The 72,089-nt window shown below is 40.4% G+C and overlaps 1 pseudogene; it reads left to right on the forward strand.

Moving 5' to 3' along the window:
- The first annotated feature begins 538 nt into the window (after positions 1-538).
- Positions 539-23,029, forward strand: LOC112916902 (large ribosomal subunit protein uL30-like; annotated as a pseudogene).
- The last annotated feature ends 49,060 nt before the right edge of the window (positions 23,030-72,089 follow it).

The following is a 72,089-nucleotide window of genomic DNA, read 5'->3' on the forward strand; positions in this document are numbered from 1 at the left end:
TTCCAAGAATAGACACATCAAAGAAGGTAAAAACAGTTTTCTTTTATCTGCATCACCTCTCCCCCAAATTGGCACAGCTCAGTGCCAGTAGAGATCCCCTCAGCCTGTAATTTCTCTCACAGGGAAAGTGAGAGCACAGTGAGTAAGCACCTAGATCCATCAACCATGTGGAACCCTGCCTAAGAGGCCCACTTCTTTGTCACCTTACCCAGATTACTAAGGAGGTCAGAATAGCTAAGTGATGTGAAGTGACTGGGAGTACAGAGGAAAGGCCACAAATGCTACAAACCACTCCACAGACCATAAGGATGCCTACCCACAATAATTTTCCAGTAACTGATCCCAAAGAAATGGAGAGCAACAAAATTCCCTGACAAAGAATTCAAAATAATTATTTTAAGGGATCTCTGCAAACTATAAGAGAACACAGAGAGACAACTCAAAAAAAATCAGAAAAAAATAACAGGAGCAAAATGAAAAGTTCAATAGAAAAGAAATAATTTTTTTAAAAGATCAAGTTCTAGAGCTAAAGAACATAATGGATGAAATGAAAAATGCAATATATAGCATCATCAACAGACATAATCAAGCAGAAGAAAATATCTTTGAACTGAAGACAGGTGATTTTAAATTATCTAGTCAGAGGAGAAAAATGAAAAAAGGATGAAAAAGAATGGAGAAATCCTAAAGGATTTATGCGACACCAGCAAGAGGGCTAACATTCTCATTATGAGAGTTCCAGGAGAAGAGAGAGAAATAGTTAGAAGTGCATTTAAAGAAATAATGGCCAGGTGCCTTGGTATCTCAGTCAGTTAAGCACCTGCCTTCAGCTCAGGTCATGATCCCAGGGTCCTGGGATTGAGTTCTGTGTTGGGCTCCTTGCTGAGTAGGGAGCATGCTTCTCCCTCTCCCTCTGCCTGCCACTCCTCCTGCTCTCTCTCCCTCAAATAAATAAATAAAATCTTTTATTTATTTTTCTTAAACGAGAAAGAATTGCTAAAAATTTCCAAACATGGATAGAAATATGGATATCCAGGTTCATATCCTAGAAGCAACAAAGGTCCCCAACAGATTCAAACTAAAGAAGACTTAGCCTAGATATATTATAGTAAAGAATCGCTGGGAGGGGTCCCCTGGGTGACCTCAGTCAGTTAAGCATCTGACTCTTGCTTTAGGCTCAGGTAATGATTTCATGTATCTTGAGATCCAGCCCCATGTTGGACCCAACACTCAGTGGGAGGTCTGCTTGAAGATTCTCTCCTGCCCTTCCCTCAACTCATGCTCCCTCTCTCTCTTTCTCAAATAAATACATATTAAGAAAAAAAGAATTACTGGGAAACAAAAGTAAAAATGAACTATTGGGACTTCATCCAGATAAAAAGCTTCTGCACGTCAGAAATAATCAACAAAACTAAAAGATAAACCATGAAATGGGAGAACATATTTGCAAATGACATATCAGATAAAGGGCTAGTATCCAAAATCTATAAAAAAAACTCTTCAAACTCAACACCCTAAAAAAATAAAAAATCCATTTAAGAAATGGGCCAAAGTCATGAACAGACTTTTCTCCAAAAAAGACATACAAATGGCTAACAGATACATGAAAAAAATGTTCAACATCATTCATTATCAGGGAAACACAAATCAAAACCACAATGAGATATCACCTTACACCTTCAGAATGGCTAAAATTAACAACTCAGGAAGGTGAAGATACAGAGAAAGGGGAACAGTCTTACACTGTGATGGGAATGCAGACTAGTGCAGCCACTCTGGAATATAGTATAGAGGCTCCTCAAAAAGTTAAAAATAGAACTATCCTGTGACTCAGCAATTGCACTGCTAGTATTTATCCAAAAGATACAAAAATAGTGATTTGAAGGGACACATGCACCCCAATGTTTATAGCAGGACTATCTACAATAGCCAAAACATGTAAAGAACCTAAATGTCCATCAGATGATGAATGGATAAAGATGTGGTACATACATACAATGGAATATTACTCAGCCATCAGAAGGAATGGAATCTTGTCATTTGCAATGATGTGGAAAGAACTAAAGTATATTATGCTTAGTGAAATAAGCCAGTCACAGAAAGGCAAATACCATTATTATTTCACTTATAGATGGAATTTAAGAAGCAAAACAGATTAATATAGGGGAAGGGAAGGAAAAATAAAATAGAGAAGGAGGCAAACCATAAGAGACTTTTAAATATACGGCACAAACTGAGGGTTGTTGGAGGGGAGGTGGGTGGGAGGATGGGGTAATTGGGTGGTGGGCATTAAGGAGAGCACTTGATGTAATGAGCAGTGAGTGTTATATGCATCTGATGAATCACTAAATTCTACCCCTGAAACTAACACTATAACTATATATGAACTAACTTGAATTTAAATAAAATCTTGAAATTAAAAAAAAAGAATTGCTAAAGGGAGTTCTTCAAGCAGAAACAAAAGGATAATGATTAATTATATGAAAATACATGAAAGTATAAAATTTACTGGTAAAGGTAAGTAAAGTAAAATTCAGAGTAATATTGTATTGGTGGTGTGTAAATCATTATAACTAGGTTAAAACACAAAAGTATTAAAAGTAACTATAACTATGATAATTTGTTAATGAATACACAATATAAGAAGATATGAATTGTAGTATCAAAAACAAAATGTGGAGAGAAGTAACACTGTAGAATTTTTATATGTAATTCGAATTGAGTTATAATCAGCTTAAAAAGAATGTTATAAGAATTTTTTTAAAAAAAGAGTTTTTATGTAAGCCTCCTCTTAACCACAAAGCAAAAAAAATCTATAAATACACAAAAGATAAAGAACAAGGAATTAAAGCATACCACTACAGAAAATGATCAAATCACAAAATAAGACAGCATGAGAGTAAGAGAGAAACACAGAAACTGCAAAACGCCCAGAAAATAATTAATAGAATAACAACAAGAAATCCTTATGTATCACTTATTACTTTTAACTATTCTTTAAGCATAGATGGATTAAATGCCCCAGTCAAAAGACACAGAGCAGCTTAATGGATTAAAAAAAAAAACCCATAAGATTAAAATGTGTGCTACCTACAAGAGAGTCACTTCGCTTTTTTTTTTAACTTTTTAAAAATTTCCAATATAGTTAATATACAGTGTTATAATAATTTCAGGTGTACAATATAGTGATTCCATGATTCTATGTATTCCTCGGTGTTCATCATGATAAATTTACTCTTAATCTGCTTCACCTATTTCACCCATCCTCCAGATTTCAAGATATGCTACAAGGTGTAGTAACCAAAATGGCATTGTATTGGCACAAAAATGACACATAGATCAATAAAACAGAATAGAGAACCAGAAATAAGGCCAGGATTCTATAGTCAATTAATCTTCAACAGAGGAGGCAAGGATATGCAATGAGGAAAAGACAGTCTCTTCAACAAATGTTGTTGGGAAAACTGGACAGATACATACAAAAGAATGAAACTGGAGGACAATTGGATGGCTCAGTCAGTTAAGCAATCAACTCTTGGTTTCAGCTCAGGCCATGATTTCAGGGTTGTGAGAGCAAGCCCTGCATAAAGCTCTGCTCTGGACACTGAGTCTACTTGAAATTCTCTCTCTTTCTCTCTCCCTGCTGGATCGTGTGCACTCTCTCTCACTCTTACTGTAAAATAAATGAATAAAATCTTGAAAAATAAAAAAAGAATAAAACTGGACCACATTCTTACACCATACACAAAAAAATAAACTCAAAACAGATTAAGGACTTAAATGTGAGACCATAAAATCCTAGAAGAGAGCACAGACAGTGATTTCTCTGACATTGGCCATAACAACATTTTTGTAAATGTGTCTCATGAGGCAAGGGAAACAAAATCAAAAACAAATTATTGGAAACAATCAACAAAACCAAAAGACAACCTAGCAAGTGGGAAAAGGTATTTGCAAATGACATATCTGATAAAGAGTTAGTATACAAAATATATAAAGAACATACAAAAAATAAAGAACTTATACAATTCAACACCAAAAAACAAATAATCCAATTAAAAATAGGCAGAAAATATGAACATTTATCCTAAGAAGACATACAAATACCAACAGACACATGAAAAGATGCTCAATATCACTTACAATCAGGGAACTGCAAATCCAAACTACAATGAAATATCACCTCACACTTGTCAGAATTGCTAAAATCAAAGTTGTGAGAGTTATGTTAGCTTTAAAGACACACATAGACTGAAAGTGAAGTGATAGAAAAAGATATTCATGCAAATGGAAACCAAAACAGAGCAAAGTTAGGTATACTCATATCAGACTAACTAGGTTTTAACTCAAAAGCTATAATAAGAGACAGAGGTTATTATATAGTAATAGAGGAGTAAATTCATTAAGAGGATATAATAATTATAAATATATAGGTACACAACATTGGGGCACCTAAATATGTAAAGCAAATATTTAACAGCTCTGAAGGGACAACTGAACAGCAGTACAATAATTCAAGGGGATTTCGATACTTAATTTTCAGCAATTGATGGCTCATTCAGACATAAAATCAATAAAGTAACATTTGACTAAAACTATACATTAGTTCTACCTAACAGACATATACAAAACATTCCATCCACCAGCAGCAGAATACACATTTTTCCCAAGCACACCTATAACATTCTCCAGGATAGATCATTTATTGAGCCAAAAATAAATCTTAACAAATTTAAGAAGCTTGAGACTATATCAAGCATCTTTTCTGACCACAATGGTATGAAACTAGAAACCAATAACAGAAGGAAATAAGATAAATTCACAAATATGTGAAAAGTAAACAACACATTCCTTAGTAATTAATAGGTTAAAGAAGAAATCAAAAAGGAAATTTAAAAAATTATGAGACAAACAAAAGTGGAAATACAATATAACAAAACAAAAGGCATTCAGCAAGAACAGTTCTAAGAAGAAAAGTTATAAATGCTTACCTTAAGAAAAAAGAAAAATCTCAAATAAGCAATCTAATATTACATTGCATGTAACTAGAAAAAGAACTAAGCCCAAAATTATCTAAGAAAACAAAACCAAGCAAAGAGCAGAGCAGAAATACATGAAATCGAGACTAGAAAACTTTGGAAGAGATCAATGAAACTAAGAGTTGTTTTTTTGAAAAGATAAACAGAATTGGCAAATATTTAGCCAGAGTAAGACAAAAAGGAAGACTCAAGTAAATAATTCAAAATTGAAAGTGGAACTGTTACAACTCATACAACAGAAATACAAAAAAAATTATAAAATATTACTATGTACAATTATATACCAACAAATTGGATAACTTAGAAGAAACAGATAAATTTACAGAAACAAGAATCTATGAATACTGAATCATAAAGGAAAACACCTGAATAGACTTAAAGAGCAGGGATATTGAATCAACAATTGAAAACCTCCTAACAAAGATAAACCCAAAACCTAATGGCTTCACTGGTGAATTCTGCCATATAAAGAATTAGTATAAATTCTTTTCAAATTCTTTCCAAAAACTGAAGATGAAGGAATACTTCCAAAATCATTTTACAAGGCCAGCATTACCCTAATACCAAAGCTACAAGAAAAGGTATAAGCTAATATCCCTGATGAACATAGATGCAAAAATCCTCAACAAAATACTAGAAAATCGAATTCAACAGAACATTAAAAGCTTTAAACACCTGATCAACTGAGATTTATCCCTAGGATGCAAAGATAATTCAACATATACATATCAATCATTGTGATTTACCACATTAACAGAATGAAGGATAAAAATCAAATAATTACCTCAATAGATATAGAAAGCATTTGACAAAATTAAAAATTCTTTCATGATAAAACCCTCAACAATTTGCATATAGAAGGAACGGACTTCAGCTTAATAAAGGCCATATGTGAGAAATCCACAGCTATCATCGTACTCAATGGTGAAAAGCTGAAATCTCTAAGAATAGGAATAAGACAAGGGTGGCTACTCTTGCAACTTCTATTCAATGTAGTACTAAAAGTCCTTGCCAGACCAATTAGGCAAGAAAAAGAAATAAAAGGCTTCCAAAAGGGATATGAGGAAGGAAAATTGTCTTCACAGATGGCATGATCATATGCCTTTAAGTACTTCACAAAAAAACTGTTACAATTAATGAATTCAGTAAAGCTGCTAGACACAAAATTAACATACAAAAATCATTTGTGCTTCTATACTGACTGTCCAGGAAAAAAAATAAAGAAAATAAACCTACTAATAATAGCATCAAAAAGAATAAAATATTTAGGAATAAATTTAGCCAAAGAAGTGTAAGATATGAACTTTGAAAACTATAAAATATTAATAACAGGGATTGAAGAAGATAAAAATAGTGAAAAGATACCCATATTCCTGAATTGGAAGGTTTAGTATTGCCAAAATATCCATACTAAAAAAAAATCCATACTACCCAAAGTGATCTATAAATTCAATGCAATCCCAATGAAAATTCCAATAACATTTTTCATAGGAATAGAAAAAATCCTAAAATTCATATAGAATACAAAAGACTTTCAATAGCCAAAGTAATTTTAGCAAGAAGAACCAAGCTGGCAGCATCATACTTCCTGATTTCAAATTACAGTAGTTCCCCTTTTTCCACAGGAGATATGTTCCTAAACCTCCGGTGGATGCCTGAAACTACAGATAATACTGAATCCTACATATACTGTATTTTTTCCTATACATACATACCTATGTATGGAATACATACATACCTATGACAAAGTTTAATTTATAGATTAGGTACAGTAAGAAATTAACAAAAATAAGTAATAATAAATAGAACAATTTTAGCAATATACTGTAATAAAAGTTATGTGTCATCTCTCTCTCAAAATATCTTATTTTACTGTATCCACTTTTCTTTTTGTGATGATGTGAGGAGATAGAATGCTTATCTGATGAGATGAAGAGAAGTGAATGACATAGGCATTGTGATGCAGAATTAAGCCACTATTATGATGATATGTCAGGAGGAAGATCTTCTGGACCACAATAACTGAAACCATGGAAAGTGAAACTACAGATAAGGAGGGACTACTGTATGTTACAAAATTATTGTAATAAAAAAGTATGGTACTGGCATAAAAACAGATTCATAGGCCAGCAGAACAGTATAGAAATCCCAGTAAAAATCTGCATGTATATAGTCAATCTTTAACAAAGGTGCCAGGAATCTACAATGGGAAAAGGATAGTCTCTTCAATAAATGGTGCTGGGAAAATGGATACTCACATGAAATAAGAAAGAAAGAAAAGAAAGAAGAAAGAAAGAAAGAAAGAAAGAAAGAAAGAAAGAAAGAAAGAAAGAAAGAAAGAAGAAAGAAAGAAAGAAAGAAAGAAGAAAGAAAGAGAAAGAAAGAAGAAAGAAAGAAAGAAAGAAGAAAGAAAGAAAGAAAGAAAGAAAGAAAGAAAGAGGAAGGGAGAGAAGGGAAGTAAAAGAAGAAAAGAAAAGAGGAAGAAAAGAGGAAGAAAGAAAAGAAGGAAAGAAGAAATTGGATCCTTATCTTATACAATACACAAAAACTAACTCAAACTGTAAACTATAAACCTGAAACTGAAAACATAGGAGAAAAGCTCCATTGTGTGGCCTTGACAATGATTTTTTGGATTTGACACCAAAAACACAGGCAATAAAAGCAAAAATGAACAAGTGGGACAACATCAAAGTAAAACATTTGTATACAGCAAAGGAAACAGTTAACAAAATTAAAAGGTAACCTATGGAATGGGAGAAAATATTTGCAAACCATATGTCCCATAAGTGGTTAATATCCAAATTATATAAGGAACTCAAGTCAATAGCAAAAACAAAAACAAATAATCTGATTGAAAAGTAGCAAAGGATCAAAACAGACATTTTTCCAAAGAAATCATGCAATTGACCAAATAGCATATGAAAAGCTGTTCAACATCACTAATCATCATGGAAATGCAAATCTAAACCACAATAAGTTATCAACTCATACTTGTTAGGATGGCTATTATCAAAAAGTAAAACAATAACAAGTGTTGGTGAGGATGTGGAAAAGCAGGAACCTTTATATACTGTTGGTGGGAATACAAACTGGTACAGCCATTATGAAAAACACTATGGAGATTCCTCCAAAAATAAAAAGTGGATTCAGCGTTCCCACTTTTGGGTATATATGCAAAGAAAATAAAATCACTATCCTGAAGAGATATCTATGTTCTCCTATTAATTGCAGCATTGCCATCAATGTATGAATGGATAAAGAACATGTGGTATACATACCATAAAATATTGTTCAGTCTTAAAAAAGAAGACAACACATGGATGGACCTAGAGAACATTATACTATGTGAAATAAGCCAGAAACAGAAATACAAATATTGCACGATCTCACTTAGATGTATATACTCTAGGAAAGTCAGGTTTATAGAAACGGAGTATAAAGGGTGGTTACTAGGGGATGGAGGGTAAGGAAAATAGAGAGATGCTGGTCAAAGGGCACAAACTTTCAGTTATAATAAAGATAAGTTTTAGAAACTTAATAAACACCATGGTGACTATAGTTAATAATAATGTATTATATTATTGTATACCTGAAATTTGCTGAGAGTGTATATTTTAAATATTCTTCACACACAGAGACATACATACAAAGGTAACTATGTGAGGTGATGGATATGTTAATTGCTTTGTTTGTGGTAATTATTTTACAATGTATGTGTGTATCAAAATGTTACATTCTACACCTTAAATGTGTACAATTTTTATTTGTAAATTATACCTCAATAAAGTTAAGAAAATAAATATATAAAAACAAGAGATAAGCTTAAATGAACTAAAGTGTTAACCTAACCCAACCCAGACTGATTCCTGATTAGATAGAAGAACTAGGTCCTACTCTGAAAGAGAAAAGAGCAAGTCCCTTTTAGGGCAAATATTTTACTCTAGTCTTTACCGTTCTCATAAATATAACTTCTGGCATGCAATCAAATGGCAAATAAACAGAAACATGTGAAACATAATCAAGATAATAAAGTTAAATGAAGCAGATTTACAAATAACCTAGATGTTGGAATTATCAAGCAAGGACGTTAAAATTGCTTTCATAAGTATTTTAAAAATATAAAGGAAGAGATATACAAAGTGAATTTTAAAATGATAGATTTCATCAGATAAATAGAAACTCAAAAAGAACCAAATGGAAATTGTAGAACTGAAAAATACAGTATATGGAATGAGGAATTAATTTCCTGTGCTTAATAGTGAACTAGACAAAGCAGAAAGTGGATGTAGTGAACTCAAAAACAGGTCCATGTAAATTATCTAAATTAAAGGAGACAGACAAGAAGTCTGAAGAACAGAGTCTCACATGCCAGTTAAATAACACTAAATTATATAAAAATATGTAGTTGAACCATAACAAGAGAAGGGGAAGAGAGAGACAGAGATAGAGGGACAGAGACAGAGATAAGGGGGCTGAAGAAATATTTGAAGATAGCTGAGAATTTTCCAAAATTGATGAAACTGCTCACACCCAGGTATGAAAAATTTCAGTGAAACCCCAAGCAGGATAAATAAAAATAAATACAAATGAATATCATGCCAAGAACTACACGGTCAAACTTCTGCAAACCAAAGTTAAAAAGAAAATAATAATAGCAGCCAGAAAATACACAGACACTACTGGCCCAGATGGCTTTACTAGTGAATTCTATCAAATGATCAAGGCAGAAATAATACCAATTCTATGCAAACTTTTCTAGAAAATAAAAGAGGAGAGAATACTTCCCAACTCATGTTACAGGGACAGTTTTACTCTGACACAAAACCAGTAAAATATGTTATAAGAAAACTAAATTTCAATATCCTTCATGAACATAGATGAAAACTTAACAAAATTTTAGCAACAATGTACAAAAATGATGAAATGACTATGTGGCATTTATCCCATGATTGCAGAGTTGATTTAACAGTTGAAAATCAATCAATGTAATTTACCATATTAACAGACTAAAACAAATCTATGTTTTTATCTCAATAGATGCAGAGGATGCATGTAAAAAAAATAGCATTGATTTAGGATTAAAACTCTCAGCAAGCTAGAAATAGAAGGGAGCATCCTTGTCCTGATAAGGGTCATCTACAGAAATTTACAGCAATATATTATACTTACTGGGGACAGATTGAATGCTTCTCTCTTGAAAATGCTTCTCTGGGAAAAAAGTAAGAATGTCTACTCTCACCTCTTCTCCACAACATTGTAGTGGCAAACCTAGCCAATGCAATAAGAGAAGAAAAAGAGATTTAAAGATATATAAAATTGTCTTTATTTACATGATCATCCATGTGCAAAATCCTAAGGAATCTACAAAATAGCTACTACAGCAAATAATTGAGTTTAGCAAGTTGACGGGATACAAAGTTAATTTATAAAAGTCAGTTGTATTTCCATACACTATAAATGAAAATCAAAATTAAAATGCCATTTATAATGGTATCAAAAATATAAAATGCTTAGGAATAAATCTGACAGAAGATGTGCATATCTGTGTACTGAAAACTATAAATCATTGTTCAGCAAAGTTAAAGATTTAAATACATGAAGAAATATACCATTTTCATGGATTAGAAGACTCAGTATTATGAAAATGTCAGTTCTTCCCAAATTGATCTGTAAGTGTCAAAACCATCTGAAACAAAATCCTGGCCAAATTTTCTGTACAAATTAACAAAGTGATTTAAAAATTGATCTAAATGTATCAAACCAACACATTGTACACCTTAAACTTAGACAATATTACATACTAATTACACTGCAATTTAAAAAAACAATTAAAATTTGATAAGCAACATTTTTCTCTTCTACATTCCCATCCCTAACTTGGACCACAAATTTTATTGCTTTTATTTTTTTCCTTTCATTTTTGTTCTCACTTCTAGTAGGGAGTCCTATTGCATCTTATTATCCTTCTTCTCAAGGTAGCCTTGTTCCCCTTCTTTTCCCTAGAACCATAATGGTGGCTTCAAAGAAACATGATTATATATTATTAGAAATGAAAAATGTATCAATTTATCAGTTTAAAAATATTTTCCCCATGAAAAACAGTGCTCAAAAACATAGGGCTGCCTTACAACACATTGAACTCTGTTCCTGGAAGCATTCAAGACAAACGGAACTATCTTAATTCAACATTCATTTATAGAACATCTACCATGAATCAGACACTGGAATATAGTAGTAAATAAGGTAGATTTGGTCTTTGTTTTCATGAATCTTAAAACCTAGTCGCATGTCAAGGATACTGGGGATTTCCACGTAAAGTAGAAATTTGAACTAGGTGACCTGAGAGTTCTCTTCTGGAGATCTATGAATCTATGTTTCTGAGATTAAAAACAACAATGACAACAAAACAGACCTTTGTCTTCTAACAAGGCAAATGCTTCTCTTGTGCCTTCTCTGGGTTTGACAATGCTGAGTGCAAAGGAATAAAGAACCCCGACACCTATGAAAGCACCCTTCCAAGCCTAAAACAGAAGAATTTGCCTGGCTCCATCATTAATCAAATTAATCTTGTACATGAAAGCTCTTGTGGGCTTCTGCCAGAGGGAAATGCCAAACACATGGTCTCAGTCCATTCTTACCCCTGGGAAACCTTGGAAGGAACTATGTCAGAAAATACAAATCTATTTCCAGGAAAGCTCACCTTCTGGCATTGCCCCCTTCTCCTGGCTCTGGATGCTGCTTCAGGGATTCCCTGCTTCAGGAAAATGAGGCAAACATTAGCCAATTCAAGCCAGAGTGAGCAGATGGGCTGCCGTTCTGGGAACATTCTAGACATTTTCCTTAAAGAACTACCACAGAAACAAGGGACAATTCCATGAAAACATTGAGTTGTAACTAGACTCATGGCTTAGGCACACTAGGCAAAGAGGCCCCAAGAGTAGACTTGCTGGAGTCAGGGTGGAGGAGACAGTTGGCTTCACCTGTATACACAAATCAATTTAATTATCCTTGCCTTACTGGACATGATCACTGCTCCCTCCCAAGACACCCCATAGGTCTGCAAGCTGATGTTTTGTTGCAGCTCTAGTATTTAGGAAAATATACATAAATATAATATATATTATAAAAAATATAAAAATATTATATATAAATATACATAAATATAATATATATTATAAAAAATATAAAAATATTATAAAATTATAAAAATATAAAATATAAAAGCCTTTTTAGGAAAAGGCTTGAAATGTTTCAGAAAAGGAAGTGAATGGACATCAAATCATCATCCCATTAACAGTTTTGTCCAAAGTGCTTTTTTGCAGCCTTTATGTCTTTGCTCATGCTTTTTCTTCCTGGGATGTTCTCTGCCTTCTGTTCTGTTGAAGTCCTGTTGTCGTGTGTGTGTGTGTGTGTGTGTGTGTGTGTGTGTGTGTGTGTGTGTTTTCCCTTGGATTATCTCTAGTGCTACTTCTTTCGTGAAACTTTTCTGGATTCTTTCAGCTTCAAGTGCTCTCTCTTCTCTCTGCATTCTAAATTATCTTATAGCAAATATTACACTTTCTATTGCATTTTGTGTATTCTGTGGATGCCTTACCTTTTTAAAAATTAAATTCCAAGTATCTTATGGACAGAGATCATATCTTATTCTTTACATCTAATCCTAAAATAGGTTAGATAGGTTGCATTTCCCCCCAACCATTGTTCATTTGTACATGATGGGGTTAAGAAATGCTGGGGGGAATAGAGCTAAGTAAACAGTCTTTATAGCAATCAGTGGTAAAGGTCAGAACCCTCCCATTCCTGCAAAGGGTACATCAGGGTCTCTCCTACAGTTTCTCTAAGGTCAACAATGGCTCTTTGTATCCCAATAATCTAGAAAACTAAATTCCCACTCAGCAATGCCTAATTCACCCTGAATTCAGAAATAAGCAGTTCTACCTAAGTGAATTTCCCAGATCACTGGAGCTTACTTATTTGAATCCAATATTTTAGAAGTGATTTACAAAGCATATTTTTCAACATGCATTTTGAATACCTCTGGAAAAGTCCAAAAGAGATAGGTTATAGTGGTTGTATCGATAGGGGATAACTTGGAGATTAGGAATAGAGGTGGAAGGAAATCTACTTTTCAGTATGTACCATTTTGTCCTTTTTGTATTTTGAATGATGTACATCTATTACCTACCTGTTAATTTAACACTGATGGCATGCTTCCTTACTTCCTTAAATATAGTTACCGAAGCTAATTTAATTTTTCTTTCTGAATCAAGGTCCAGGATCATCATTATCAATATTATTTATTGTCTTGTTCCTAAATAGAATTATTCCAACAAAGGATATTAAAGTTACCCAGAGCCATCTTCCCTTATACTAAATGGCTCCAAAATTTCTAAGCCTCCAGAAGTTTTGGGTTTGGTTTACTTGTTAGATTCTCTATCTCTTCCCTGGCAGGTATCTCTTTTTGTTGTTATTCTAGTGATTGCTTATGGCAACCACTGTGCCCCTCCCCCTTTCTTATTTGCTCATTTGTTCTGATGTGACTTGGAAGTCAAATGATTTCAGATGATAAATAGGATTCAAGCGGAGATGGAAAGAAGAGAATTCCAGGAGGTTGTGGGTTTTTTGTGTGGGTTTTTTTTTAATGCTATTGGCTATGTGGGTTATGGTTTTACTAAAGTAGATTGGGCTAGATGGCATTCTAATCTAACACCGGGTTTACTCCTCTCTCACTCAAAATCATACAGTGGTGAGCCTTCAGATAGCATATCTTTGTGCTAGGCAGGGCTGATGGTTATCTGGTACCAGAAAAATGATATTGGAAATGCCTCTGAAGGCTAGCGATCACCCATATTTTACTGTCCATGAAGGACAAAGGGAAATAATACCTGGGAACACAGAGGTGATGAAGATTGTTGTCATTCAATACATGGACTTCATGACATCAATTTTGGCCTGTCTGTAGTATTTCTGATTATTTCTGGGTTTTTAGCTTTTATGTGTTTTTTGCTTTTTAAAAATATGTTCTAGACACCTAAGACACTAGATAAGTAGAGTTATGTTAATATCATTGTTAAATTTTTTCTTTCTTTTTTTAACCCCACTCAGATAAAAAAAGAAAAAAAACTTTAGACAATTAATTGGCAACATAGATGTAAGTAAAAATAGCTCTAAATTCAGGTTAAGCCACACCTTCACTGAAACTTAGATATGTCACCAAGTTGGAGCCCTGAGAGTCACCATTGTGGGTTGATGTAAAAACAATTTGAAAAATCACTGGAAAACTACAAAGAAAGTTGAAAATCAAAGACAGAGAAGGAGAATAGGCCATAAATATGGTGTAAACGTTCAAAAAGAAAGCTAATTGTGGAAATTACTAGCCAGTAAATTGGATAGTCATAATAATAAAACAGATGTTAACCGTGAAAATCCATCAACATCTGGAAAGGATAAAGTCACAAAGGATTTATGGAAAGAAGTGAGCACAAGAGGCTCTGCAAAGGAGAAAAACAGAGTGAGGCCAGCTCTTTAGTAAAGGATTTGGAACTTGGGTAAAGGGTTTTGCTCAGCCTGCTGCACCATTTCTACTCTAAGGCCAGTTCAGATTGTTTTGGATGACAATGTGGTCACATGGACTCAGTAACTGGCTGAGAGATAATAAATGAAGGATAATGATATAAATACCAGAAACAGCTCCAGTGAGAGGAGCAGGGGGCTGAGGGCACTTCCCCAGAGAGCAGGGCCAGATCTGGTTTTATTTAACATCTTTGCTAATGATTTGAAAGCAAGAACAAACAAATGTCAAGAATGTGCAAAGCACATCAACTAGAGACTAGGTACACACACCAACCAGCAAGGAATTTACCTAACAAGACTGAGAGCAATTACCAAAGGGAGCTGGAAATAACCTAGGTCAGAGCAGCCTAGAAAAATGATCTGAAAAAAATCCAGACACTTTTTGAGGTTGAGTAAAAAAGGATGGTGGTAGGGAGAAGGGGAGTCAGAGAAATAGAGTAGGAAATAAGGGTGGCCAAAAGCAGTCTGAGGGGACAAATAATGTGTGACTACATTATGTGGGAATGAAGCCCAATAGAACAGAGATCCAGTTTTGAGGTTTATAAATATATGGCTGCAGTTCAACAAATGTGAAATGATAAGTGGCCCATTTATTCAGGGTTAGAGGGGAGAGAAGCAGGGGTAGGAGTGTACAGACTGGACTTCAGACATTTGCCCAGAACATGCAACCCATAAGAATGCACATCTCTGCAATCCTGGGTCATACTCCTAGAATGTTTGAAGTCCCATAACCTAACACAGTACATCTAGTAGATGTACCATGGTACATAGTAGATGCTCAGTGACTGTGGGACAATTGCAGGAAGCCCTGTGGAATTCTTAGTGTATCTGTTATCATTGAGTGAAAATGGGGTGAGTGTTGCTGCTAAAGACCCTTCCAGCTTTGAGGTTTGGGAACTCTATGATTGGAAGGAAAACACAGAGCCAGGAGCCATCAGATGTTTAAGTAAACAGTGATGACTGTCTCAGATTCTGCTCTGGGTCCTGGCCTGCCCCATCTCTGTCCATAAAAATGGAATTGTGGCATAGCTACTCCTCTTCCTGGTTCTGTCACTCCTTCTCATGACCCAGGTGAAATGACTGGTCACCTATGACCAAACCTTACTTTCTTGTATTTTGCACCTGCCCCCACAGGGTTCTAGCTCTATTCAAGACTCATATTGGATTCATGAGAGCTCTTTTTGTTTTCCCTATTTAATTCCAAGTTGGCAGCTCAGAGGAAAAGACCCAAGCCTCTTGTCCTAATATGCAACATTAAATCCCTCTGTACTACAAAATCCATTGTGTAGGTGTCTTTAAGTCTAAAGACCAGGGCTTTTCAAACTTTAGTGTGCATAAAATCTTATGGGAGGGGAAATTATGCATTTCTAACAAACTCTCAAATAATGCCAATGTTGATGCATAGACCACACATTTGAAAAACAAGGCTTCAGAGTAGCAGTGTCCAATAGAGCTTTCTGCAATGATAAAAATGTTCTTTATCTGCACTGTGCAATGCAGAATGCAGTAGTCACTATCCACATGTGACTATTGAATATAGCATGACTCATGAACTCTTAAATTCTATTTCATTTAAAGTAGTTTAAATTTTAAAAGTCACATGTGGCTAGTGGTTATGGTATTGGACAGCATGCTTCTAAAGCATTCAGATGTCTGTAAAATTTTGAGATGCACTGATCTGTAGAATGCCAGGTCATGCATTTCCTTCTCACTATAAACCATCAGTCATGCAAGGCATCTGGGCTGCATGATACTGCACATTCAGCTATACCTACAACCAGTTTGACTGGAAATAACATATGAACATATCTATCATCCCAAAAGTCTTGCACCCTTTGTAATCTTTCCATCTTGCACTATCCTCCTCTCACTCATCAATGGGCAACCACAAACTGCTCTCTGTTACTATATATTAGTTTGTATTTCCTAGAATTTTATATAAATTAAAGCATACACTACACAATTTTATTTGCTTGACTTCTATTGCTCAGCATAATTATTTTCAGATTTATCCATATTGTTGTGTGTATCAATAGTTAGTACCCCCCCTTTTTTTGCTAAGTGATATACCATAATTTGTTTATTTATCCACCTATTAATGACATTCCAATTGTTTTCATTTTTGGCTATGACAAATGGTGCTGCCTTGAACATTTGAATACAAGTCTTTGTGCAGACCTGTGCTTTCATTTCTCTTGAGTAAATACCTAAGAGTCAAATGGCTGGATCATATGTGGACATGCATTTAAATCTTTAAGAAACCTACCAAAGTTGTACGATTTTACATTCCAACCAGTAGTATATGAGAATTCCACTTCCTCCACATTCTCATCAATGCATGGTATGGTCAGACTTTTAAATTTTAGCATTTTAATATGGGAGCAATGATATCTCATTGTGGCTTTAATTTGTATTCTGTAATGATTAGTATATTAGTATAATAAGATTAATATATATATTAGTCTTAAGTATATTTTCATGTACTTATTTACCATCTGTATGTCTTCTTTGATGAAGTATCTCCTCAATTTTTTCATCCATTTTTCTTATTTTCCTTCCTTCCTTCCTTCCTTCCTTCCTTCCTTCCTTCCTTCCTTCCTTCCTTCCTTCTTTCCTTCCTTCTATCCTTTCTCCTTCTCCTTCTTTTCTGGTTGTTCTCTTATTATTGAGTTTTGAGAATGTTTCATATCTTCTAGCTCAAGCACTTTCTCAGATGTGAGATTTGCAGATATTCTCTGCCAGTCTGTGGCTTGTCTTTTCATTCTCTTAAAAGTGCCTTTAGAAGAGAAAATTAAATTTGATGACAATCAATTAATCAATGATTTCTTTTTAAAAAATATTATAGCTAAGGAATATTTGCCCAACACAAGATTATAAAGATTTTTTTTTTACTGTTTCCTTCTATACAACTTCTAAAAACCTTATTGATTTAAATTGATATCTATTTGAGGGTTGCCTGGGTGTCTCAGTCACTTGAGCATCTAACTCTCGAATTCAACTCAGATCATGATCTCAGCATCATGAAATCAAGTCCTGCATTGGGTTCTGTGCTCAGCCTGGAATCTGCATGTCCATATCCCTCTGCTCCTGCCCCTGATTGCATGCTCTTTCTCTCTAAAATAAATAAATATAATCTTAAAAAACAAACAAATAAATCAATATCTACTTGAGTCATATAAGGTATGAATCAATGTTCTTTTTTGTTGCTGTTATATAGATGCCAATTATTCCAACATCAACTATTGAAAAGACTATCCTCTCTCTGCTAAGTTATTTTCTTTGTTAGTCAATCGACCATATACATGTTGGGCAGTTTCTGGACTCTGTTCTTTCCATTGATTTGTCTATCTTCATACCAATATCACGCTGTCTTGATTACCACAAATTTTATAATAAATCTGAAATTCAGGGAATACTAGTTCTTTAACTTTGCTCTTCTTCCTCAAATTTGTTTTTGCTATTCCAGATCCTTTGCATTTTCAGATGAATTTTAGAACCATCTTGTCAATTTCTACAAAAAAGCCTACCAAGATTTTGATTAGGCTTACTTTGAATCTGTAGATTAATTGCGGAAAATTGATATCTTAGCAATATTAAATCTTCTGATCTGTGAGCACAGTATCTGTCTGTATTTGAGATATCCTTTAATTTCTCTCAGCAATGATTTTTAGTTTTCAGTGTACAGATCTTGTCAGATTTATCCCTAAATATTTCATATTTCTTTTGTTATATCACAAGTGGTATTTTTAAATTTCTGTTTTGGTTGTTCATTGCTGGTATACAGAAATACAATTGATTTTTTATATTGATATTGCATGTTGCATCCTTGATAAACTCATTGATTAGTTTTAATAGCTTTTTGTGGATTTCATCAGATATTTTTCATAGACAGTTATGCCATCTGCAAATAAAGACAGTTTTGTACTTCCTCCTTTCCAATTTAAATGTCTTTTATTTCTTTTCATTGCCTTATTGCACTGATTAGAACCTCAAATACAATGTTGAATAGCAGTGATAAAAAGTGTACAATCCTGGTCTTTTTTCTGATCTTAAGAGAAAGCTGTCATTGTTAAGTGTGATATTAGCTACTGGTTTATCATCTATGTCCTTTATCTTGTTGGGTAAGTTTCCTTCTATTACTAGTTGCTAAGACTTTTTATCACAAACAGTTGTTAGATTTCATCAGGCGTTTTTTTTCCTGCATCTACTCAGATAATCATATGGATTTTCTCTTTTAAATCTGTTACTATGATGAGTTATATTGACTGATTGTCAAACATTAAGCCAATCTTGCATTCCTGGGATAAACTCTACTTGGTCATGCTGTATTACTCATTTTATATATTGTTGGATTCATCTTGCCAGAAAAATTATTAAGAATTTTTGTATTTATGTTCCTCTAAGATGTTGGTCTTAGTTTTTTCATAATGTCTTCAGTTTAGGTATCAAGGTAATGCTGGCTTGATAGAATAAATTCAGAAGTATTCCCTTCACTTCAACTTTCTGGAAGAGTTTGAATAGAATTGATATTATTTCTTCCTTAAATGTTTAATAGAATTCCCTCAGTGAAATCTTAGCCTTGAATTTTTTTGAGGGGAAGATTTTCAACTATGAATTCAATTTCTTCAACAGATATAGGAATATTTGAGTTATCAATTTCTTCTTGAGTAAGCTTTGGAAGTTTGTATCTTTCAAGGAATTTGTTCATCTAAGTTGTCAAATTTCTTAGCCTAAAGTTGTTTAAAAGGTTCTCCTATTGTTTTTAAAATATCTGTAGAATCAATAATGATACATCCTTTCTTATCCTGATATTGGTGATTTGTGTCTTCTCAATTTTCTGATCAGTCTGGCTAGAGTTTTTATCACTTTTATTGAGTTGTTTTCTTTTCTTTTCTTTTCTTTTTTGTATATTTTTTTATTGGAGTTCAATTTGCCAACATACAGCATAACACCCAGTGCTCATCCTGTCAAGTGCCCCCCTCAGTGCCCGTCACCCAGTCACCCCATCCCCCTGCCCACCTCCTTGAGTTGTTTTCTTCTTTAGACTTGGGTTCTAGGGGCAATGTCAACAGTTTTATTAAACAAACAAATGGAACACTTTGAATCTGTTTGAGTATCAACCACAAAAATTGGCTTGCCTTTATACTCATGATTTACCCCTCTCCTTGTCAGCCCTGACCCAGTCTCCCACTCTTTTACCAAAGGCAGATTCAGGAATTCACACAGGGTTTACACACAGGGTTTGCCAGCAGGACTATCATAGAATTTTTTCAGTGATAATCCTCTGTCAAGCCAATTAAATAGCATTGCTCTCTGATGAAGAGGTGGTCAAAAGGAACATATCATCGTTCTGCTCTCATAGGTCAACATCAGCTCTCATTCCTACTTGATATAAGCCATTGGGAGGAATTGGGGTGTAAGGTACAACAGAAACACTCCCCAGAGCTATAGCCACAGAAAAGAAGGAGTGCCAGGCTCAGGAGTGGATAAATTGAAGAGAAGTCAACATTTCCCATTTTTTATTCCTTTTGTTATCTATTATTTTGTAAGACCATAGGTTATGTAGAAAATATTGAGTAATTCTTACTTCGGAAGGTCAAGAAGAGATGGAAAAAGAATAGAAATAGGTTATGGAACATGATGAACTCTACCCAGTGGGCAAAGGAAAGTTCTAATCAAGGTTTTTAATCTGAGGGGTGATGGTATCCAATCTTTGTTTTGTTTTGTTTCAGAAAGTCTTTTCTGGGGGCAGTGTGGAGGATGAGTTGGAAGGGGCCAAGGCTAGAAAAGGAAGACTAGTTAGTTGGCTATTGGGTCAGGCCTAGACCACAGAGGTAGCAGTGGGAAACTCATTAAGCATAGTGTGGTGGTGAAGAGGGAAAAAAGAGAAGGTTTGCAGGCTGTCCTATTGCGTAGGCCTTTGCTGTCAGACCTTCACAGAACCACACAAATATATGTCACCAAACCCACGCTAAGTGTTTCCCCAACTCAACCTCCACTTAGCTGGATCCCCTGAATCCTCACATTCACACTAAGGTCATCTGTCCCAGAGGCAAGTGTGAGGGAGAGTGAGTTAGGGAGGAAGAGATGGAAGTTCATCTGATTATGTTAATTAACCTACTCTCACAAATTCTATGAAAACATTTGAGCATGAGAGTGCACCACAGGACCTCTCAAAAGCACCCTTTAAGAGATTTGTGCTAGTGAGGAGTGTTGAAGCATAAGCTTCATGAGCATCATGATAAATCTGTTTTGCCTAGATCATTACAATTGCTTCCTAACTGGCTTCCCTATTTCCATTCTTTTCTCATTCCAGGCAACCACCCAGCCCATTTCCACATAGCAGCTGATGTTATATTAAAAGATAAACCTGATTATGTCCTTCCTTTACTTAAAATTCCTCAATGGTTTCCCACTGTATTCAGAAGGAAAAAAAAATCATAATTACTTACCATGGCTTAGAATGCCCTGGCTTAAGGTAATTCTCCAACCTCTTCTCATGCACAGATCCAGAGCACAGCTCTTATTTAATGTCTCTAACGTGCTAAGAATTTCTTCTCTTGGGGGTTTTGTCCATGGCATTTTTCTTCCTGTAACGCTTTAACCACATACTGTGGACAATGTAGTTATCTCTTCAATATCCTTTGTCCTTTTTCCCAGGGAATGGCTGCCTCCTATGTAAGAGTGGCCTCTGCTCAGGGTCAACGCATCCCTCTTGCTACAAAAAGTCTAAACCAAACATATCCTGGCATTCTTTTGGCCACAAAAGTTAGTTCAAGGATAGTCCAATTAATGCAAAACTCAGGACTTTCATTCTGTATTTGTCAAGAGGAACTTTCTCTTTCCCCCAGATGTGAATATAGAAGCATATGGCCCAGTTGCTGCTCATGGACAACTTGCAACCAGCCTATGGACAAAACATGGGAGGGAGCAGAGCCAAGACTGTTACCAAGAAATGGACTTGGAGCCTTGATCAAATTGATCCTAAAGGGATAATGCCTTGAGAATTGTCAGTTATGTGAACCAAAAATTTCCCTTTATTGTTTAAGTCAGCTTGGGTTAATTTAATGTGACTAATGATGTTGTTTTGCAAAAATTAAATTATCACTGGCAACATAAATATGTTAATTACTGCTATGGGGTCAGCTTTTCTGCATTCAGCATGCCTCTGTTACCATGCCTGTATTATTTTTTACTTCTCTTTTTTAATTACTATTCAGAGTAGGCTCTATGATACCTCTGATTTGTGTCTAAACACAGACAAAGATGTGGACACCAAAATCCTATGTGTGCCTGACCATGAGGAGCCATGACAGTGACCCGGAATATGCCTATATTAATTTGTTGAATAATCAACAACAACAACAACAGAAAACACACATGAATATCCTCATTGAGAACTCATGTACCCTCAAAAGGACTCCAGCAGGGGGGTCTGGGTGGCTCAGTAAATCAAGTGTCTGCCTTTAGCACAGGTCATGATCCCAGGGCTCCTGCTCATCCCTCTCCCTCCGCTGCTTCCCCTGCTTGTGCTCTCCTGTGCACTCTCTTTCTCTCTCTCTCTTTCTCTCAAATAAATAAATATTTTTTTTAAGGATTCCAGTCCTTTTTATCCATCTGGAACCATAGAGGGTGCAGAAGAGGAAAAAAAAGAAGGTTCCTGCAGAAAAAGTGAAGGAATTTTGCAGAGGTGAAGATCAAAAGTCTAAGAAAGAAGTTTGCTCAAAAGATGTTTCGAAAGGCAAGGAGGAAGCTTTATCTATGAAAAATCTAAACATTACCACAAGGAATATAGGCAGATGTACAGAACTGAGATTCAAATGGCGAGGATGGCAAGAAAAGTTGGCAACTTCTACGTACCTGCGGAACCCAAATTGGGATTTGTCATCAGGATCAGAGGTATGGGCCCACAGGAGTGGGCCCAAAGATTCAAAAGGTGTTGCAGCCTCTTCACCTTCACCAGATCTTCAATGGCACCTTTGTTAAGCTCAACAAAGCTTCAGTTAACATGCTAAGGATTGTGGAACCATGCATACCTGGTGGGTACCCAGACCTGAAGCTGGTGAATGAATTGATCTACAAGTGTCATTATGGCAAGATCCACAAGAAGGGGATTGCCTTGATCAATAACACATTGATTGCTCAATCTCTTGGTAAATACAGCATTATCTACATGGAGGATCTGATTCACAAGATCTATACTGTTGAAAAACGTTTCAAAGAAGCAAACAACTTTTAATGGTCCTTCAAATCATCTTCTCCACTCAAGGGAATGAAGAAATAGACCACCAATTTTGTAGAAGGTGGAGATGTTGGCAACTGGGAAGGCCAGATCAATAGGCTTATTAGAAGGATGAACTAAGATATCTATCATGATTATTTTTGTAATCTGGTCAGTTAATAAATGACTACTTTCAAATGGGGGTGGGGGGGGCAGAGGAGAAAGACTCGAGCAATCTCTTGACCTCATATTGAAAACCACTGAAGCACTCAGGATTCAGAGTCAGAGACCGGGATTTGAGTCCTGGCTCCCTGCTTCATGCTCTGTGACCTTGGACAAAGATTTACCTTCTCTGGACCCTCAGTTTCCGGTCTCCAACGGGGAGGTTAATTCACATGAAAAACTTTTATGAGATATCTGCTGTGAGCCAGGACTATATGCTTTCCTTCCCAACCTAAAAGAGTTGTTTTAGGGATCTAATGAGATTATTTAGGAGGAAGCATTGTACAAAATAAAAGCTTAGTACAGTTGTCAGTTATTTTATTTTCTTGCATTTTCCTCCCTTTGAAACAGACAAGCTCCTCTGCACCCTTCAAAATTTGTCTCCAGGGTGTGTCTCACACCTCCACTCTGAATTTTCATGATACCTTCTATAAATCTAATAGGTCTCTAACTGCCTGTTTACTTGGCTGTCTCTCTTCCCTAGCCAAAAAATGAGTCAGGTCAGGGCTACGGCCTTGCGCAGTGCCTGGTACACAGGAGGTAAATAATGTGAATGTTTGTTAGCAGATGGATCTGAAGGCTGTAGATAGGAAAGATAAGGCCTGAGAAGCCAAGACAAACAATTCAGACATCCCTTCCCCACTTCATGATTTTGTCTGTTGGCACCTCCCATTGCTGGCCTCTACCACAACTTACATGTCAGTCCACCTAAAAACAAATCAACAATAACAGCAACAGCAAGCCATGAGTTTGTTCTGAAAACTGTGGCTGAGTCAGGGCTTTGCTTTTCCAAGAACCTTGCTGGGAGTGTTTGGGGGAATTTGATGCTGCTTCCATCTTTGGGACTACCAGTCCTGGTCCCAAGGTCCAGTACAGTGACAGGGGTGGCTGCTCTTTCCAGAGCCACTGATAGGGTGTGCTATGGACTGGCTTTATCAACTGAGAGAGAAGGGCTGGAAGACTGTTAGCAGCAGCTATGCCAGGGAAGAAGGAAGGGTAGGAAATGGAGAAAAGGCTAGATTTTCTGAATCTCATTGTCCTGCTCCCCAAACCAGGGTGGAGTAGGTTGGAGAGAGAGAGCAGCCATTCCACACTTTGCTGAGCCCAGATGGTAGGTCCGTGAGAACCATTTAATTGTCCACAGGGAGAGGACATCTCACTTTGGCAGAAGACATAAGCTAATCAGAAGCAGCCTCCATCTTCTCCTCCCTTTTTCCCTCCCTCTGAGAATTCAGTTTGATGGATACAAGATGAGATGCCAGGGCTTTGATCCCTGAACATGCTGCCCAGCCTCAAGTACAGGACATTCAGAAACAACTCAAGGAATTTTTTGTTTGGGAGTGGGGAGGCGAGTTCCTCTGTGAGCCCACCTTAGCCAGGGCTCTCCCTTGAACTATAGGCAAGACCAGCTCTTCCTACTCTTAGCCAGAAAGCTTTCTTTGTGCTGGAAGACTTCATGCTGGGGATGCTTGGGGAAAAGTAAGAGGGTATAGAGACAGCTCAGGGTTTTGGAGGTAGGGTGCCAATGAAATGACTCTACCATTTCATAGAGTGACACTATCACATGATAGGTGCACGCCCCCAGGAAGGTCAGATAATCCCGGTGAGCCTTACTGTCCTCCTCTACAAAATAAAGACAGATACCTACCTGGTAGTAGTGCAGTAATGTACGAAATGCTTCATTCAGGGCTCAACTGAAGCAATTCTTTTCTCTTAGTCTAAAAAGATATGGAGACTAAAGCTTAAGCTCAACCAGGGAGTTCTCTGCCCAAAGTTGTTGTTTAATATACAGGTTTTCTTCTTCCACCCCCTTTACTATCTAGTTCCTGTTATTTTTTGACCATGTCAATCATGTAAGTCTTATTATTATGATGATTTTTGTTGTAAAAATCCATTCTGCTTTAGCTACTGGTATAAAACAAATCAGTCAAATCTGTTCTTGTGAAACCTAGATATACTTCTGTCTTACTAAAAATACTCCTTATGATTTTTATCACAAAAAGGTTTTGATTCTAAACAGTTTTAAGAATTATGTTTTCAATTTGGAAGTTATTTAAATTTCAAACATTAAATGTAGATATATATATATAGTTGCAAGTATATATATGTAATATATGCAAGCACCACAGGGTATGACCACCCTTACACATGGTGACATATGAATTTTAATCAGCATAGTTGAGTACATGGCTTTGTCCTGGGATAGATTGAAACCATGGTGAATTCTGTAATCCTAGAAGGGCTTCTGAAACATTTTGCATGTAAATGGTTGACTTGAACAGAGAATCCTATTTGAATGCATCTTTTTTGGACATTGAGCAGCTGACAGGTGTTTTTAGAGACCTCTAGCTGGGTGTCTGGCTATAACTCTCCTTTGCCTGTGGTCATGGAACCATCCATTCCTCAAAAAGGAAGAAAAGCCTTCCCTCCTTCTCTCTCTAACATGGTGACTCCCAATGCCTGAAGTATATAGTCTTTGTCCATCTCCAGAACATCACTAACCACTTTTGCTAAATTGCTGAGAAATAGGTTTGAAGGCTAGATTAGTGGAGGGGGGTGCAGTGGGGAGGCTATACCCTCTTCCATTCCCTCCAGCTCCACGATTTACTCCCATATTCCTTCTCTCTTAAACTGTCCCCACCACACCAAAGCCTGGAAGAGGATTTTAAGCACACTCCAGAGGCAGCCACCAAGTTGAGTCTCACTCAACTTTCAGGATAAGCCTGCCAGAGCCAGAGGGCGGCGGGGGGTGAACCAGATCACACCTAACCTGGTCCTGGAGTCCCAGAGCTAGGTTCCATTCCAGTGCTAGCTCTCACAAACCTTGTTTTCCCAGAGAAGTCACTTGTCGCTGTTATATGTCCACTATTTCCTCAACTCTAAAATCCATGGGAAGACAGAGATGACTCCTAGTCTGCTCAATGCTCTCCAGGGAAACGCGGGCTTTGAGCATGGCCACTAGGTGGCAGTACTTGGAAGGACACGGAGCTGGAGCCCCTGACTGACAAGGAGTGCTCTGAAACACTTAGGGCCTCTGAGAGGCCCAGGTGCAGCCTGAGGGAAAAGCTGCAAGATCACTGCAAGATCTGGTCCCCCCTGTATTTATATTGACCAGAATTTGTTCATCTTCTCCTGCTTTTCTCCTGCCTGCACTTGGGGCTCACCACAAGGATAACTGTACACCTCTTCTTTTCCTGGCAAACTCATATATTTGATTCAGCTTAAACAGGTCTCTTGTGAAGCTTTCCCTGGAAAATCCTCTCTCCCTTACTTCTCAGACAACATTCATTGTTGTCACCTTTGTCTCCTCACCATCCTCAATCTGCACTTTGATCATGCCACATACCACCCTAGAATGATCATTCTCCTGTCTATCTCCATTACTGGATCATGAAGTCCTTGAAGGCAGAGACCAGGTTTTCTTCATCTCTGTCTCCCCAATGCCCAGGATGGGACAGGTATAATGCCTGCTACTATAGATTTGTTTGTTTTCTGATGAATTAATTCATGAAAAGTTTTGGGAAGACCAAATTAATCCCTTAATTGATGCTTTTGATTTGTTTTTTTTTTGATAATTAAGAAAGCATTATGCCTTTCTTAATTTTGATGATCAAGCATTACTTCAGTGGGGCTTAAGCTTGGAACTCTTGGTTCAAACAAAACCTATGACAACCCAAATATATAAAACAAATGAAAGTAGAGCTACTTAAATTGAAGCCGGGATGGGAAGGCCTGGAGCCTCTCTTGCCTTCACCCACTTCTGTGGTCAGGGAGCACCTTCTTAGAATCTGAGGGTTCATGAAACATGGTTTGAAAACCCTACTCTGGGGATCCCTGGGTGGCTCAGTGGTTTGACACCTGCCTTCGACCCAGGGCGTGATCCTGTAGTCCCGGAATCAAGTCTCACATCGGGGTCCCTGCATGGAGCCTACTTCTCCCTCTGCCTGTGTCTCTGCCTCTCTCTCTATCTGTGTATGTCTCTCATGAATAAATGAAATCATTAAAAACAAAAAAAGAAAGAAAAGAAAACCCTACCCTGATTGTCATGTTCATTTCTTTTCTGTTTATTTCCAGTTCACAGAAAAGATGAATGACTGGTAAAAGACTATTTCTTGCAGGCAGAATGAATGTTCCTATCATCATACAATCTTTGCACACACTCAATGGATGTGTAATTAACAGAATTGTGTTGGATTGAATTAAAATTATAAGTCGACTTTGAAACCAAATATTCCCAAAGGTGGACATGGGGAGGTGGCTAAGGAGATAGTTAGCCTGATGGTCACCTCTATCCTGAATTAATTCATTGTGATCTCTGAATCAGAGAAAGCTGAGGTAGTCAAGTGGCCAACAACCCCTACTGCAGACCTGGATAGTTCAATCTGTGATGTAGCTTCAATCTGTATGAATATTCTACCTCAGTCAATATATAGTAATATGAGTACAAAAAGATGAATAAAGCACTAAGGTAGCACTGGATTCAGCTAGGCTGCTCAAAGGAAAAGCCCTTCCTCTAGCATTCCTGACAGTGGGTGTGCTCTACTAGTGACCGAAAACTCACTCCTTTGAGGGGCAGGATGGTGCCGTTGCCAGAGAGGACTCCTTTCCATCCAGTCTCTATCTTCAATCTTTCCCTGTCTGAGGGCTCCTCCCCTCCCCATATAAATGTGCTCAGGTCTCTCAATGTCTTTTTAAAAACTCCCTCCTCAAACTGGCATCTCCTTAAATCTAATGTTTCTTTCACAGCCAAGCCTCCTGAGAGAGCAACCTATGTTCTGTCTCTACTTTCTCACCTCAGCCCACTGCAATCTGACTTATGTCTCTACCACTCCATTGACACTACTCTTGACTGTCTCAAAAACTGCCTTTTTATTGCTAAGTCAAATACTTAGGTACTGTTGGCTTCCTACCTGGAACCTTTGCTTTCTTGATTTTTCATGACAACTCTCTCTCCTGGAATGCTTCTTACTTCTTTGGCTACTTCTTCACTCCCTTCTTGGTTTGTGACTCAGTCCTCTATCTTCTTTTCATCTCACCCCATCTACTCACCCTGGACCACCTCATTTACTCTTTTGTCTTCAATTACCAACATTATACTTTATGTTATCATAAACATTAGCATCACATCCTTTTCCGATCTCCTTAGCAAAATCATACCATTTCTACCGCCTAAGATTGCTCAAATTCATTCCTTCTTTTCCATTCTTTCGCCACTCCCTAGTTTCTTTCTCATCACTTTCAGATTTCTGCTACTGATCTCTGTTTTCAGCTTTGAGTCTATCATTTAGACCATGTCATTTCCTCAATTCAAACTTTTCTGTAATGTCTACTACCTGCATGATAACACCCAAAATCATTGAAAAAGCCTTTATGCAAGGATCTTCTTACACAAGGCCCCTTATGACTTGGTTCTCTCTCCACCTCTCCAGCTCCCATCTCCCTTTATGCCATAACTCAAATTTCATTTTATGGAAAAGCTAAATTGTTCCAAGGTTTCACTATGATCTCTTTCAGACATCTATTTCTTCAGAATAGAACCTGCTTCTTACCTGTTCTTCTTACATATGCTTCCATATATTCTTTGAAAGTAAGGTCGGCTATCACCTTCACTGGGGATTTTCTCTGACCTTTCCCAGTCTGGCGAAATGCCTCTCACAGGTTTTCTAGGTAGCCTGTGCATACTTCTATCTTAACATTACTTAAATTATATTGGAATTGTGTACTTGACGCCACCTCAGTAAAATGTACTTTATGGGCTTGTGTGTGCCTATGGAACAAAAGGCTTTAAAAGAAATTTCTGCCTTCTCAGTATGTAATATAGAACCTGGAAGGTACTAGGTATTCCATAATGCCTAGAATAACTTACTACCTCCAACAACACTCCTACTAGTTTCTTCTTTTTGGGTATAATTTATGGCTGTACAATTCCATTTGAAAGTCATCACTATTTGGAATACTGTCTGGTACTCACAGCCTTCCTGTTCTTTATGATTACAACTTGAGAGACAACATGGCTATTTTCACCCAAATTCCTCCCATTTTTACAATACCAATCCATTCCTCTTTGATGGTGAAAATGAAGTCCAGTTTCCTACTGCCTTTGCTAATACATTCACACTCCACACAACACAAATGCCAGTAAAGTAGGTTAAAAACTTACTAGATGCTCTCCTTTAGAAGAGTAAGATATCCAGCTAAAAGTTTAGAGCACATATCCCCTAATAATGTCTAATGTCTTAGATTTTGGTTTTTAAATGTATACTATGAATATATTATTGATGTCATCTTCTGGCTAGGCAGTATGTAGTATAGCCCAATAATGTCTCTCTTGTTTCTCTACTTATTATCAAGTAAAGTCTTCATCCTTATGTATATATCCTCCTAACACATTGCTACTTTTCAGAGGGCTGTCCTGGAGAGGGACATTTTTGTAACCACATAATCCTGACATCCCTTTTTCCCCTTCTCTTCCTCCCCCCCCCTTCCTCCTCCTCTTCCTTCTTCTCCTCCTCCTCCTTCTTCTTCTTCATCCATCTATCCAACTATGGATTTATTTTATTGAGGTATAATTGATATTCAATATTACAGTGATTTGACATCTGTATATACTACAAATGATCACCACAATAAGTCTAGTTACCATCTGTCATCTTAGAGTTAACACAATATTATTGACTATATTCCCCATGCTGTATATTACATCCTCATGACTTATTTATTTTATAACTGTAAGTTTGTACTTCTTGATCTTCTTAACATATTTTGTCCCCACTCCCACCACCCCCACTCCCTTTCCCAGCAACTACCAGTCTGTCCTTTGTATTCATAAGTCTGGGATTTGTTTTATTTGTTTGTTTTGTCTTTCAGATTACACATACAAGTGAAATCATATGGTATGTGTCTTCCCTTGCTTGGCTTATTTTACCTAGCATAATACCCTCAAGTTCCATCCATGTTGTCACAAATGGAAGATTTCATCCTTTTTTATGAATGAATAATATTTCATTACAGTATATTCAGAATAATATATATATCTCACATCTTTTTCATCCATTCACTCACTGATGGATACTTAGGTTGTTTCCATATCTTGGCTATCGTAAATAATGCTGCAATGAACATAGGGGTGCATATATTTTTTGAATTAGTATTTTTGTTTTCTTCAAATAGATACCCAGTAGTGGAATTCCTAGATCATATGGTAGCTCTAGTTGCAATTTTTTTTTTTTTTTTGGGTGGTGGGAATCTCCTACTGTTTTCTGTTATCGTAACATCAGTTTACATTTCCACCACTAGTGTATGAAGGTTCTCTGTTCTCCACATCTTCACTACCAGTTATTTCTTGCATTTTTTTTTTAATTTTAGCCTTTCTGAAAGGCTTTGTGGTTTTGATTTGCATTTCCCTGATTATTCGTGGTGTTGAGTGTTGATTGTTTCATGTGTCTGTTGGTCATCTGTATGTATTCTTTAGAAACATGTCTATTCAGAATCTCTGCCTATTTTTTAATCAGATTGGGGTTTTTTGTTATTGAATTGTATGAGTTCTCTATACATTTTGGATATTAACTCCTTATTGGTTATGATTTGCAAACATCTCCCATTCAGTAGGTTGCCTTTTCAATTTGTTGATGCTGCTCTTTGCTGTACTTTTTAGATTGATGTAGTCTCAATAGTTTATTTTTGCTTTTGTTGCCCTTGCCTTTGGAGTCATATCCATAAAACATGACTAAAACCAATTGTTTTCTTCTAAAAGTGTTACCATTTTAGGTCTTACATTCAAATCTTTAATCCATTTTGTGTTAATTTTTAAAATATTTATTCATTTATTTTAGAGAGAGAGAGAAATAAAGGGAGAGAGAGAAAGAGAGAGAGAGAGAGAGAGAGAGAGAGAGAGAATGCACACGTGGGAGGGGCAGGGGGAGAGAATCTTCAAGCAGACTCCTCACTGAGCACAAAGTCTGACACGGGGCTCTATTCCACAACCCATGAGATCTGACCTGAGCTTAAACCAAGATTTGGACACTCAGCCAGCTAAGCCACCCAGGCAACCCAAGTTAATTTTTGTGTGATGATATAAGATAGTGATCTAGTTTTATTCCTTTGCATGTGGCTGTCTGGTTTTCCCAACACCATTTACTGATGAGATAAATATTCTTTCCCTCTTATATATTCTTGCCTCCTTTGTCATAAATTAATTGACCCTATACGTGTCTGTTTAATTCTGGGCATTTCTCCATTACTTTGTTTGTCTTTATGCCAATACCATACTACTCTGATTAGTATAGTTTGAAACCAGGGAGCCTATTACCTCCAATTTTATTTTTCTTTCTCAAGATTGTTTTGACTATTTAGAGTCTTTTGTGAAGAATTTAGAATTATTTGTTCTAGTTCTGTGAAAATGCCATTGGAATTTTGATAGGGATTGCATTGAATCTGCATATTGCTTTGAGTAATATGAACATTCTAACAGTATTAATTCCTCCAATCCATGAGCAGGGAATATCTTTCCATTTATTTGTGTCTTCTTAAATTTCTTTCACCGGTATCTTATGATTTTCAGTGTATGGGTCTTTCAACTCCTTGGTAAATTTATTCCTAGGTATTTTATTCTTTTATCTGTAATTTTAAATATGATGTTTTTCTTAATTTTTCCTTCTAAAAATTTATTATTAGTGGATAGACAAATGACAGATTTTTGTATATTAACTTTATATCCTGCAACTTTACTGAATTCATTTATTACTTCTAGTCCTTTTTGGTGGAGTCTGTGGGGTTTTCTATATATATAGTCATGCCCAAATAGTGACAGCATTATTTCTTCCTTTCAAATTTTCATGCCTTTATTTCCCTTTTTTGCCCCCTAATTGCTTTGGCTAGGACTTCTAATACTATGTTGAATAAAATTGTGGATAGTAGGCATCCTTTTCTTGCTCTTGATCTTAGAGAATAAGCTTTCAGCCTTTAATCATTGAGTATGATAGCACCTGTAGGTTTGTCTTATACGGCCCTATTCTTTCTATATTCACTTTGTTGAGAGTTTTTTTAAATCATAAATTGATGTTACATTTTATCAAATGCTTTTTCTGCATTTATTGAAATGATTTTATTATTTTAATCCTGTATTTCATTAATGTGGTATATTACATTGATTGATTTGCAAACGTTGAACCATACTTGCATCCTTGAAATAAACCCTACTTGGCTATGGTGTATGATTCTTTTAATGTACTGTCAAATTAAGTTTGCTAATATTTTGTTGAGGAGTTTTGCATCTATGTTCATCAGAGTATCAGAGTATTGGCCTGTAATTTTCTTTTTTTGTGGTGTCCTTGTCTGATTTTGGTATTAGGGTGATGCTTGCCTCATAAAATAAGTTTGGAAGCTTTCCCCCCTCTTCAATTTTTTTGAAAGAGTTTAAAAAGAATAGGTATTAAATCTTTGACTATTTAGACTTTGACTGACTATCAAGACTATCAATTTGACTATTGATAGTCAAAGACTATCAATCTTTGACTGATAGAATTCATCAGTGAAGCCATTGGGTCCTGGACTTTTATTTGTTGGGAGGTTTTTGATTACTGATTCAATTTTGCTAGGTCTATTTGGATTTTCTAATTCTTCATGGTTCAATATTAGAAAATATTAGAAAATGTAAATTTCTAGAATTTATCCTTTTCTTCTAGGTTGGCCAATTTATTGGCATGCAATTATTCATAGTAATCTCTTATGATCCTTGGATTTCACACAGGGATACCTGTGTTATCAGAAATATAGGGATGTTTAAATTCTTCTCTTTAATTTCTGATTTTATTTATTTGAGCCCTCCTTTCTTTCTTTCTTTGGTTTGTTAATTTTGTTCATGTTTTCAGAGAACCAGTTCTTAGTTGCACTGATATTTTCTACTGTCATTTTAGTCTCTATTTCATTTATTTCCACTCTGATATTATTATTTTCTTCCTTCTAAAATTGGGCTTTGTTCTTTTTTTCTAGTTCCTTTAGGTATAAATTGTTTATTTGATATTTCTCTTGTTTTCAAGATAGCCCTGTATCTCTATGAACTTCCCTCTTAGAACTGCTTGTGCTGCATCCCATAGATTTTGCTATGTTGTTTTCCTGTTTTCATTGGTTTGTAGGTGACTTCCATTCGGTACTTTCTTGTATTTTCTATCTTTTTGTTGAAATTCTTACTCTGTTTACCTGTTCTTTTCCTAAGTTTGGTGAGCATATTTATGACCATTACTTTGAATTCTTTATCAAGTAGATAACTTATATTCATAATTATTTATGTCTTTTTCTAGGATTTTATCTTGTTCTTTTGTTTGAAACATATTTCTGTTTCCTCATTTTGCTTGACCATCTGTGTTTGTTTTTATGTATTAGGTGAAAAACTCTCAGTCTTGAAGGAGTGACCTTGTTTAGGTGATGGTCCTTCTCATTCAAACTTGCCTTAGCACTTTATTGTTTGTCAGCACTGTGTGATTGTCTAACTGGATGATTTATTCTTGATACGCCCTCATTGTTGAGGGTGTGTCAAGACTTGACAGTGATTCAAGGAGAGAAGTCTCATTTGGAACATAGGGTTAGGCTGATTGGAAGCCAGACCCTTGAGCAGGAGGTCTTAAAGTATGCAAATATATATAGTCCCATGGAGTCGCAGTTATGATCTTTGCTGGCCTCCAGACCAAAAGATCTGGTGTCCCCTGGCAATAGTTGCAAAATTAGGGGTCTGGATGAGTACACAAGTTCCTTTCTGGGAAGTTTTGTCAAGCTGTAGCAAGCACAAGTTGGTGCACAAGGGTGGTATCTTTCTGCTTACATTCTCTGAGTGCCCTTCTTAGCCTCCATATGTGTGGGAAACCTGAAGGCTGTTTCTCAGGTTGAAGGTACAGGATAAGTAAATAGACCTTTTTCACAGGAAGACTGGGTTGTGTTTCAGTCTGCTGTCTTTGCAGTGCCCTGTGGGTGGTGGACTGCCAAGAACTGTCTTTCCAATTGTTACAGTTCTGTGGAGCTCTGGAACACCAGTCCTCTTGTCCGGGAGGGCCAGGCAGCCAAGGGTGTCTCCTGTGTGAATTGCTCATGCCTCTTGGCTTTGTAAGACAACTAGAAAGTGTTGGGAGAGGGCATGCTCACTAGCTTCAGAAAGGCAGCAGGAAAATGTTTTGACTGTGTATGCCTGTGGGCTTCAGCAGTGCAGCTGGAGAGTGCCTTGTCTGTGTGGGTACTTCAGCTTTAGCCTGGAAGTGGGAGAATGCCATGACCACTAGTACTTGCCAGCTCTATCTAGGGGGCAGAGGAGTGCTGCAACTGGTCATGTTTCCTGGCCTCAGTGAGTGCCATGACCATTCACCCCCACCCATCCCAGCAATGCAGTGGGAAGGTGTCATCTCCAAGCTTGCTTGTCTGTGCTAGTAGGCTATGTGGAGAGTGCACAATAGCATCTGCTGGTGTCTCCATATCCAGGGAGCATCTCAACTGTCCCCTGTCCTTACAGATGATGTTCCCAGGTCAGCAAATGAAGCTTCCTCACATATAGTCTAGGTGTTTCAAAGTGCTGTTTTTTTATTTAGTCTCAGGGAGCAAGACCACATATGAGGCCTCTAAGAAGGGAATCTTACTTTCCTATAGCATCTTGCAATCCCTGGATATCACATCCATTAGTTTTCCAAGCCACACATCCTGAGGGCTTGTCTCTTTGATGCATTTCCCAGGGGCCAGGGTGCCTAACAGGGTGCCTTTGCTCCTCTGGAAGAAATGTCTGTTTGGTGAAGTTTGTTTTGCAAGAATGTGTCTCTGCCTTTCCTATACATCTTGATGTGGCTTTTTTACCCTTTGTTGTGAGACCAGTTCATCTAGTTTTCAGATCTTTTTTAGAGGGAAATTATCCATATGTAGTTATAGATTTGGTGTGTTCCTGGGAGGAAGTGAGTTCAGGGTCTTCATAGGCCTCCACCTCTCTTTCCTGCCTTTTCTCTCTCTCTCTCTTTTAATTTTCTACATGAGGTAGAGAATTGGTAACTAACAGAAAGACTTTAGAAGTCAACTCCTTCATTTCATTAATGAGAAAATGTAGGCTCTTAGGGATAAAATGACTTGCCTAATAGAAGTAATATTACAACTAATATTTATTATGTATTTACTATGCTAAGTACTGTATATATACATATATGTATATATATGTATATATGTATACACTGTATATATATATGTTTACATATATACACCATATATACACATATATATGCATAATAGAAGTAATATTACAACTAATATTTATTATGTATTTACTATGCTAAGTACTGTATATATACATATATGTATATATATGTATATATGTATACACTGTATATATATATGTTTACATATATACACCATATATACACATATATATGCATAATAGAAGTAATATTACAACTAATATTTATTATGTATTTACTATGCTAAGTACTGTATATATACATATATGTATATATATGTATATATGTATACACTGTATATATATATGTTTACATATATACACCATATGTACACATATATATGCATAATAGAAGTAATATTACAACTAATATTTATTATGTATTTACTATGCTAAGTACTGTATATATACATATATATGTATATATGTATACACTGTATATATATATGTTTACATATATACACCATATATACACATATATATACATATATATGTATATATATGTATATATATAACCTTATTACTTTATTTTACCCTCACAACAATCCTATGGGGGAACTTTTTTTTTTTAGTTTTTTTTTTTAAGATTTTATTTATTTATTCATAGAGACACACGCACACACACACACACAAAGAGACAGAGGGAGAAGCAGGCTCCATGCAGGGAGCCTAACGTGGGACTTGATCCAGGGTCTCCAGGATCACACCCCAAGCTGCAGGCAGCGCTAAACCACTGGGCCACCGGGGCTGCCCTGGGGGAACTATTATAAGTATTCCTAATGTTCACAGATAAGGAAACTGAGGCCTGGGATGAATTACCATGCCCAAAGTCACACAGCTTAGTAAGAAGTAAAGCAGGGTTTCCAACTGAGCCACTTCTTTTAACTACCAAGCCCTGCTACCTAATACTACAAGGCTACTTATTTCTGCATTGGTTTAAAATATATTTTATTTTCATTTCTGACCGCACCTAATTTGCCAAGAGCTAAAGAATACTGGCTAAAGAGTTAATGGGCTTAAAGGTTTGTAAACAAACACCCGTTTTAGATGTTAAGAATTTTTATGTAGTTCAAATCATCCGTACTGTGAGCATGTATTTTCATATATTGATGTTCTTAGAACAAGACCCGTCTGTTTTGGAAATAAGTGGTCCAGAAGATAGGAAGCATTATTTATAACTAAGTGGAAAATTTCCCCATGGCTATGAAGTTAAATTAAAAAAGGACTGATTAAGGAAAGTAAAGACAGTACTATTAGTCCTTTAGCACAAACTTTCTGTTTGCCCAAGCCAAACAGCTGCCATTTCTGAACAGAAGTCAAACACCTGTTGCTTCAGAAAGGAAAATTTCAGACCTGGCTTTTTCAGAGCTGTTGCTGATAAGGGCTGACCATGAAAAGCTTCCAAAAATTGACATCTGGGTCCAAACATTTATCTTCCTTTCTGCTTATTTTCTTTATCTGTGTGTGTGCTTTAGCTGGAAACATAGATTTTGACTCCAGCCCAGGACTCATTCCCTTCTTCATTTCTGGAAGAAGCATTGGTTTGGGTGTGGCTACTGTAGACAGTAAGCCCTCCTTGGCCTAGTGAGCCTTGGTCTCTAGTGGGAGAAGAGACAAGGGCTGCTCCTCTAGTTCCTCTGCTCGGGGCTCCCAGTCACTTGGATTCTGTGAACCCTCTTCTAATCCCTATTAGGCGGTGATTACTTAGAGAAAAGCCATTTGCATAAACCAGTGAATGTCTAGCTTCAGGCCAAGGTGCGGCTGCTGGGCTGGATCTGTCCTCTCAAAGGGCCATGTTGACCATGTTTTCATGCCTTCTAGGGTAGGGTACTTACCTCTGTCTTGAGAGCAAACCATCTGACTTACAAATCTAAACACTCTCTTGCCTATAGATGGCACCCCATCACCTGTAACCCCACCAACCCCAGTAGATTTTGATTTGAGTCACAAATGGCATCAAGATTCTGTATATTTAAACAAACTTCCTAAGTAGAGTTTAGCCTATCATCACTGCTTACCTGGAACTATGGGGCTTCCCAGGATGTGAGACTTTTGGTGCTAAAACTGGGGAAGCCCTGGGCAAATCAGAATGAGTTGGTCAACCTATTTCTGGAAATTATAACTTATAGCAGGGGTTGGCAAAAATTGACCCAGAGGCCAACTTGGCCTACTGCCTGTTTTGTAAATAAATTTTTATTGGACTATAGCCATTCTCATTCATTTACATATTATCTATGGCTGCTTTTATGCTATAATAGCAGAATTGAATAGTTATGACAGCGACTATAAAACCTACAAAAGGAAAATGTGTATTTTTTGTCCTTTCTAGAGAAAGCATTTGCTTACTCCTGATTTATAGGATTAAATCCAATAGTCCAATCCCCTCATCATGACCTGATTGCCATCTGCTACATCTCATCTTGACCCTTTCCTTCCCCACTGTGATGTCTCAAGTTATACTAACTATAGCTCCAGAAAAGTGCCACATGCTTTTCTTTTTACTTATTTCGCTTTTTTCACATACTGCTTCCTCTACTTTGAATGCCCTTCTCCCACTCTGCTTGGCTAATTCCTTTTGGTCTCTTAGGACACAGCTGAGGCAGACCCTTCTCCTGGAAGTCTTCCCTGACTCCCACCAGCCCCAGATTCATATATAGGTGGAACCTTCCGTGCACACTTCAGCTATTGCTGATTTGGTTGTTGGATTCGCCCACTGGGCTCTGAGATTCTTCAGGAGGAACACTGTAGCAAATTTACATTTGTACCTTCATCCCTTGGTTTGACTCCTCACATGGAATAAACCCAGTAAATGTTTGTTGAATTATGAATCTACAAAATGGGAATAAGAATTTCCTAGGAAACTTACCTGTACTGATATCTTAGCTAGAAACTTAGATTGTGACTCCTGCCAAGGATTCAACTGTCTTCATTTCTAGAAGACACATTGGTTTGGATGTGGTTGCTCTAGACAGTGAGCTCCCTCTTGACCTGATGAGCCCTGGTTTTGGGAAGGTGAGGAAGAAGACACATAGAGAAGAAAATATTCCCTCCATTGGGGGAATACATGATGGATATTGACCAGCAGAGATGGCTTTTTTGACTATAGTTTTCTGGATCGTACTCAGAGTTGGGTCACAATAAAATCTGAGGGAATTTTTTTGTTCTGAGAATAACTTTTGTTTTCTTAGAAAACTCAAGGAGAAATATGAGTATCCCATTTTCTCTCCTGTATTTTTTCCATTTTCCTCAGGCCTGCTTGTCACTAAATATACCAGATGTGATAATTTTTGGAATAAACTGAGTTATAATACATTTTATGGCTCTAAATTAATAAAATGGCTTCAGAGCAACAACGACATCCAAAAAGTACTTGAAGACATGGTCATTTATCCAAAAAATTTGATTTGTTTTTTCTTTTAAAAGGATGTGATGAGGGTTTTTTCTTTCTTTCTTTCCTTCCTTACTTTTCTTTCTTTCTTTCTTTCTTTCTTTCTTTCTTTCTTTCTTTCTTTCCTTCCTTCCTTCCTTCCTTCCTTCCTTCCTTCCTTCCTTCCTTCCTTTTTTGTCTGTTCCTTTTATATTTCCTGAAACTTTACTTTTCCAGATGAATGATTCTACTTCCAGAATTAAGAATCCCAAATGCAACTCAACTCAGAGTTCTGGGTCTCCATTTGCCATGACCTTCCAGGAGAAACCAAGGAGACTCCTTGAGGTGCTGCTCTGTCAGTGAACAGAGAGAAGCCTGGAAGGCTATAGGACCAGCCTTGAAGCATGGGCCACTAGGAGCTATCACATAGATCAATTGGTAGCATTAAAGGGAGAGAGTCTAGCATGAGATGGGTTTATAGACCTTGACCTCACTCTCCTCTGAGGAGTGGATTTGGCAAGAGTAGGCAATTGGTTAATGTTCAGGCTGCTGACTTTACCCTTTGGACCTTTTGTTCCCACAGTTTTTGTGTGACAGACCTTCTCTCCCTTTCCATATGGCACAAACCTGTGATGAAAAGGAAGCCAGAATGTGGGAAGATCATGGCTTTAGAGTTCTGGCCTGATCATATCCCAAATGTCAGATCCAGGGCGGATTATTTTTACCTTCTCAACCCCTGATCTTTCTTCTATGATATAGATGTAATAATTTGTACCTTAGAAAGTTAAAATGTAAATGAGAGCACATTTAAAAGTTTTAAAAGTTCCTGATACACATCAGATGTCTTAACACAGTCCTGGGCGGAGGATGTATAATTGTAAGCAGATAGAAGCCATGTGTAGGTCCATCAAAGAGGTCAAGGATGCTGTACTCAGTCTGACACCTCCTTTTTCTCAGAGACTCTCCAAAATCTAGAACTCAATTTCTGGTCTTGTGGCTCTTGTGGCTCAACTGGAAGCCAGGAGTTAAGCAGACTCTGAGGACCACTGGGCAGCTTTGGCTCTAGGCTAGGTTGAAGGGTTGTTCTTTAGGGCCTTCTCCTCAGTCATTTTAGCCGGGGTATCTCATCTGCTCCCAAAACTTCCAATGTGTTCTATTATCTAACTAAGCCTTTCCAAATCAGATCTCCAATTTGTCCTCTCTTCTAAGTCAGAGACAGATAGATTCTATTTTCTGGAAAGCTCCACTATATCATAGGTACATGGATACCACAAACTCATGTCCAAAGCTTAAATCATGTTCTTCCTCCCTTACATTGACTCCTCCTCATATGCTCCCAATACAACTCAATGATATCATCCTCTGCCCTCTTAATGAAGCCAGAAATTGTGGAGTCATCCCTAAACCTTCTCCCTGTCTGGTCCCTTTACATATCTAAGCAGCCACAGAATCGTTTATTTAATCATTAATTCAACAAATATTTATTGAATGCTTGCTATGTATAAAGTACTACACTGTGTTCAGGATAAAAAATAGTGAACAAAATAAGCATGACTGTCATCGTCTATGTAGAAACAAGCATTACACAAACATACAAATGAATTCATACTTACAAATTCTGATAAGCGTTATGCAAGAAAAGCATAGTGTGTTTAGGGAGTATAATGAGAGGACCAAATTTAGATTGGGAGATCAAGGAATGTGTACTAGTTAGAAATTTTTCAATTACAAATTATAGAAACCCAATTTGAACTAGTTTAAGCAAAAAGGAGGAATTGCTTGAAAAGATATTAGGGTAGCCCATAGAAGCAAGGAAGAATTGACAATCAAGGAAGAATCTCCAAATCAAGAATTTGGAGAATGTGTCAAGGGTGGATAATGGATCCAGATCTGAACTCTGTCTTCATTCTTCTTCATTCTCTGAGTTTGGCCTCATTCTCTTCTACTCCAGAAAAGCTTTCTCCACACATCAGAGAACAAGATTCACAACCAAGTAACTCTTTTACCCAAAGGCAAGAGAGCCTTCCTTACCACTTCTAGATAAGAGAATCTGAGGAGAGGACCTATGTAGACCCAAAGGAATGGGATAATATGAAGTTGGTCCAGCCAGGGTTATGCCTACCCCTGTCGCCATTGCCTAAAGAAGGAAGGGTAAGGTGAGGGGTGGTCATCAGAAGACTTCTCTGAGAAAGTGGTGATTAAAGTGATGTGAAACCTACAAGATTAATAATATTTATCCAGGTAATAAGGGAGGAAAGAACATTCTAAACAAAGGAAACATTCATCTATGTAGCAAATATTTATGAACTATTTACATATACCTGGACCTGGGTATAAAATTGAGAACAAGAAAGACACAGTCCTTGCTTTCCTGGAGTTTATAAGTACAAAGATCTTAGGCATGAAAAACTGGGCCTCTCAGAGGACTACAAGAGTCCAAGTGGCTAGAGGACAGTGAGTAAGGAGAGGTCAATGAAAGGTCAAAAAGGAGTAACATGATCTGGTTTATATTTCTAAAATATCAGTTTAACAGCTTTGTCAAAGGGATTGTAAGGGAACAAAAGTTTAAGGACACCAGTTGGAAGACTACTGCTGTAAGTCAGGCAAGAAAGTGTGTTAACTGAGACTGAAACGACATGGGGAACAAAATGAATGTGAGATATATCTATGAGTTAGAATAAATAATACCTGCTAACAGATTTGATGTGGGTAGAGGGCTGATAATAAAAGAGAAAGAGGAGATAAGATGATTTCCCCATTTCTCTTTTTCTGTTTTGAGTGGCTGAGTAGCTAAAGGTGCCATATACTGAGATGGGGAGCCTGTTACATTAAAGTAGGGAAAATGATAAGTTTAGTTTTAAACAAGTTAAGTTTGAGATGCCTATGTGACATCTCAGCATAATATCAAGTTGTCGTGTGTGTGTGTGTATCAAACAGATGGCAAATGAAATGGATGACCTCAATTAAGAAGAGTGTAGAATGAAAGAAGACCACTCAAGATGAGCCATGGAGAACTCTAACATTTAGAGGAAATATAGATGTGAAGAAAAGAATATCTGAGAAGAAGTGGTTGGAGGCTCTAGAAGGAGAGTGTGGTACTGCGGAGCCCAAAAAAGAGAATGTTTCAAGAATTGGGGTGATGAAGGGCACCTGGGTGGCTCAGTTGGTTAAGCATCTGCCTTTAGCTTAGGTCATGATCCCAAGGTCCTTGGGGATGGAGCCCAAGTCAGATTCCCCTCTCAGTGGGGAGGTTGCTTCTCCTCTCCCCACCCCTCTCTGCTTCTCCCCTGCTTGGGCACATGTGCATTCTCTCTCTCTCTCTCTCTCTCAAATAAGTAAATAAAATATTTTAAACAAAAGGATAGAGGTGACCAATGATGTCAATGCAACTGAGGACAAGCAAACTAATATTTAAAAATATCTTTTAGGGGCCCCTGGGTGGCTCAGTGGTTGACCTTCTGCCTGAGGGTCCTGATTCCAGGGTCCTGGAATTAAGACCCACACTGGGCTCCCTGTGGGGAGCTTGCTTCTCCCTCTGCCCATGTCTCTGCCTCTCTCTGTGTGTCTCTCATAAATAAATAAATAAAATCTTTTAAAAAATAAACAAATGAATAAAAATATTTTTTAAATGCATCAACGTAGGGGTCATTGGTGGCCTTAGCAGAGCAGTTTCAGGGAAGTGAGGTGTGGAGCTCAGAGAGAATGAATGGGACACTTTAAAATCAGGAATAAGACAAAGATGTCTGTTCATATTATTTCAGTTCACTACTGTATTGAAGTTCATAATCAGTGAAACAATACAAGAAAAATAAATAGAAGGTGTAAGGATTTTATTTTATTTTTTAAAAGATTTTATTTTATTTTTTAAGATTTTATTTATTATGAGAGACACAGAGAGAGAGAGAGAGAGGCAGAGACACAGGCAAAGGGAGAAGCAGCCTCCATGCAGGGAGCCTGATGTGGGACTTGATCCTGGGTCTCCAGGATCACCCTCCAGGCTGAAGGCGGTGCTAAACCGCTGGGCCACTGGGGCTGCCCAAGAAGGTGAAGAATTTTAAAGAAAGAAACAAATTAGTCATTTTTTGTGGGTGATGTGATTGTCTATACAGACAATTGAAAATTATTAATTACTTGAAGGAAGAAAATTTAGCAAGGTAGCTGGATATAAAATCATTATACAAAAGTGTATTATATTTTTTCTACCCAACCCAAATAGAAATAATAATTTCTTGAAGTTAATATCTATAATGGCAACAACAGCCCCAAACAGAAGATATCCAAACATATGTAAGATCTTTGTGGGAAAAAAATCTAAAAGACAATAAAGAAGAACTAAATAAGTGAATAGATATATCATGTTAATGATGAAAAACTCAATGTCAGAAAGAAATCAGTTTCCCTAAGGGATATTTGTTCTACCTTAAAAGGAAATTAAAAATAAAATAAAATGGACACAGATGCAAGTATATATGTAGATCTGGTGATAGACAATAGAGATTCCATGTGATCACGATCATCTTCATTTTTACAGGCTGTTCCCACTGTTTAGATTCCCCTTCTACCTTATATATTTAACAAATGTCTACTCATCCTTCAGACTCTAGGCAGACCTGATCACCTCTACTTTCTTCAAACAGAATCATTCATTATCTCTTATAGGCTGCTTCTGAATCTTCCGGTTGCTTCAATTCTTGCTTGGGGCATAGCACATTCTAATTATGTGTTTAAACGTCTACCTGAAGCTAGACTTGCAGCAGCAGAGCTCGTGTCTTAGGGAATGATCAGTGGTAAGGTCAGCTATGAACCTTCTGAAAGGCCTGAGTAAGTTCTCAATAAATACTTTTGGATAATAGAGTGCTCAAAGTTAGCCGAAGACCACAGGGAAGATCCTGAGTAGATCATTTACTCCCTCCATCCTGATCTGTTCTTCCCCTTCCATCCTGATCTGGTCTCTGGGAGACTTGAAATAGCCTGAGAATCTAAGGGTCTGGATGTCAGGAACCCAGGCATAAAAGCATTCCCAGGGTTAGAAGTTACAGAATATCCTACTACAAAGTGCTTCACTGCCTTCTTTGTACCAAAGAGACTGTGCAGAGAATGACCATCTTCTTCCCCAAAGTCCCTCTGGCCCTCACAGTGGAGTCCTTGAAAGGACTGACCAAAGCACTGTTCACAAACTGTTAACTCTGTAAAGGAGAGGTTGGGGCTGGTGGAGAACTTAGAACCAGAATTCCAGGAATGGCTGTCAGGTTAGCACAAATCAGAAATGCAGGAGAGACATCTCCAAGGTAGCAGCATTAAGCAATGATGGAATATGATGCACTTGACAAAAAATTTAATTTCCAGCTAAGTTTTCAGCAAATCCATGTATTTTATCAAGGCAGAGGCACCTGTCTACCTTCTAGTGTTTTTGCAGTATAAATTCTGAATTTATATAATGGCCTTGACTTCCACATTTGAGGGTAACTTATAAACTTCGTGAGGACAGGATGTGATTTATAAAAATATGCATTTATACAGAGATTTGCACATAATAGGATCCACTAAGGACAAATTGATGGATGAATGAATGAAGCAGAAGATACATATAAGGTTTTAAAAGCTTATGCTTAAGTAAACAGGGAGAGGGTTCTCCTAGGCATTTTTAATAGCATTTTCTGCTATCTCTTTCTTAAATGTATACTGAAAATCTAAATGCATTGTGGGCATTTTGCTTAAAAATGACCCTAATGAGGATCTCTCTGCACTGGTTTCCAAGGGTTGGGACTCAACTGATGATGAGATACTGAGCAGAACTGCTCTCCAGAGGGATAACAAGATCTGTGTTTATACAGCAAATATTCCCGGAGCATCTCCGTGTGCCAGATTATTGTTCAAGGCATTGGAAGTGAGCCACAGATAAGTCTTTAAGGGAACTACAATCTGGTTATGGAAATAAACACACACAAAGATAAAACCAGAATAAAATTGAAGAGAAACTGGAAATGCTGAGTGGGAGCTGAGTGTGTAACTGCCAGCCTTGGGTTTCCAAGATGGCCCCTGTATTTGGAAATATTGAAGAAGGGTCTCACTGCAGGGAAAGGAAAAAAGCAAATGGAGACCATGGTTTTGTTTTACTTTGTTGGTGGTTTTTGCTACGTTTTTATCAGATATATGGACGTGGCTACAGATACTAAGGGGAGGTTCACACTGAAAGGGACAGCAGTGTACCTCCCGCTTCTGTTGACTCTTAGTAGGAATAGCCACTTTTAACTTTTTCAGCTATTCATTCTGGCTCTGTAATCTGCTTCTACCACTATTTCTTAATTTATAAATTCAGAATGGTGTCCATTGATTTTCTGCTTTCCTAGGTGAAGATTTATTTTTTTTTTTTTTAGAATTATAGCCATTTTTTTTTTTAAATTTTTATCCATTTTTGATAGTCACAGAGAGAGAGAGAGAGAGGCAGAGACACAGGCAGAGGGAGAAGCAGGCTCCATGCACCCGGAGCCCGACGTGGGATTCGATCCTGGGTCTCCAGGATCGCGCCCTGGGCCAAAGGCAGGCGCCAAACCGCTGCGCCACCCAGGGATCCCCCTAGGTGAAGATTTAAATCTCTAGTTCTACTTCTGCCTATCTAGATGCTCCAATATGGTTATCGGTATTTTAAATTCCTCAAATCTTAAATTCCTTCAAATATGCATGTCTTCATTTCTTTACCATTGACTGTAGACAGCATTTTTCAATTCACTATGGTTATGGACCACTTAGTGTTGCCCCCAAATTCATATACTGATGCCCTAACCCCCATTGTGGCTGTTTTTCGGAGACAGGGCCTTTAAGGAGATAATCAAGTTTAAATGAGGTTATACCAGTGGCCCCAATCCAGGATTGCTCCTGTCCTTATAAGAAGAGGAAGATATGCCAGGAGTGCACATGCCCAGCAAAAGATGGCCATTGGTTGGGCCTGAAGAGGACTCACCAGAAACCAAAACCTTCCAACACCTTGATTTTGGAATTCCAGCCTCTAGAACTGTGAGAAATAAGTTTGTGTTGCTTAATCCACATTGTGGTATTTTTTTATGGCAGCCCATGCAGACAAATATACTTACTTTACTAGATTGGGAACATTTATTTGCCTTACAATAGTCATATTTTTGTTTTCCATAACTTCTTTTTTGTGTCTTGATGGTTCTTTTTTCATTTCATCTTGATCTTGCCTGTAATATGTTCTTAAATGAGGATAATTATTATTCTAATACCAATTAGAACTTAAAAATGTTTGTTCTTCTCTCCAGCTATTTTCTCTGAAAAGCCTGTTTTGTATTTTTTCACATCTCTCTACCCTACTACAAGACTTCCACAAATGCCTGGAGACCTTAACCCTATGCAGGAAAAATTGCTACATTATGTCTAAAAAACAATGCACAACAAGTACTTAATTGCTTTAAAAAAAATACTAACCATCATCTGCACTTTCAGCAAGTCACAATCACTGATCACAGATCAGGATAACAAATAGAGTAATAATGAAAAAGCTTGAAATATTGCAAGAGTTACCAAAATGTGACACAGACACAACGTGCGCAGATACTACTTGGAGAAAGGGCTCCAGTAGACTCGCTCAACACAGAGTTGCCACAGACCTTCACTCCAAGTGCAAAAAAGCAAAGCACAGTAACATGAGGGATGCTTGTATATAAGGAACCCTAAAACTCTAATGAGAAACCATCAATTGAATTGTATTTTAGAGGGCAAAGATTTGAACAGATACTTCATCAAAGAAAGACATATGAATGGCAACTGAGCACATGATAAAATACTCAACATCCGTAGTCATGAGAGAAAAGCAAATTAAAGCCAAAGTGAGATACTGAGAATGTCTACAGTGAAAAGTCTGACCAAAGTATGTACTGGCAGGGACACGGGGAGTTGGAACCCTCATACACTGCTAGTAGGAATGGGAAATGGTAGTTTCCTGTATGGAAGTTTATTAAGGAGGTAAATATAACCTACCATATGATTCAGCCATTCCGTTCCTAGGTATTTGCCCTGGAGAAAGTCCATACAAACACTTATACCTGAATGTTCACAGCAGCTTTCTTTGTAATAACCTGAAATAACCCCAAAGGGGAAACAAATTTGATATATTCCTAAAATATAATACTCTTCAACAATAAAAAGGAATAAACTATTGATATATTCAACAACATGGATAAATCTTTAAATAATTATGGTGAGTGAAAGAAGCCAGACAGAAAAAGATATTTACTATGTGATTCCACTCAGAGAAAATTCTAGAAATGTAGAATAATCTCTGCTGACATAAAGCAGATCAGTGTTTTGGGGGCATGGGAGTGGTTGGGTCAGAGCAAGGGAGGGAAGGATTGCCAAGAGGCACAAGGACATTTGTTCTTCAGATCTGTTCATTATGTTGATTCTGGTGATAGTTTCATGGGTGTGTATGTTTTAGAACTCATCAAATACGTGTATCTTATTGTTTATTATACCATAACAAACTATTAAAATAGTGTATATAAAATATATCTAAAATATATACCATACATATAATGGTGCATATTATAAATATTGTAATATATTAATTATATAGCATTTATGTTTTTAAATGCAGGAAACAAAGAAGAGAACAAAAAACCTCCTGACAAACCCCTAGCTTCTGTTGACCGACTTTTTTTTTGAAAAGATTCTTTTATTCATGAGAGAGGCAGAGACACAGGCAGAGGGGAAAACATGCTCCCTGAAGGGAGCCCAAGGCGGGACTAGATTTCAGGACCCTGGGATCCCGTCCTGAGCCAAAGGTATGTGCTCAACCCCTGAACCACCCAGGTGTCCCAGCACTGACTTTTATAAAGAAGAATGCCATAAATGTGAAGTTGGATCACTTCAACAGCACAAAATGAAAAGTGAAAATGGAATGCTGGTGCTCACACTTTCCCCTCCCTCTTGCAATCTCTCCACAAAGGAACTCAGTGTGAACCAACTCTAGTGTTGGGCTATGGGATGATTTTTAATGCCTCTACTATGGCTAAAAATTTTATCAAATGAAAACAAGTCGAACACCCTTGGAGAGATCCCAGCTACCCAAACCTTGTCCAGACTCAAATGTTCTAAATGATTCAATAAAACTATTGCCTATTAGACTTAGAAGGAAAGATTATTATAGCTGCTACATTAATTTTAAGTCAAATTTACACAGAATAGGTATGCCTGGGTGGTTCAGTGGTCTAGTGCCTGCCTTCGGCCCAGGGTGTGATCCTGGGGTCCCGGGATTGAGTCCCACATCGGGCCCCTGCATGGAGCCTGCTTCTCCCTCTGCCTGTGTCTCTGCCTCTCTCTCTCTCTCTCTCTCTCTGTGTCTCTCATGAATAAATAAAATCTAAAAAAAATTACGTAGAATATACTGCTTCTTTAAATATCATCTGTAAATAATTGTTATAGGATGGCAAGTATTCCAGCCCCTCTGCCCTGAATGAATACAGAACATTTGCACCCATTTTATAGATCTCAAAGCAGAATTTTATTATCTTATATAAAGAAATATGGAATTTTGTTTTTTTGTCTTTATTTATTTTTTTAATAATAAATTTATTTTTTATTGGTGTTCAATTTGCCAACATACAGAATAACACCCAGTGCTCATCCCGTCAAGTGCCCCCTCAGTGCCCGTCACCCATTCACCCCCACCCCCCGCCCTCCTCCCCTTCCACCACCCCTAGTTCGTTTCCCAGAGTTAGGAGTCTTTATGTTCTGTCTCCCTTTCTGATATTTCCCACACATTTCTTCTCCCTTCCCTTATATTCCCTTTCACTATTATTTATATTCCCCAAATGAATGAGAACATATAATGTTTGTCCTTCTCTGATTGGCTTATTTCACTCAGCGTAATACCCTCCAGTTCCATCCACATTGAAGCAGAAATATGGAATTTTGGAGGTCAGGTACTGTAATCGGAGAGGTTTAGGTTGAAAGCAGGATGGGACATTGGGAGAAGCAGCTTGGAGCCAAGGTGAAGTAAGGAAGGCCAGTGTACCCTAGACATGGTGGTCATCCTCAGAGAGAGAGGCAGGGAAGTCCAGAGAAAGCCCAGTGAGAGCCCATGCCTCTGCTTGCTCCAGCAGTGACTCACTGGGGGGCAAAGGCCTGGGACTAGGGTGGGGGCACCTGGGTGGCTCAGTCAGTTAAGCATCTGCCTTCAGCTCAGGTCATGATGCCGGGGTCCTGGGATCGAGTCCCTCATTGGGCTCCCTGCTCAGTGTGGAGTCTGCTTCTCCTTTTGCCTCTGCCTGCTGCTTCCCCTGCTTGTGCTCTCTCTCTTTGTGTCAAATAAATGATTAAAATCTTTTAAAAAACCACATACGCACACACACACAAAAGAACCCCAGGGTGGAGGAAAGAAGGCCTGCTCCATTTTACTTATTGTCTTCTATGTGCTGGACATGAGGGGATAGAGGCTCAGAGGGAATTGATCACCTCAGGTTCACATGATTTCAATGCATGGGACTTGCTCGGAGGTGCCAGCTGGGCTGTGGCTGGCTGCAGCTGGGGAGAAGCAGCGAGATAAGGGGTCCAGTGCTCATAGCAGGTGCCACTGGGTCTTCTGGCCCACCGGATGTAGGCATGGGACATGGAATGGTGACAGAGACCAGACAGTGAACCTGGGTGCTGTCGGGCCTGGCCCAGGGGGTTTATCTGGGGGAAGCTGGATGAGGAACTAGGGCATGTAGGGTCTGGCAAGCAGAGATGAATGGGACTTGTCCATCCCATGATGGAGCTGGGACCCTGGGACCCCTATGTGGCACACACCCCCTAAAGCACACACCAAATGAACAGAGGAGAGCCACATATAGAGAAACTTGTCGATGGAGACCTGCTTGCACAACCAATGGCTGGTCTCCGCAATAATGTTTTTATTGCCCTTCTCAATGATTTTTTTATTGTGCTGTTTTTGGCAAGCTTGTAGGGTTTTGTTGTTGTTTGGTTTATGTTTTCTTGTGGAAAACCTGAGCAGCTTTGCCATAGGTCAGTGGCTTTCAAGAATACTTTGGGCCCCAGGACAAGGCCTGCCTTTCCCTGCCCCTGGACCTGCTGTCGGGCAGGCCCACAGAGGCTTGCTTTCTGCAACACTCTGAGACCTCAGCATTAAGCTGAGCTTTTCCTGCTCCCAGACAATAGGACATCTTCCCAGTTCAAGGCCATGGAGAAGCAGCAGAATCTTTTTCTCAGTCCAGACCATGCCAGGTTTGATGGACGGTCCCTCACTCACCTTTACAGTTCTTCTCCAATTCTGCAGCCTCTCTCCCTGCCTCCACTTACCTCACCCTTGTTCAGCACCTGGGTGACCTCTCTGTCCCTAGCCCTTGAATTCAAGGCCTGTCAGGAATGGATGGCACCCTCCAAAGAGACTGATGAGAGAGAAACCAGGGCCACAGGCAATGATACCCAGGGACTAGCAGTGGAAAGTGCTGTTACCACCCATAGGCCTGTAGGGGCAGAAAGAGGGCAGGGTGTTATCTGGGCCTGAGAGCACCGGAGCTGTGGCCACAGGGCCAGCTCACAGGACCTGTGGCTGTAGAGAGAAACGTGGTATTGCCAGAATCGCGGCAAAGCCAGTAGGGAATGGCAGCATTGAAACCTCTATGCTCTCCTTCTCTCCCATCTACTGCTGCTGCCTCCAACTGGCTGACCCCAAAAGGAAGTGAGAAGGCTGAGGGGACCAGGAACTGCAGCCTATTGAGGTCAGCCTCCTGGGACCCAGAGCTGGGCCCCAGGATGGATCCAGAGGGGGTGATGAGTAAAAAGTAACCTACATCAGCAATCTTAACATCAGCTTTGTAAGGTGGAGGCAGCAGGCACCATTATACCCATTTCCTAGATGAGAAAAGCCCAAGCCCAGAAACAAGTTCACAGGACCATGCAGAGGGGCTGTGGTGGGGCCAGGTCTACATGCCAGGTGTCTGACGCTCTTTGATTCTCTGTCATCCAGACTCGAGATGCCTACCTAAATGCTCTGCTCAGCCCTTGCGTCCACACAGCAGCCCGCTTGGCTCCCCCACTCTGCCAGTCATTTCTCACACCCTAACTGAGCACATGCCAGGACCGTCTCTGGGCTTCAAGACAGTATCATGTGGCTTAGGACTGTATGATGCCTTACCTTGTGGCCTCAGGACTCTTGTCACCTTCTTCCCAGTTCCTTGTCTCTACTTTCAGCTACTGACCTGGCTTCAGTTTTGAACAAATGGAAGTCTCTAGGGGGCTCAGTCCATTAAACATCTGCCTTCAGCTGTGGTCATCATTCTGGAGTCCTGAGATCAAGCACCAGGTCAGGGGTGGGATGGGAGGGTTGGGCGGGGGGGGGGGGGGGGGGGGGAGGGGTTCCCTGCTCAGCGAGGAGTCTGCTTCTCCCTCTCCCGCTCCTGTGTGCTCTCTCTCAAATGAATAAATGAAATCTTTTTAAAAAATGGAAACCTCTAAAACAAACTCTGTCCTTCCTTCACCACCAAGTTTCCAAAATTCTTGTGTCAGCCCTCCTCCTACTCCTCTCCAAACTGAAGATATGTCTCTTCTGCTATCTGCCTGTCTCACCATTTAGGCCAAGGTATGATGTTTGATAGGTTAGATGTATTGTTATTATTATTATTATTAAAGATTTTATTTATTTATTTATTTATTTATTTATTTATTTATTTGAGAGAGAGAGAGAGAGAGAGAAAGAGATTGTGAATGAGGGTGGGGGCTGAAATGGAGGAAGAAGCTGACTCCCCACTGAGCAGGGAGCTCAACACAAGGCTGGATCCCAGGACTCCAAGATCACAACCTGAGCTAAAGGCAAACACTTAACTGACTGAGCCACCCAGGCGCCCCAGGTTAGGTGTATTAAATGCATTTTCTACTTAAGATATTTTCAACTTATGGTGGGTTTTAATTTCATCTAGATTTTCAAATTTATTAGCATAGAGTTTTCATAACATACCTATGTTAACGAGCTTGGGCTGCTATAATAAAATAGCATGTTTAAGCTTGGGTGGCTTAGACAACAGGCATTTATTTTCTTAGAGTTGTGGAGTCTAGAAAATCCAGGATCAAGGTTCTAGCTATATTGTGATTTTTCTTTGTTTTAGATTTTAACCCAAGTGATGCTATTTAGTTTCAGACACATAGGTGTTTAAAGCTGAAATCCTTTTGTCATTAATTCCTAATTTTCTTTAATTTGTGAGGGAATGCTGAATGGTTCCAATTCTTTTGGCTTATTGAGGTTTCTTTAATGATTTAGCGAAGGGACAATTCGGTAAATACTCCATGTGTTCTCAAAACTAACGTACATACCAAAAAAAGAATATATGAATGTATTTATTATATTTTAGATCTTCTGTATCTTTGTGCCTTTTACAGTTCTTCTCTGTTCTACTAGTTTCGGGGAAAGATGGGTTAAAAATCTCCAGCTATAATTTTTGGTTAATATATTTCTCCCTGAAGTTCTGATAGTTGTTGCTTTTTGTATTCTCAGGGTATATTTTTAGGTGAGTCATACACACCGCATACCCGATACCCCTCCGCCTGAACCACACTTGCCCAGTGTGTCCACATGGTATACCTACATAACCCTCCCTTCCGGAGGCTGCGGAAACTCCTCACCAAGGCCTTCCAGGGCTGTGCCATCTGGTTTCTCCTTTTGTCTCCAGCCTCCTCCCCTGACACTCACATCCTCATCTCCTCCACTGCAGCCGCACAGGCACTCCAACAGCTCCTGGAAATTCCAAGGTCCCCCCAACCCCAGCCCCAGCACTTGAATTGTTTATGTCCTGCAAGCTCCTGTCCAGGCTCACAGCTGAGCTGACTCCACTTGTCCTTCAGAATTCAGCTTAAATATCATCTCTTTGGTGAGGCTTTCCAGGATCGTCCATTCTCTATTACAGGACCTAAGTGTTCTTTTTTTTATCTTTTTAAATTTATTAATTAATTTCAGTTTTCTTCATTGTATTGAGCACATACAGCAATTCTTGATTTTATCTGTTTCACTTTGGATTATCTATTTCTACCACAGAATATGAGCTCCTTAGGAGCACACATTTTCTTTTCTTTTTTTTATAAATTTATTTTTTATTGGTGTTCAATTTGCCAACATATAGAATAACACCCAGTGCTCATCCCGTCAAGTGAGGGGCACACATTTTCATCTATTTTGTCTGCTGCTGTGTCCCCAGTGCCGAGAACAATGCTGGGCACATAGCAGGCATACAACAAAAATTGTCTAGTAATGGGATGAATGGTCAAATAAATGAATGAAGGTTAAAGATCAATAAACCGGCCATGCTGCGAACATTGCTGGGTGCCACCTGTAAGTTTACCCTTTTGGACCTTCACAGTAACCCCAGGAGAATTAAGGAAACTTCTACAGCACAGTTAGCAAGAAGTCAAACGTGTTGGAGCACAGAGTTGCCCTTGGCAGAAGCCTCTGTGTCCTTGACCCTACATCTGCAAGATGGGGTGGAGCCTCCTGCTGCATCACTGCAGCAAAAGGGTGCTCGGCTGGGGTGCCTAGAGGGCTCAGATGGTTAAGCATCTGCCTTTGGCTTTGGCTCAGGTCATGATCCCGGAGTCCTGGGATCAAGCCCTGCATCAGGCTCCCTTCTTGGAGGGGGGCCTGCTTTATCTTCTGCCTCTGTCCCTGCCCCAGCCTCTGCTTGTGCTCTTTCTCTCTCGATCACTCTCTTTCTCTCAAATAAATAAATAAATAAATAAATAAATAAATAAATAAATAAAATCTAAAAAGAAGGGGAGGGGGATGTTTGGCCTTGACAAGAAGAGGAGGGAAGAGCTAATAAACATAGCGCTGTGTGGGGCTCCACATGGTAGGTTGCAAAGGCCTCCAGCAGGCAAAGTGGGTTTAGTGGAAGAGCAGAGCTAGGCTTTGTGGACACTGGGCACCCCTTTTGCCTTCATAGTCCTCCAACCTTCCAGCAGGTGGGGGTGGGGGCTCACAACTTCAGTGCAGGTTAGAGGTCAGAGAGCAGAGTTCAAGAGCACAGAAGATACAGGTTTGAATTCTGGGTTCCTTGTTCTCAGGTGGGTCCCTACTCACTTATAGCCTCTGGCAAGTTCTTTCTCTCTCTAAGCCTATGTTTTTAAAAAATATTTTATTTATTTATTCATGAGAGACACACAGAGAGAGGCAGAGACATAGGCAGAGGGAGAAGCAGGCTCCGCACCAGAAGCCCGATGTGGAACTTGATCCCAGGACCCCAGGATCATGCCCTGAGCCAAAGGCAGATGCTCAACCACTGAGCCACCCAGGTGCCCCTAAGCCTATGTTCTTAACTATAAAACAGGGATAATTGTATCTGCCCAACCTAAATCCCAGGGTTTTGTGGGTCCCAAAGAGGGGAGCGTGTGTGAACAAAACCAAAATGGTGCCAGGCTGTAGTAGATTCTCAAAATGTATTAGTTTCAGGCATTCGGTTTAAGAGGTGCTACAAAGATTTTAGATACTTTGGAGAAAATATTAGCTTGATTATGGAGCTTTGGGGATTTTTATGGATTCAGGGCCATCTGCTTCCTTCTCACTGGCCATGGATTTGGTTCTGCTCCACTCTGCTGAGTAAGGACCTATTTGAGTGATTATCATGTTTGAAGGATTTTTTATTTAATGAAGTGTACGCTGAACTGGGATTTAGCTGTTAATGGTTTCAATTTTTTTCCCAATTGCTGTAAGAATTTTATAAGCTGTTTTATACTCATAATAATATCCCCTCTCTACTTCGATAAGAGCAGCCCAGTATCTGATTCAAGCCTTCTGTTCATCTAGGTCCTGGTAAAGAGGAAGGGAGGGAGAGAGAATATGATTGAGTGTCTGTGAAACTCCTAAGTCAAATTCCATTCAATTCAGGTTGATTCCAAGCAAATTCTTAGGTTCTGCTGAAGACAAGGGAGACACAAAACTGTTTGTGCTGTTTCTCTGAGTGAATGCAGTTAGAGGGTAGTTTGCTTTTGTGTTTGGGAGCGCGTTAAGGTTATTACTAATATAGGCAGGTCCCTGAAGCCTTAGCACTTGTTGTATAGACAGCTCTTATGTAAGAACGGAGGCTGCAACATCCAGTGGCACTCCCATTGCCCTAGGCACTCCTGAACCACTTGTTATAGTTCTCCTCGTGTGGTCACTTGGCCAGTCAACAAACATTCATTAAGATCGCCAAGTCCCACTCCAGAGGCAGTGTGGGGCCGCGTGTGAGAATGTGGGCTGCAGAGCCAGGTGGTTGTGGGCTTAAGTCTGGCTGGGCAGCTGTGAGACCTTGGTAAGTGGCTCTTCAGCAGCCAACTGGAGATAATTCCCGTTTTATCTCAGTTCCACAGATAGTTGTGCTTCTCCCTTGACACTTGAACTCTCTACCTTATGGAGACTCAGAATCTTGAAAATGATTATGATTTCTTTCTTCCTATGGGTCACAGAAAAGCTCAGAGCTAGCCCTGCATGTGGCTTCTTCTCTCTGGTACGCAGAAGTTTGAGGCAAGCATTTGTTACCAGTTTTGGTCTCTCATGTGCTTTCTCCCGGCCTTGCCTGACTTTTCTCACAGATGTTTAATTTGTGGCCTCCCTCTGATCTGTGTGCCCTGCCTTGTCGGAGGGAACCTTGCCATGTCTAGCAGGATAGCTCCTCCACGACTGTGTCGCCTTGGCAAGTTGTTCTGTTTCCTCATCTGACAGAGCTGCCACAAGGACCAAAAGGTTCCAAGCGAATATGTAAGGGGTTTAGATTCGTACCCAAGATATAGTAAGTGTTCACGAATTCTGTTAGTGCAACAACATCACCACAGCGTAATGGGGCTTGTGTTCTAGAACATTTTTTTTTTTAATGTAAAGTTGTGCGGGGGCTATGCATCTGAGGAGAGAACAGGGGACTGAGATCCAGTCTGCACTCCACTCTCTAAAAGTAGGCTAGAGCTGCACCCACTGGGAGAAAGGGCTGCCTTTTAAAAATAGCTCCCCTCTCCTTCCTTATGAATTGAACATTCATGAAACATGAGGACTCACAAAATTGAGCAACATCTTCTATTTGGAAGAAGTTTAATCTGGTAGAAAAAGAAGTTTCATCAAAAAAAGTTCAGCCTGGTATCAACTGGTATTCAAATGGGCAGTGTCTTCCCACCGTGCATCACCCAGAGGTCCCAACCTCACTAGCCCTTGATGACACAGTGAGGTTCCATTTCCTTTCGTAATCAAGTTAGAAGAACTCGGAGCCTCCACCTGCCAAACTGGAGAAGTTTGGTTACACATATACACACACACCTGTGCCCCTTAGTCCAAGCTCAGTCCTCCTCTTTGCTCACCCGCTGCCATCTACTGGAAGATGCTTAACCATGGGGGAGACGTCTGACCTCAGGCCCACTGAGCTCGGAACCGTCCAGGCCTCAGCTGCCTCTGACCTGCAGGTGTGTCTGAGGGTGCCCCAAAGTCTTGGCCAGCCTCCAGAGCTCGGGACAGGTTAGGTTCCCACTCCGGCTGTCCTCAGAGCTCATCTTGTTGTTCCCACAGCCACCTACGTAGGTTATGCCATTTTGTCCAGTTGTGGGGTTCCTTAAGGAGTGGCAGTCCCTAGCTACAATGATGATGCATAGCAGAAACACTGCTCTGGCCCTAACGGGACAGCCCTTAATGGTGCAGCTCCTTTAATTCACCTATTTCTTTCCTACCCTCCAAGATCCCCGAGGGGGGCCAGGGTCAAAACGTGAGCCTGTTTCCACTCCCCGCTATGTCTAGAATTAGACTCTCCTTCCTCAGCCCTGTTTCTTCCCATCTCCTTCCTTTGTAGTCTTTCCTTGTGGGGTGCTCCCTGCCCCCGGCCCTGCTCATTGCTTTTCCTATGATCTGCTCAGCTACTAGCTACCTAAATCATGACACACACCGTAGTTATTTCTGAAAGTCCAGGTAAACAGGCTGTAGCACCAAGACCTTTTCTCCCAGGGCCCTTGCAAATTCCTGGATAAATACATGAGTCTCCAATTGTGACAGCAGCCAAAACCCAATGCCAAAAGGTAGGTGGGCCTCCCACCTCCTGCATCTATCCCATCTGTAGGCTGCCCACCACCCAGTGGGGGGCCCTTGCCCACATATTCCCAGGAATTCACCCACTCACTCAATGCTCAACACAACCACAATCATCCTTTCTGTGACGACACTCTCTGTAGGATCTTGCAAGACCCCCAGTATGATCACCTTCCAGTTCTACGCTGAGCAATCCTATCCACTTCTTAGGGACAGAACTGCAAGCAGGTTACTTCTGGAGCCCCACTCCCCACCGGGATGGATACTGCCTGGGAATCTGATGCTCCTTGCAGCAGGGGACATGAACAGAAGACTGGACCCAGAAACCCTAGCAGGAAATCAAGACCAGGGACCAATTCTCACTCAGGAAGTAAAAAATCGATGCAGAAATGGGCTCCCAAGGTGGGGTTGTCAGATTTTAGTGATTAAAAATGCAGGATGCCCAGGTCCATTTGAATTTCAGATAAACAAATACTTTGCCGCAGAAGTCTGAGCATCCCGTGTTTTCTCTGGCAACCCTCTCCCGAGGCCCTGCAAGCCACTGTGAAGCCCACTTAGCACAAAAGCCACAGAATCAGAATCTCCCCAGCCTGCTGGCATTTATTTCAGGGCCCGGGCATCTGAGAGGTGGTCACAGGTCACACGTGGCTTCTGCATTGGCCCTGTGGGTGTAAACCACCTGACTGGGAGGTAAACCAGAGTCAACAGCCCCAGGGCTGCAGGAGCCAAGGATGGTTTCCAGGGAGAGATGAGAGGAGAGGATGCAGGCTCCTGCTTTTACGAGGAGGGCCATGCCCGTGTGCCTGCCTCCTTGGCTTTCGGGCCTCCCCTGTGTTTTACTTGGAGGAAAGAGTTGGGAAGCTCTGCCCCGAGGCACGCAGACTCTCTAAAGGAATGGGAAGCTTTCCTCCCTCAGACCAGCACTTGATGGAGTGGTTTCATTCCTTTAAGCTCCCAATGTGTTTGTTCCCCCAGTGAGAGGAAAAGGAGGTGCAAGCTGGAGAGGAGGAGGCCAGACCAGGAGTCCAGGAGGCGGCTGTCCAAACAGGCCTTGGCTGCGACCGCCTGGCGGGCAGCTCACTCGCAGCCGTGACCCAGAGCAGCCTCCCTGAGTCCTCCACTGAGCTCTGCAGGATTTCAGAGCTTCCAGACCTGAATGATCCGGAAAGGAATGGTAATAAAAATGCCTTGTGCTCCAAAGCTTACAAAGCATTTTTCTAGACCTTCTCTCATGAGGCCCTTGCATTGACCGCCTGGGGTAGGGAGGTCAGAGACACAACTTCCCAGGAATTACCAGGCTGGTGAAGAACAGAGCCGGGACTCAGGCTTGGGTGTCCAGAGATCGTCCCGAGATGGGCAGATGCCCTGTTGCTCCTTGCAGATAGCTGGCACGGCTGTGAACAAACCCTGAGCATGGTGGGCAGCCATCTGGCTCATTCAGGGACTGGTAGTTTCCCAGGACGTGGGACTTGCTGCGTACCACCGAGACAGGCCTGGGCCATCTGGGATGGTTGGTCACCCTACTGGGGAGCCCCCAGGAGCTCCACCCTGCCTCCCCTCACACCTCCTCTGGAGGGAGGCCACTTAAGCAAGTCTTAGCCCAGGATGAGCAGGAGTTAGAAAGAAGGTGGCAAAAGAGCTGAGAAGGAGGGATTTGAGGGCCATGCAGTCTTACTCCTGTGTCTTTGCCCAAGCTCATCCTTCCACCTGGAGCCCCAGATTCTCCCACCATTTCTCTTCCATCCCTCATTCACCTAACACTTAAACACCCTTCAGATCTCCTGCTAGGGTCTGGGATGCCGCCTCCTCCAGGAGCACTACCGATACTCCTAAGACTGGGTTAGGTGCTCTGTGCATTCCCAATGTGCAATTATTTCACCAAAAAATACGTGTTGAATTTGCTTGTTTACTTGCCTATCTCCTCCCTGGAAAGCAACTCTGTGAAGGCAGGGGTTGCATCCTTGGGTTACAATGGTGGTGAAAACAAGCCCAGAACCTGCCTACGCGAACCCTATAAGTCCACTGGGTGAGACAGTTGTCAATTAAATCATCATCACACAAGCAAAAGCACAATTATAACTGCGTTGGTAACCATTTGCTTTGAGTTCATCTAAGTACCATGCAGGAGTAGTGCCCACATTAGGGGAGCTTGTAATAGGGAAACCAGGGAAGCAGGAGTGTCAGAGAAGCTTCCTCTGAGGAGGTGACTGTGGAATAGAGATCCTGAGACCAAGAAGGGGTCCACAGACCTCCAGGCAGAAGGAGCAACCTGTACCCTCATTCTGGGAGGCAAGACAGCACTTCAACACCAGAGGTTCTCTACAGGGGTGAACTTGAACCCCAGGGGACATCTGGCCACATCTGGAAATATTTTCTTATCACAACTTAGGTTGAGGGTTACTACAGGCATCTAGTTGGTAGAAATCAGAAATGTCGTTAATACTGTACAAGGCACAGGACATTCCCCACGACGAAGAACGACCTCGATCAAATTGCCAATGGTGCCCCTGTCGGTAGAGCAAAGAGCAAAGGCAAGTGTACTAAGTGTGGAGGCTGGAAGCCCTGAAACACTTGTCCATGTGGTGACATGATCAGACTAATGTTCTAGAAAGATTCATTTAGCTGCATAATGTGGAGAATAGAATAGAGCAGAAGGGAAGCAGAAAGACCAAAGGTGGTCAATTATCGTGGTCCAGTTGACAGAGGACAGCGGCTTGGACCAGGACTTTGGTGATAAAGAGGGAGAGCACGGGATGGATTCCCCAACCACTGTGCAGGTAATATGACCAGGAGCTGGGTGCAGATCGGAGGAGAAGCGGGGATCAAACCTGATCCCTGTTTTTCTGCCTTGAAGACCTGCACATGTTGTGATAAGAGCTCTCCTCCATGTTCTACGTGCATCCGCTCATCCAGTGCTCACAGCTCTGAGGAAACTGAGGCACCAGGAGTAGAGTAGCACACTCACTTAAGGGGCTGGGCCAGCACCCACATGCAGGCGGAGTGACTCCCGAACTGTCAGTCACCGCCCTGGGGTGCCTCTCTGAATAACGGTGCTATCCACTCACTGGGGAACGCGGGTGGGGAGCTGGGCTTGGCCAAGGCACATGAACTCATGTTTGGGCGTGCTGAGTTTGAGGTCAAGGTAGAGAGCTGCAGGTGTGATCTGAAGCCCAGAGGAGAAGTGTACCTCACTTATCCCCACAGCCCGGTCCCCTGCCAGCCACAGCACAGGGGACTCGGGAGCAGCTAGTGAATTGGGCCAGTGGCTTCATGAATTGGTTAAAAAATAACCTTCAGGGGCTCCTGGGTGGCTCAGTGGTTGAGCATCTGACTTCGGCTCAGGGAGAGATCCTGGAGTCCTGAGATTGAGTCCAGCATCCTATGTCTCCCTCTGCCTGTGTCTCTGCTTCCCTCTCTGTCTTTCATGAATAAGTAAGTAAAATCTTTAAAAAATAATAAAAAATAACATTCATTGAGCCATGCTATTTTCAAGGCACTGTGCCCGATATTCAGCATATGGAGACACCTGAGACATAGACCTTGCCCCGGGGGGCTTCACAGTTCCTGGAAAAAAACACAAGACCTCAGAGGAACTGGAATTTGGCCCAGCCCCCACCTTACACTCAGTCTTCTCTCTCCTACCTGACCTGAGGGTCCTAGGGGGCAAAATCAAGTGTCTGAGCAAACTCTTTGGGCTTCCAGAGTCTGGGAAGCCAGAATTCAGTTGTCAGGATGACTCTGTCCAATAAGCAAAAAACCAATAAATGAAAACAGAAAGCAAACCTGGATATCTGTGTGTGTGTGTGTGTGTGTGTGTATGTGTATGTGCGCGCGTATGTGCACAGGCCATGCCCCATACCCGCTATACCTTCCTCGACCTCCGGGGATGGCTCCTGTCCCACAGACTCATAAATCCTGTCACTGCCTCCTTTCTGCCCTGGGAGGAATGAACTAAAGAGCTCAGCCTGAGACTCAGAAAAGCAGCTCTTTAAAACCTCTGCCTAATTTTCTGTGGCCACCGGTAGCTGGGTTCTCAGCCACTCTTTGCTACACAGGCGGGCCAGGCGGCTCAGACGTGGCCTGCGACAGTGAGATAGATTAGTCTGTTTGTGGGTGGGGTTCACCCCAAGTGGGCTGTTTTCTTGTTTGATGAAAATAAGTCCCTCAGTCCCAGCTCCATAATTTGCAGTGTCCCCGTGCAAAATGAAAACGCGGACTCGTCCCAAAATTCTTAAGAATTTCAGAATGTCACAGCAGAACATCAAACCAAGCAAGGCGGCTCTTGCGAACTCACATGGAGGGCCCCATGTACACCCTGAAGCGCCTCCAGAGCCTTGGGTGGTGGTGCAGGGAGGACGGGCGGAGCAGACCGAGGGGTGCTGTCCCCAACATCTTCCTTCTGCTGCTGCCCATGTGGGAGGAACAGCCAATTATGGAGGTGAGCCAGACCCCAGGAGGAGAAGGCCAACCCTATGGCAAAGTCAGCAGTGGCCTTGGCAGAAGGATCAGCTTCCAGGAGATGATACAAGAGCAGAACCCTCTTTTTCTGCAGCAGAGAAAAAGAGGTGGCTACTGGAGAGGGTGAGTCAGGTCCTTCTCCACTTTCCCAGCCTTGACATCACATTCCAGCCAGGAACACCTGTCCACCTTCCTCCCCTGTGCTGCAAGCTAACTGTTTGGACCTCCTTATCCCAAAGTGTTGCCTTGTCCATTCTTCCTTCTTTATTTAATTAAGCAAATATTTCTTGAGTGCCTACTCTCTGCCTGGCCTGCATGATGCCCTGGTGATAACAGTGGTGTGAACCAATGTAGCCACACGGGTTAAAGTCTCGAAAGACATCTCTACCAGCAGGCAAATAGCTGCTACCCTAAGGGGTTTCCATTTATTCCCTCCCCCGTTGCCCCTCTATCCTGCCACACCAGGCCCTACCCCAGATCCCCAGGATGTCCCAGAGATCCAGTCACAAAAGGCCCTGCCCTTGAACTATTGAGCAATATTGACTCTGGCTGGGTGGTATGGAAAGGCTGGCAAAGAGTAAGACAGCTCCTTGAGGGTTCAGGAAAGAAAGGCCTTTTGCAGAATGTGGCATCAGAGCAGAGGCCTCCTGAGTGAGCTTAAGGAATGACATGTAAAGATCCCGGGAAAGCAGAAGGAACAGTAGTAGATGCAAAGGCCTTGTGATGCGACGACGTGCCAGGTTCAAGGACATGAGGGGGCCCAGTTTGACAAGATCCAGGAGGTAAGGTGGACAGGAAGCCAGGCAGCGTGTCCTGAGAGCCCGACACATCGTAATATGAAAGGTGGGTTTCATTCTCTGTGAAGGGAAATGAGTGGAGGATTCTGAGCAGAAGAGTGACAGGAGCTGATGTACATTTTTACAAAGGCTTTATTTTTGTAGAGCAGGTTTAGATTGACACCAAAATTGAGAGGAAGATACCAAGATTTCCCATACCCCTCATCCATATACCTGCAAAGTCTCCCTCATTAACCACATCATCCCTCAGAGGGCGCAGCTGTAACCAAGGATGAACCTACATTGACATTTATTCCCCCGAAGACCATGGTTTACTGTAGGGCTCACTCTTGCTATCGCTCATTCTAGGAGTTTGAGCAAATGTATAATGACACATATCCATCAACATAGGGTCACACAGAGCATTTTCACTGCCGTAAAACTCCTCTGTGCTCTGCTTATTCATCACCCTACCTCCCACCCCTGATTTTTCTATTGTCTCCATAGTTTTGCCTTTTCCTGAATGGTATACAGTTGGAATCCGACAATAGGTAACCTTTTCAGCTCGGCTGCTTTCACTTAATAATATGCATTTAAGATTCCTCCATGTCTCTTCACGGCTTGATAATTTGTGTCTTTTCAGAGCTGAGTATTTCCTTGTCTGGATGTGCCCCAGTTTATTTTTCCATTCACCTACGGAAAGACATCATTACGGCTTCCAGGTTCAGGCAATCATGAGTTATAGCTGCTGCAAACATCATGTGCAGGTTTTTGTCTGGTTATAAGTTTTCAACTCCTTTGGGTGAAAGCCAAAGAGTCCTATTGCTAGATCATATGGTGAGGGCGTGTTTCGTTTTTTAAGAAACTACACAACTGCCTTCCAAAGTAGCTATGCCAATTTGCATTCCTACCAGCAATGACTGAATTCCCACAGGAACCAACGTTCCTGTTGTGCCACATCCTCGCCAGCATTTGCTGTTGTCCGTGTTCTGGATTTTGGCCGTTCTAAAATGTATGTTGTGGTATCTCATTATTGCTTTAATTTGCATTTCCCTGGTGATATCTGATATGAAACATATTTTCATATGCTTATTTGCCATTTGCTCATGTTAGGTGAGTGTTAAGGTTTTTGGCCCATTTTTAATCGGATTATTTTCTTGTTGTTGAGTTTGAAGAGCTTTTTGTATATTTTGGAGAGCAGCCTTTTATCAGATGTATCCTTTGCAAATATCTTCTCCCAGTCTGTGCTTTTCTAATTCTTTGGACATTATCTTCCATGGATCAGAAGTCCTTAATTTTACTCTAGCGTATCAATTATTTCTTTCACAGATAATGTCCTTTGTATGGAATCTAAAAAGACATCATCATACCTGAGCTCTGCTAGGCTTCCTCCCAGGTTATTTTCTGGGAGTTTTTAAGATTTGCATTGTGCATTGAGGTCTAGGATCCATTTTGACTTAATTTTTGGGAAAGGTCTAGGGCCTGTGTCTAGATTCACTTTTTGCATGTGAATATCCATTTGTTGCAGAGACTACCTTTGCTCCACTGTATTGCCTTTGTTCCTTTGTCCTGATTTACATTTTAACAGATCACTCTGGCTGCCAGGAGTGGAAGGAGAAAGGCCAGTTAGGAGGACTGTACCCTGTCCAGTGATGAGTTCCTGATTCTGCTGGAGATACACTCTGGAGCTACAGAAGGAGGGACGGTGTATGATGATTTGGTTCTTGGCTCCAGGTCTCCCGGGCTGAGACAGCTGTACTGAGGAGACAGTTGTTGCATGAGTTCTAAGCTCCCTATAAGGAGGGGGCAGGGACATGGAAAGTGTATGGGCTTAGAAGCTTGCAATATCAGAGATGCCTAACTTCCAGTCCGTGCCTCAGCATGGATGTGTGCAATACAGCTGGGTGACTTGGGAAACATTACTAAGCTTCTCTGAGTCTCTATTTGAAAGTCTCCTGTGAAAATTGCCTAATATTAATACCTGCATAGCATTTACTATGCACCAGGCACTGTTGTGTTTTCTAGAATTCATTCAGTCTTCCCTATAACCCTACAAGAAGTGCAATTGTCATTTCTATTTTATGGAGAAGGAAACTGAGGCACCAGGATGTTAAGTGATTGTCTCAAAGCCTTGCTCTTGGCGTGGGAGGAGCTGGCACTTGAATCCAGGGATTTGGCACCAGACTCCTTGTTGGTAATCATCCCTCCCTGCTGCCTACTTTGCAGAACCACTGTGAGGATTAGATAAGACAATGCATCTAAGTCATCCAGCACAATCCTCAACATATTAAGGCTGAAGACACTTGTCTGATGCTTTACAGACTAAAAGAGGCAGATAATAGTGAGAAAAACATGGAAGCCCAGCATCAGTGTGCATCAGAGAAGGTGTGCACACAAAGGTTGATGCAGCGTGTTTGGTCTAGAAACATCCTAACTGTCCATCATTTGAGAGTAGTCTAATGAACTCTGATGTATGTGTCCAATGGTGTACAATACCACAGTGAAAGAGAATGAACTGGAACACAGATCCCGTAGGGGGTGGGAGGAGGTGAGAGGGGAGATGCAAGTTATAGATGAATATATACAGTGTGATTCTTGCTATAAAAAGCTTAAAACATAAGAAAGTCTATACATTGTTTATGAGTATATATATTATATATATATATACTCATTATATATATAATGTATAAGAAGTACTACATAGATGGGAAGGAGACACACAGTATTCAAATGAGTGGATAGCCCTGGAAATGGGCAGAAGGGGATGAGGAGGGAAGATGGAAACTTCTACCTAAGTAGAAGGTTTATTTTATTTTATTAAAAAAAAAGATTCAAGGCAAAGATGGCAAATCTTAACACCTGTTAACACTGAGTGAGGGCATAGTGTTTCAATTTTGTAATAACAGCTAATATTTGTTGGCCACTTGCTATGTGCTAGAACTGTTGTCAGAGCTTTATAGGCATTGACTTGACCCTTTAAAACAATCCTATGAGGTTGTTCAGATACAATCCATATTGTTGCAGCTAAGGGAACTGAAGCACAGAAAGGTTAAACAACTTGCTCAAGATGATACCGTCATCAGGTGGTAGAGCTGGATGGGGCTCGCGTGCAGGCAGATGAGCTACAAAATTTACACTGTTTGGGGCACCTCCTGGGTGGTTCAGTTGGTTGAGCATCTGACTTTTGATTTTGCCTCAGGTCATGATCTCAGGGTCATGAGATCCAGCCTCGAGTTGGGCTCCACGCTGAGCATGGAGCCTACTTAAGACTCTCTCTCTCCGTCTCCCTCTGCCTCTCCCCCCACCCCTACCTGTGAACTTTCTCTCTCTCAACAAAAAACAAAACAAAACAAAAAATCCCAAAACAGCCCGTTACACTGGTATGCCCTTTGCAGGCCACGAAAGCTGACACTCACATGTGCCGACTGCTTGCCAGGCTCTGCTCCAGGACATCAGGAATGCTAATGCATTTTATCTTCCCGGCAGCCTCACAAAGGTGTGTGACCGTCCCCGTGTCCTAGGAGGCAGCAGAGCTGCAGGACGGTGAGGCAGCCTGCCCCACATCACACAGGATGGGAGGAAGTCCTGGGGCTGACCCCGGGTCATCCCTTAGCAGCTTGTCTCTTAACAGTCACACAAAACCAGCACTTGAGCTTCCATTACATTATTCTCAGTATTTTGAAGTGTGTGTGAAATACTTCATAATTTGAATATTTTTGATTGGAATTAAAAATAAATAGAAAATGGAAAGGAGTTCATCCCTAGTGTTGAATTCTATAGAAGGAATGAAGACAAGGGTGTGAGCTGGAGGACGACAGGGGTTGGGGGCTCTTCCCATTTGCCGTGTTGGGGGCGGGCGGTGGTCAGTGGTCCTCACCCCTGTCCCCATCATTCCTGGATCTGTCTCCAGCACCGCTCCTCCACCTAGGGGTGTAATCCACTGCTTATGTCTGTCCAGACTCCCTCATCCCCATCATAGACTGCTCACAGCCTTTGAAGGGGAATCATTTTTGTGGGTTTTAAAATTATTTATTTATTTATTTATTTATTTATTTATTTATTTATTTATATTGAAGTTCGATTTGCCAACATATAGTATGACACCCAGTGCTCATCCCATCAAGGGGAATCACTTTTGAATTCTCCTTTTTGCCCTCAGAGGCCGAGCCTATTACATAGCTGAGGTCAAATCATGACATTGGAATAATAGTGATGCCCAAGAAAAGCAGCCACCTCCCCCCGCCCCCCGCAACACACACACACCCAGGAGCTGACAGCTGGGGGTCCTCACTAAGGAGAGATGAGGCGCCTGCTCCTGACTATCACTTACATGCAGGAGTCAAGACATGGGACAAGGGACCAAGGGAGGAAGGACACATACCAACTCGGGAAGGCTCCAGGGAAGCAAGTGCTTGGTGGGCCAGGTGCCAATGGGACAAGACCAGAGCTGCCGGAGGGCGGCTTGGGGGTCACAGGGCAAGGTGATGGAACTTGCCCCGTGAGGCAGTTGTCGTACCACTGAGTGAGCCTCCTCAACCTGAACAGGACTACGGTGGCCACACAGAACCAGTTAAAAAACAAGAAATGAAGTGTGTGGTTTTCGCTTTACGGTTCTCCAAGAGGACGTTCCCCCATCAGAAACTGACATCTGGCTCCTTTTCGTGGATGGATTTTTTTTTTTTTTAAAGAAATACATAGATGCAAAGTGTTTTCCTTTCAGTTTCCCAACTCAAGTCATTTAGTGATAAATCAGCTCTCGAAACAGTACACCCACTTGGTTTGGGGCAGCGAAGTACAATGTGAAATCAGTCCTCAGATTGAGAAACTGATTAGCTCTCCTGAGAATGCAGACTGTTGGGCTCTTTGAACCTGAAACTCTTCATTCACCAGCTTGTGTTCAAACATGAGTTGTTAACCATTGCCTTTATTTTTTTTTATTATTATTTTTTTACCATTGCCTTTACCTCAGAGTTTGCTTTCTTATCAGAGTTGAACTCTTCCCACCCCCTTCTTCTTTTTTTAAAAGATTTTATTTATTTATTCATGAGAGACACACAGAGAGAAGCAGAGACACAGGTAGAGGGAGAAGCAGGCTCCCCATGAGGAGCCCAAGGAGGGTCTTGTTCCCAGGACCCCGGGATCACACCCTGAGCCGAAGGCAGATGCTCAACCACTGAGCCACCCAAGTGCCCCTTCCCAATTCCTTCTATGTGTCCTGTGATGCAAGGTGACTAAAGAAAATACCAGAGGGAAAGGCAAAGATGAGGAAGCCAGACAGAAGAGAATGAGTCCCTTCTCGCAGCCCCGACTCTCAGAAGTGCACTGAGAGAGTGTGTGTGTGTATCACGTCATTCTGTGGATGTCTAGACGGCCTGCTCACTGCTTCCTGAGATACCCAAGATTCCTCACAGTGTTTTCAGACTTCGGATGAGTTTACTGATTACATGGCTATCTGACAGTTAAAAAAAAAAAAAAAAAGTCAACCACAGTCACACACCAAGGCTTTGGTAACTGCCAGCCGAGGCAGGAATTCTGGCCTCTAGAGGTGTGGAGGTGGAGGCTCATAATCCTCCCTCCTCACCATGGCATTCATCCCCAGAGAAACCCAGCACACTACTACGACCAGGCCTTTTGGGCTCCGCTCATGGTCCACGATATTCCTCAGGAAAGGGAGCTCTTTTTAGGTTCTTTGTAGAACTTCACATTCACTAATTAATTTAAAAAAAAGAAAAAAAAGAAAAGAAAGAAAAAGAAAGAAAGAAAGAGAAAGAAAGAAAGAAAAAAGAAAGAAAGAAAGAAAGAAAGAAGAAAGAAAGAAAGAAAGAAAGAAGAAAGAAAGAAAGAAAGAAAGAAAGAAAGAAAGAAAGAAAGAAAGAAAGAAAAAGAAAAACGTTGGAATATCTTTAAGAACTAGTCTTCCCTTCAAGCTTCTAGACGAAAACAAACCTCCCCAGTTATCTTGGGTTCCTCTCTCCCTCACCTCCCACAGCCAGCGGGCTGCCAAGCACTGTCTGCCCTGCCTTCCCACCCGGCTTACATCCGTCCCGCCCCTTCGCTCCTGCTGCTGCTTCCCTACTTAGCCTCCTCGCTGGCCTCCCTGTCTGGTTTCCTGTCTGTCCTCCTCCACAGAGTGTCCGCGTTACTGGTACACATGTCTGGATCCAGGGCCTGGGGCTCCCGAGCGGCTCGGTAAACTGTCAGCCTCTGAGTCCCTGATTTTTCCACCATTTATTCAGAATTCTTAAGGCATCCTTGAATTCTACTTTGGAAGGCTGGAGGGGTTTTTTTTTCCCTCAATTTTTAAAATTTGAATATAGCTGACGCACAATGTAATGTTAGTTTTGAGCATACAGCATAGTGATTCGACTCCTGAGTTCTGAACTTGCTCCCCCAGGCCCTCCTTAAGCTGACCAGCCTGCCCGTGGTTACCACACCTCAGGGAGCTTCTATTCCGGCCATGCTTCTGGTCCTCCCCTGCTTCTTGTCTTTGTTTGTGCCATGCTCCCTACTTGTAATGTCCTTGCCCCAAATCCTGACTATCCTGCGAGACCTGTGCCCAGTGGCACCTCTATCTTGAAGCTATGCCTGACTCTGTGCCTCTGGACAACCCCCCCCCCCCTCCCCATCCTCTGCACTCACCAGTTTCTGTTCTCTCATGTGGAACCTACTGTCAGTTGGGGGCATGTTGTCTTAGGCTGTGCATATTTGGGGAGCAACATCTGTGTCTCCGATGCAAGATCATATGTGAAGTGAGCATCAGGGTGACTGAATAGCAGTATTTAGTAAATGTTAGAGTCTCCCCTTTTTCGACAAGCTTTTCGTAAGTTGAGCTCCTCAAAATCTCTACAGTACAACTCCTTTTCTTGAGAAGCCCAAGGGACTTCGCAGCATCTTCTCTCTGCTTATTTCAGGGAAGATGGCATGATCAAGCAGAACACATCACACCAGAGTCTGAGTCCTGGTTTATAGGACCATATAGGACCTTGGTGATCTCAGAAAATTTGTGTGATTCCTCATTTTTTTCATCCTTAGCATAGATTTCTTATCCACTATATTAAAACTATAAATACTGAGCTTGTGTCACAGAGAGACATCCAAATAAAAAGATTCAAATAGGAGAGAAGTTTACTGTCTTCACATGTAATGACCTCTAGGTAGGGAGGTGGTTGAGGTAGGAGACTGCTCCCCCAGGCCAGCCAGAAACTCAGGTTCCTTTGGTCTCACTGCTTTAATATTGGCCAGGTGAACTAAAGTTTTTTTTTGTCAGCCCTACAACCACATCTACTTCCAGTTCCCGGGAAGGGAACAGAGAGGAAACATCTCCCCCAGTATGGACTTCACCCCAAAGCTGCACATACTACTTATATTCAAATCCTACCAACTAGCACAGAGTCTCTCAGCCATGCCCACCTCAAGGGAACCTGGGAAATGTTTGTCAACCCTGAGCATCTGATTCTTCCACTGTCCTATGCAAGAACACCAAGGAAGTCACATGCCCTGCTAAAATTCCAGGTGGGGAAGGGTCTGTTACTAAAAGAAGTCAGCAAGAATGGGTGAAGGCAGACAAGTACTCTTCCCTGCCACACCGACCTAATAAAATTGTTGCAAAGATTACTTGAAAATATTGTGAAAGCGCCCAGCATGATACACAGCAAAACACCATCCATCCCTTCCAACTGATCTCAGCATTCCCATTTGCCTCGCAGTATCCCACATACTAAGCTCTCACTAGATGTTTGACCACTGAATGCTTCAATGGAGTTCATTTTTAAGGCCCCCCATCTCTAGCTAGGTAACCCCATTTTTATAATTTGCTTGTTGATTTTTGTGTAGAAGCTTGCTGCTAAAATAGTTTACTGTGGATAAAGAGTCCTCTTTATTTCCAAATGAGGAGAACTAACATTATTAAGGACCTGTGGGCTGGTTGCTAGGCATCATTTCTGTGGATCCCTGCGCTTCTCCAGAGCAGAGAGCCCAAGAAGTGATCCACACCAGCCCCTCACATTCTTCGGTTTGAACACTCGTGTTTGGACTATTTCCAACGACATCAGGATGGAGAAGTGGATGGGCAGAGTGGGGTCTGCTCTTCTAGAAGTCCCAGGAGAAGCTGAGCAGGACTGGGGAGTCCTCTAGCTGGAGATTAAAGGATCTTGTGAATCCCGGGAGAAAATCACATGAAGAGAGGTCTGCAATGGATGGGGAGTGGGCTGCTCCCCAACAGGATTTCCTGGGTTCTCTCCCCGACACTAAACACAGAATAGCCTCGAATCAGCTGCCCTTGGTTTGAGCCTATGGCTAGAGCTATAGTGGTGCAGCCTGTTGCCTTAGCGAGTGGAGTCTTAGACTTCTTTGCAGGTAAGTTCTTATGCGATGACTCGGCAAAGCACTTAAAATGTCTAGAAATTGTCATTTAAAGCAATCCCCAGAGCTCTGGGAAACTGAGCAAATTGACCTAAATAGAAGAATGCTTTGGGATGGCTAGAGGGAACCCACTATTTCTTCTCTGGGCAAGTAGTCCAGAGGGTGCAAACCCATCTTGATGAAAACCCTGAGTACCCAGGTCAGCCTCCCCAGTGGGCAAGAGTCAGGTGCACCAGCCACTTCCCTTTCTCTCTTCTTCTGTAGTATCTCTTCTCTTGGAACAACTTCCCACTCCCTCCTCTTTGATTCCTGCCAAGTTGGTACATTAACCTCTTCTCTTGAAACCTCAGTTCATATACTAAAATATTTTCTGTAATCAGATTGTACTAACCAAACTTTTCACAATCTTCTCTTTGGTAGTTTGTTTTCTTCCAGTCTAATAACAGGATTCCTGGAAAGAAAATGCTTTATATTCCTAATTGTGTGTGTGTGTGTGTGTGTGCATGTCATTGTGTCCATGGGTATGTGTGTGTGCATGAACGTATCTGTGTTTAAAGATTTCCCCAAACATTTACTCAAATAACATTTTTGGGTACCTACTATGCTCAGCATTGCTTCAGGTACAAAGACCCAGTAGTGAATAAAACAGATTAAGTACTCCCCCCTTAAAGACCGGAGCAGACCACGACAAATAAATATTGCATACTGTGTAGGAGTCTGTATATATGCTATGGACGCACGTGCGCGCACACACACATACACACACACAGTGGTTGGCAAATGGTGATCACCACCAAGTAAGGTGCCCAATAAAAGTAATGAGAGGGATGCCTGGGTGGCTCAGTGGTTGAGCATCTGCCTTTGGCTCGGGTCATGATCCCGGGGTCCTGGGACCGAGTCCCACATCGGGCTCCTCACAGGGAGCCTGCTTCTCCCTCTGCCTGTGTCTCTGCCTCTCTCTGTGTGTCTCTCATGAATAAAATAAATAAAATCTTTAAAATAATGAGAACTAATATTTATTGAGTACTTATGTGCCAGGTGTTCTTTTAATTCTTAACAACCCTATAAGATATAAATGATTATTGCCTCTGCTTACAGACAGAAACTGAGGCGGAGAATGGACACAGCTAGAAAGTGGTCGTGTGACATCAAGCCAAGAAAACAGCTCCAGAGCCTAAGCTTCTTGGTTCTTCCTCTTGAAAATGGGCTGCCTTTGTAAAAATGCATGCTGTGACCTACTCTAAATCTTCCAGTACTATTTGCAGTAGAACAAGTTTCAAGGAAAAGTCCGGGGGAAAAAGAAACTTAGAGCTGGTTTAGTAACACAGCCATGAGACTGTTTTGACTGCCTGCAATGTGATTTTGCTCTTCCAGTTTTGCTTTTCTCTGACAGCAAGGAAGAGGCCAAAAAAAGAAAGCCCTTCGCCAGAAAAATCTTAATTTTAAGCTTTTCTTGTTTAGAAAAAAAAAAAGAAAGAAAGAAAACCAAGGCTAAGTAATCTCAACACATTTTTCCACGCAGAAGCCCTGAGAGATAATGTACGTCTGAATGATTCCCCAAAGGGCGAAAGCAAGAGGTGAAGCAAGAGATGAAGAGAAGGATAAGAAAGAATCCTTCTCCAGGGAGATTTGATTACTGGGTCCCCCAACCTCACTCCTTGAGACCACCTAGGTTAAATATAAGTTTCCTCTAAGGGTTTTGAGAATCAAGATGTCAAAAAATTCCAAAGGACCTTAGTTGAAAAGTTTAGCCTAAAAATGATTCAAGGTAAATGATTTTTTACCAACAGTGTAGTTTAGTTACTGTTTATTTAGTGCCTATTATGTGTAAGACAGCTT

The sequence above is a fragment of the Vulpes vulpes genome, chromosome 8, assembly GCF_048418805.1.
Source record: "Vulpes vulpes isolate BD-2025 chromosome 8, VulVul3, whole genome shotgun sequence".
Taxonomy (NCBI): Eukaryota; Metazoa; Chordata; class Mammalia; order Carnivora; family Canidae; genus Vulpes; species Vulpes vulpes.